Source organism: Papaver somniferum, chromosome 1 (genome assembly GCF_003573695.1).
Source record: "Papaver somniferum cultivar HN1 chromosome 1, ASM357369v1, whole genome shotgun sequence".
NCBI classification, from domain to species: domain Eukaryota; kingdom Viridiplantae; phylum Streptophyta; class Magnoliopsida; order Ranunculales; family Papaveraceae; genus Papaver; species Papaver somniferum.
In genome coordinates, this window is record NC_039358.1 from 153,986,691 (window position 1) to 154,058,779 (window position 72,089).

The 72,089-nt window shown below is 36.2% G+C and overlaps 2 protein-coding genes across 2 annotated transcripts; both read right to left on the reverse strand.

The window, feature by feature from the left end:
* Positions 1-13,818: 13,818 nt before the first annotated feature.
* On the reverse strand, positions 13,819-14,247 carry LOC113352461. Its single transcript, XM_026596277.1, has one exon. The coding sequence runs from the start codon at positions 14,245-14,247 to the stop codon at positions 13,819-13,821; it is 429 nt and encodes a 142-aa protein (XP_026452062.1).
* Positions 14,248-52,610: 38,363 nt separating this feature from the next.
* Positions 52,611-55,914, reverse strand: LOC113305045. Its single transcript, XM_026554160.1, has 3 exons — positions 55,308-55,914; positions 54,827-54,955; positions 52,611-54,467 (listed from the first exon to the last, which is right to left on the reverse strand). Exons 1-3 carry the CDS (start codon positions 55,767-55,769, stop codon positions 52,893-52,895), a joined length of 2,166 nt encoding a protein of 721 aa, XP_026409945.1. The 5' UTR covers positions 55,770-55,914; the 3' UTR covers positions 52,611-52,892.
* Positions 55,915-72,089: the final 16,175 nt, after the last annotated feature.

The following is a 72,089-nucleotide window of genomic DNA, read 5'->3' on the forward strand; positions in this document are numbered from 1 at the left end:
AAAATAAATAAAAAATAAAAAATTGAGACCAGACCATTTGACCAAAAGGAATAAATTCAATAAAGTCGACCACTGGTACCCTTGTATATGCCAGTTGTGTTGACCTAGAGTTAGGTTATCGACCACTGGTACCCTTGTATATGCCAGTGTGTTGATATTAGTCAGACTAGTATCTCAATCCATTAGGATAGGTTCATTTTGGCGGAGGCCTTCAGACAGATATGGGAAACGCCGTTCACTTAGTAAACATCAAAACCATCTATGTTTTTCTATTTCCATCTTCTTGATCTATCCATATGATTAGTTTGACTCCGAATATGATGTCCATAGTACAACTATCTGAGTAGAGCTCTGTCACTTATATATGAATTTTAGGATGCTTGAGTGCAAACTCGTGTACAACAATTGGAATTTTGCATCAGGGTACTTCCTCCTATAGTCAATGATTGTATGCCAACCAAGGAGATTCTTTAGTGCCTTCCAAGGTTCGTTGTAGATAGCTAGGGTCTGGAGTATTAAGGTTTTGTGGGTATATCTCTTGTAAGCCCTTCCGAGACTATAACTCGGCCACTAGGGCCACCTAGGGGTTTAAAGGCTTGTTGCATACGCTAAATGCAATCGACGATGCCTGCGACAGTGAGTTAGGATTTTATTTTCTATTTGATTTGCTCGGGACTAGCAAATAATAAGTTTGGGGGTATTTGATATACGCATTTATGTGTCTAATATAGCCCAATTGTATATATTGTTAGTACCCATTTTTGTACTTATTATGGTATTTTATTTATTTGTACATGTTTTTGGAAAAATAAGGTTTTGCGGCGAAAGTGACTGAAAATGTGGCATTTGGACCTCTGTAAACAGTGAACCGGAAGTACCCCGAAAGTATGCCGGAAGCGCCCTAGAAATGCACCGGAAACACCCCAAAAATGTGCTTGAGGAACCCAGAAAATTACTATTTCCACCCCAATTGCTATTCGCACCCCAGCTCTGGTTAAGGGGCACCCTTCTTCTCAAATTCAAAAATAAATTTTGGCGGGAAATTTTCTTTATACACTGGTAGATTTTCCAATCGTTTTTTGAAGGTGTTATAAGGAGATTAAATCGCTGAAACTTAATGGGTATATGTGATATGGATATAAGAAGACATTGTGGTGGTTGGGGTCGATCAAACTTGGCCAGATAATCGATTCTCGATTAAAGAAGGAAAGAAGAGATATCGGTTAAACTTGGAAAGAAAATTACGTAAAGATGATGCATGGGTTGTGGAAGTTAAGTGCAGATATTCTCCTAGGTTGCATATCAACAGATTGTGGAAATTATCAAGACAATTAACGCATGCAGAGAAAGAAAATAAGAAATTATTCCCAAGAATAATTTTCCTTTACTGTGAAGATTTTGAGGAATTAATGGCGAGATTTGATGCGCCTGGAATGTATAAATAGGAGATACATGAGTCCTAGAAGGGTTTTCGAGAGTTTGGGGGCTTGAGGAGAACTGAGGAGCAAGAAATCACCATGAACAACAAGCTTCTTGCTGCTGTTTTATGCTGCTAATGAAGATGAAGAACACGAAGAACAAACTCTCAGAAACCGTCGTTCTTCAACAGTGACAACGACAGTGGCTCGTGGGTCGTAGGTGTGGGTCTTAGAACCATAGCGACAACAGCAGTTAGATTTTATCGTTTATTCTGGACGCCTTTTGTGCGTCGCATATTACAGTTTCACACCATTTTCTCTTCTTCTCTTTATTGTAAACACCAATTGAGCTTAATAAAATATTTTGAGAGGTATTTCACCATGGTGAGCTAAACCCAACATTGGGACAACGGAGGAGGCGATTTTCGTCATTCTGGTAAATTTAATTTATTCTTTTTATGAATTTTGCATTGATTTAAAATTGAAAAATGATTTTGATTAATTAGTTATCATTTTATTTGATGCGGCATGCTTGCATAAATGTTTGATGTCCCATGCTTACGATTTATAACTAATATTCTGAGAATCTATATTGGCAAAATAAGAGTCCTTACATTTTATGTTTTGAGCGATAATTGTTAAGGATAAATAAAATGTACCATATGCATGAGAATTGGCCAAGTCCTTAGTCCCAGTAACTCTCTACCAATTTGTCAATATTTGTATATATATTTATTTTCTAAAAAAATTATCCTTCACAAGTCCGAGAGTTTGAACCTCATTATTACCACAACCCACAAAAAATCATTAATCACGAACACATTATATATGCTTATATCCAAACATGGTTACATTCTCAACTCTTTATTTCAATCATTGAAACATTCTTCTATAATGACAATAGACGTTTTCACACACTATTAACATCAAAGCAATTCAAGATATTGAAATAATCATTATCGAAATATTTTAAGCCTACATCAAATGATTGTATCATATAAACCATGTAAGATGTTACTCGGAAATTTTCTCATGATATAAGATGAACTTGGTCGAAGCGAAAGCTTACCAACACATATTTTGAGAAATATGTAAGCGAGATATACTCAGCTTGAAATCTCAAATGTGTATAGAGAAAACTATATCTTAACACGACTTGTGTCTCAATATAGGAGATAGTAGAAATAGACTTTCCAAGTGATAGGTGAGTTCAAGTCTCCACAAACCTTTTGTAGAAGAAGTTCCACAAGCTCCCCTTAGTAGTTCTTCGTCTTCAAATGATGAACTCTGTGAAATCTAAGCTCAACTACACTATCTATGTCCTAGTCCGACACATCTATAAATAGGCTAGAAATCAAGACTTATAGTTTTGATCACTAACATTGACAAACATGCTTGAGATAGCAACGCATGAGAGTTCGTCCGAGCAGTGCTCTAACACTTTGAAAATAGAAAAGAAGAATATACACTATGGTCAGGTTACAAAACCGTGTTTAATGACCGTGATTTGGAAAATTTGTCATATGAACAATAAGCAAATTGACGTTTAAGTAAACACCTAAGAATTTAATTATAATGCAAACATATAAGTGTTTAAGTGATCAATGAAGTTTTAGAAGTGTTTAAAAGAGTCATAAAAAATGTTAAACATATTTAAAAAACAAGTCATTGAGCATCTGCTAAATTCTACTGGGACCGCTGGTGAAACGGTTCGTTAACCGTCAGGATTGTTCACGATTCAGGATGCTACAGCTCGTGGATCGGGTTTGCCAACTCTACAAGACTCCCGAACTCATATGGATATGGTTTGTGAACTGGGTTCACCAACTTCTATCCTTTTAATACCAACATGAAAATCCAATTCACCACAGTTCGTGAATTGTCCTAATATGAACTTACGGTATACGAACTGGTCCGCCAACCTACCCTGTATTTATGAAACTCAGATATCTATGGTTTGCAAAGTGGTTCGCCAACCTACCCTGAGCAGAAATAATAGAAGTTCTGAATTTCTCTCTTATGATGTTTGAAACATCCCCAAGTGATAAAATCACTTGCATAGGAAATTTTCAATTGATCTGTAAATTAATTCTCAGACAATAAATTGTTTCTAACTAATACTGTTAAGGACCGTCGGACATCTTTGCAAGAATTATATTTCGAGATTTTTAACAAGACAAGCTTGACTCGAAATTTCTTCTTTGTAAATCTACTAGAAGTCATACGACATAGTCTCAAAAGATAAAATGGTAATATAGTGAGTAATTATAATGGTTTAGTCTTCACATACCTAATTAATGAAGTTTTTCAAATGTCTTCGTCGATCTTCAGTCTTCGAGGATGATGTCTGATACTCAATGCCAAATTCTAACCTAGTCCGAGACTTGACTTAGTAGACTAGAAATCAAGATATAATTTTAATCAACTAGCATCAACAACAAGCTTGAGATAGCAAAACTTGTGGGTTCAACCGATCATTGCTCTAACATGAGGTGTAAGCTCTTTGAAATCCAATTGTTTCTTTCTTTACTAGCAGGAGCTCATTTGTTTTGTTGTTTGAATGCTGGAATTAGCATACTTTGGTACTTTACTATCATTTTTGAGCCTGAATCCCTTGCAAATATAATATTTTTTTTTATTATTCATGAATATCAAATATTAAATTTGAACATGTACTAAATTATTGTTCATTTGTTTGTCACTTACAGAATTTTCGACCAATCTCTCTTATTCCAGGTTCATACACATAATAGAGAGGGGGATTAATGAATAATGCTTGTTTCGTTTTTGCGTTCGTTTAATACATAAAAAATCACAACATGAAACATGAAAGAAATTATGACAGGAAATGTGTTGTGACAAGAAAACTTGAGAACCGACTATTTCAAAATTGAACCAAGTCGGTCCAGTTCAAAACAAAATCAATTATTAATGGAATGGTAATGGGTTTGGAAACGAAAAACCGACTATCATGGTTTCGGTTCTGTTTTGGGATAAAAACCAAACCGAAATGTACCATGTACAATTCTACTTCTACCAGTGCTTTACGATTTTTCAAATAAAGTCTTTCAACGTCCTATCTTAGTTCTCAAATAACCTTTGGTAATTGAGGATAAATTGCAGCAAAATACACATTGTTTGGAGGATTAATATTCTGCATTGCTATACATCTCCAATTTATAGTAATAGATCAAGGCTAGGTAGCTATAGATGTAAATAATGAATTATAACCTTAGTACTCTCTATGTCCCACCAAACATGACCTTTTCAGTTTAAATTTTTGTCCCTCCAAAGTTGACCTTTATAAATAAACAAGACCATATTTCTAACCCTTTTAATACATTATGATAGTCATGTTTATAATCATTACATAGTTATTTTAAAATTCTTTCCAACGATATAATATTTACAAATATCCATGGCATGGTGTGAGAGATATATCATTTCTAAATTTTACCATATACATATACTATCTATCTAACAAGATGATAATTGAAACTCAATTCTCCATTCTCATTCATTCTGACCCTACCAAAATCTGATGTGGACAATCTAACTAGAGAGTATTAGGGAATGCAACTTTCTCATTAATTCTAACCCCACAGAATTAACTTTAGTACTTCCTTCCACGTCTTTAACATCTCCCACTTAACCCATTTTTCCATAACCAAACTTTCTTTATGTAACTGACGATCCCGACTAAAAACAAACTACAACAACATCAGAACTGCTAGCTTTGTTTTTCACAACTCATGTTTGATTTTATCTTTGTTCTTGAACCTGAGTAATTGGGTGTATGGTATTGTTATCCTTGAAGAATCAAATAAACAATCACCGTAAACAGGTTTGGAAATTCTTCCATCACCGTTTCTAATCTCCGTGAATTCATCATGGTCATTAATTTTGATTTTTAATCTCTCACATATTTAGGTTAGGAAATTTCGGATTCTGTTGTGATGATTATCAATTTTGTACACTGTTTTTTGAGGTAAGCCATTTCAGATAGGATTTACTTCCAATTTGAACTCTGTTTTGTACACAAATCACGGGTGCCAAGATTCGTATCAACACTAATCTGTCTTTTTCTAAATTAATCTCCAGTTTCTCCACCAGTTCATCTTAGTGCTCAACGTCTTCTTACTGAATTAATTCATACGCAAAAATATCAGATCTTCTATTCATACGCAGGTTAGTTTTGGTCTCTACATTGGTTTTGATTCAGATTATTAAATTTAATTGTACTAATTAAGTAATTTCTATGGGGTTTTCTCAATTCTTACAAATTAACTGTTTGTGGAAATGTCGAGAAGAAACTCATCATAAGCTTTCACTCTATTGGTTTATGACACCATCAGTAACATTGAGACAAGGGTTCAGGTAACTATTCTTCTCTTTTATTTCTTTATTCTTCTTAATTTTGTGATTTTAAGGTTGTAGGGGTTGATTTTTTGACATTTCATTCAAACACCGTGTTATCTCCTTGCTTTATTTTCTTTTTGCTAACACCAATTTTGTTTCTTCTGCAATGTGGTTGATATTCTGAGCTTTTTCATTTTTCATAGGAACCAGAACATCTATGAATTGTTGCCCCTTGCGCACAACTTATTTTTTTTATTTCTTAAAGGCAGAGGTTAAAGATAGACTAATGATGGTTAAAGATAGATTAATGATGCCTACCAGAGGTAAGCAGAAAGAGGACCTTATAATCCATGTGTTTCTTACATTTATAATTCTTTATTATTTATTTTCCTCAATCAATATGTATAAGCTAATCTCTAGAATTCGAATAAAATTTCCAGGAACTTCCCCACGTAAGACAGAAGCAACAAGGTGGAATAGTATACATAGACATGCAAATGATGTAATAATTCGTCGTTAGTTCGTGAAAGAATTTCAATCATGGGAATTAAAACTCAAAGTCAAGTTATTTGAGGTAATTTAATCGAGAAAGTTCTCCGATGCTGATAATACCCACGTAACCCACCTTTTGTTTAAATCTAAACATATGCTAACAGTGTGCCAGTTAGAAAGATGAGCTTGAAAGGGAAAAAAAATGGACACGATGTACACAGTTATTGGAGGCCCATTACTAGATATTGGAATATCTTTCAGCAGCCACTGAATTAACATGACCGAATGGTTCTTCCTGTGGTTAGTCTTCCACATATGCATTTGTTTCGTTAACCATTCAGAAAATGCTTTCTTAAGCTTGAGAGAATTTTTGCTGACAATCTGTCTAATAATATATGTTCATAACATTATACTGTAAGACTTTCTTCATTCTGTGGTTAAGGTCCATGCAATGGGTGAAGAATATTGATAATTTGAGAATTCCATATAGAACATTGTTGTAAATTTTATTATCATCTATGACTTTAAAAATAAATTCATTCTCATTTTTTTTTTGCAGCCATTTGAAGCATTTCTGTTGCTGTAAATAAATCCAGTTTGATCAAAAATACTCGCTTTGTAATGGAAAGAACTTTTCGAATGATCCAAGATGAGAATTCTGCTTACTCGCTTACGAGGTACGTCCCTTTGCTTCTCTAAACCTACTTTTGTTCATGTAATGTTGGGTCACTTTCACTCCACATAAAGCTATCTCAGCATAAGCCATTATCAGGAAGAATTTGTTGTAGAAATCCGGTAATATTGTGAAGCAGAATGGTCTATACATCTATCTTGGTATCACCAATTCAAACGGAAAATTTAATTCCAAAAGGAATTTTTTTAGGGGTACTCATGGTAGAGTAATGAATTTGCATTGAAGGAAATATTTGCAGAAGAATGACTTAATCTTCTAATGTTGTTGATAATGATGGAATGCTTCGACTATGCAGCTACCAAGTATTCTTTTAGTTGAGATTTGTCATGATTCATACCACTTCGATGAGACATTGGTGTACAGTGATTATCATTCTTCCTGAATCAATTCATACCATATATGTGTGCTCAACGAGTACTTACTACGTAATATGGTAATTTATCTATATAAGGTCTGCAAAATGCTTGAGAGATTATTCAAAAAGCTGGCGACACAACGTCATGTTTTTTTTTTTTTCTTTTCTTTTTTTTTTCCGAAAATGTTAGGCATGTGAAATTTTTTATAATGCTCTACTGAAATGTTTTCACATATATGCTGCCATGTTAGTTAAATTTGCACCGCCATTGGATGATTCAGTTATTTTGTTTTGGATTTTTGAAGTCAATGAAAATTCTAAATAGACATAGTCTATCTTACTGTTGATATTGGTTTCAGGTCCTGGCTGTTCATTGGTAACATATAGTTATAGCGACATGGATCCTGTAATATGGAGGGAATTTTTAAAGTACTGAGAATATGGAGAATTAATTAGAGTTCCATTTTATGCAATTTTGAGTTGCTTGAGAAATTGTTTCCCTTAATAAACTAACACAATTTGATAGGAGGCTTCCTAAACCTCCCTTTTCCTTTTTTTTTTTTTTTTTTTTTGTAATGCTGTTACACCTATCTACGATATACAAGTCGTTTTTGTATTATGTCGTATAAAAGCAAGCACGATGACAACTTGATTCCGGATTCTCCATTTTTTCTGTGTATGTTTTAGTCTTTTGATTTTCTCTCCACTAACGACTACTGAAATGCGTCTCGCATCATCGCCTCAACATTTTGCTTTTTTCATATGCAAAGACTTTTATCAGATTGACACTACTGTTGCTTCTGCCATCGTGTCTCGGCTCACTGGCAGTGTAATGAACTAATATGGAGCCGAACGAACATAAAAGCAGGCAAAAGCAGACCCGGTGCGAAGCACGGGTTACTATCTAGTAAGGATATAATTGGCAAAAAAACACCTAAAAATATTCCATGTTCCTCTTTTCCTTAAAAATTGTGCAAACTTGGAATATGTCATCTTTGGTGGGACGGAGGGATTAATCACCAATACTACTATGTTTTAAGTTCTTTCTTTGGATACAAAAGATTTGTTTCTTTAGAACTTAGTGTGCATTGAGGTTCTTTCCATATTTTGATGTGTTGAACAATTAAGCATTAAGTGATTCCAATAAGTAAACGACTTCCAAAAATAACTTCAAACTGTTTATGGTAGTCACATACATTATAGTTTGCAACTGCTTGAATTAAAACTCAAACTTATATCTCAAGTTTGATCAATTTTTGGAAAGAACAGATAACTTATATCGCAAAGAAATTAAGTTACGAATAGAAATTCGTGAGCGTATGAAAAGTCTTCCTGGGAACACAAAGAATGAAAGTACACTAATTGCTAAAACGAGTTTTGAGACATTTTGTACCTCTAGGTTCACGAAGTTAAGAATTTAGGCTTACGAACTCAATTAGCTAAAGTGTCCACGGGAAACTTTTTTAATTAGGTTTGCGAACTCAAGTAAGTTTTTGGGTCCGGGAACCTTTCTCTTTCCTCTAGGTTCGAAAACTCAAGACAAAGTTAGAGTTGAGGAACTTTTTATCTCTTCTAGGATCGGAAACTCAAAAACTAGGTTTGGGAACTCAATGAGTAAAATTCTGAAATTTCATAAAAAAATCTTGAATAAGTTTGTAAACTTAGCAAGTAGGTCTGCGAACCTATACTTTCAAAATTCATGAGAAAATTCTTACTTGATTCTAGCTTCGAAACATGATAAGCAAGATGTTGACATTGAAACATCACTAGACTTTATCCAAGAAACTATTTTGTGATATAAAAAAATTTCTTTGAAATTCATTCATTATTATAGTCTTTGACTCTGCTACGATTAATAGAACGTAAAATAATCTGAAAACAAAATCAATCTTCATATTCACTTTTTATAAAGTTCTTCAAACGATCTTTTCGTATGATTTTTAATCTTCATTGGTACTTTAGAGGAATCCCAAAATTCTACTACCTAATTTAATCTAGTCTGAAGCAAATTTTAGTGGGTTATAAATCAAGGCATAGTTTTGGTAACTAAATTTGACAATAGACTTGACATACCAATGCCCGAATATTCTCTCTAACACAAGCTATGATCCCCAAATATACTAAATGTTCCAAATATTATAATTATCTAATATGATAGTCGATTTGTGTATCCCTTCTTAAACCCGTGAGAGGGAGGTCGATAATTACTTGGTTCCCATTTATAGGTACTTAAAGGCATGTGAATCTGCATAAGTGAGTTTTTAGGGTTTTGAGTTGAGTTGATGAAGGTTGAACATGAACAATATTTTCCTAAAGCAAGTTATGATCGTTCAAAGAATACTTCATCTATATGATATAAAGTAATCAGGGTCCTTATCAAGGAGGAAAGCCGAAAGAGATATTTTAGAGTAGTTCTTGGTGCAGAAGAATTCTCTGTGAAATTTTGTTTTGTAGCTAAGTTGTTATTTCGTTATTGTGTTCAAAATGACCGATTTCTAGTCTATTTAATTACAGATGCAAAACTCTAATTTTAAGTTGGTAAGATAAGGATGAGGAGTGCGATAAGCCTCTCGTCCTTGATCACGTCAAAAACTAAGTATGATTCGAGTCCATCCATCGATCCTCGTAATCTCCTCAACCGACTTTTGTCTTTAGCGGTGAAAAATACAATTGAATATTCCTCACACATACCATAGACCGCCATACCAAAAACCTAATTGATATCTCTCAACATGTGTAGCTGAGTCAGCTGTCATGTGCGAAGTGTTGGCAGAGTATCAATATTTTTTGTAGTCGATGTTGACGGAGATGAAAGAGCAGTCCCTGAATTTTGTTAAGAAGCACAAAATAACATGAGATAACACATGGATTATGTGCGAACCACGAGATGAGATGATGTTAAGTACCAACCTAGCATGGTCGTCCATAAGAGGTGAGGGGCCAATCTCACTTTTGTAGGTCCCTTTAGAAAAGGGAAGGACCATGCCTTTTTTGTATGAATTTATGTAGCTTAGATTCGGGGGGGGGGGGGGGGGGGGGGGGGGGGACATGATTGTCAACGGATGGGGTATGTGAGCGCCTTTGAGTACCTCGTAATTGGGTGGCATGAAATGCTTGCGGTCATATTTTAAACTGCCTCATCGGATACCATGTTGAATTCATGGGCCTAACTCACCCTGAAAATTAACTTGCAAGGTTAGGATTGTCCAGGATTTGTTAACCGCAATATCTTGATTATCTCATTGACTAGTAAATTAAATTATCCAAATGATACAATTATGGAAAATAAAGATAATCTTCTAAAACTTTTAGTTTAGAGTAAAGATAATTCAGATGATAATCGACGGGAAATGAACTAGAAGGTTTATATGTTATATCCTAGGTGTGAAATAACAATCAAAAATATTCAGGATGATCAAAAAAGTATACCATCTATCCTAAATATCCATAGTAATTTTGGGAATCTCTCAGGAAGATGATCAACTTTTCTAAGACAACATCCTTTATTACTGGAGACTTGTCTCATCAGTAGAAATTAAAAATAGTTGGGAAATTAGGCGTAAAACAGCTATGTACCTCTGATAAATACCTGGGATTACAAATTCTTCTAGGACAATCTAAAACTCTCTCTTTCAATGTCATCAATGCCGCTTTTCAAAATAGACTCAGTGGGTGGAACTCCAAACTTCTGAATCAACCGGCTAGAGCAACCATGGTCAAATCAGTATTAAACTCAATTCCAGCTCATTATATGAGAATCTTTAAATTACCCAAACAGACACTAAAACAGCTTGACACAATTCAAAGGAAATTTTGGTGGGATATAAGAATAATAGAGGAATCAACTTTGTATCTTGGAATTCTCTATGTAATTCAAAAGCTGAGGGAGGTCTAGCTTTTAGGAATTTAGAGCAATTTAACATGGCTCTAATAACTAAGCTAGCATGGAGGCTTTGTACAGAATCAAATCAATTTTGGGTTAAAATTCTGAAACCAAAATACTCACCTTACTGTGATTTTCTTCATCTTCAAACAGAACACTCTAATTCCTCTTGGATTTGGAAAGGGATAGAACATGGCTTGAAAAATGTTAGAAATTTCATAGATGGGATGTTAGGTGTGGTACGAGAACATTAGTTTGGTATGACAAATAGGTTAAAGGCCTAGATCCTCCTCTGGTTCCAAATAATAATTATGCAGAACCTGCTATAATAGTTTAAGTCTGTGATCTTATGTTACAAAATCCAAGAAGGTGGAATGTTTCTCTAGTTAGAGCAGTGTTCCAAGATTATACAGATAATCTCATTCTGAAAATGCATCTTGTTCAACATGGTCAAGACACTATTATCTGGGAACCAAACGAAAGAGGTATCTTTACAGTTAAATCCACATATAATGCTTTAACCCCTCAGCATAGGCAGTTACAAACTCAATTCATTCCAAAGGATGTTTGGAAACATCTTTGGAATTCTAGTACGCCACATAGAGTCAAGCATTTAAATTGGAAATGCCTTCGAAAAACTGTTCCAACAATGGTGAAGCCGAGTTTCTACAAGGATGGAATTAATACTCACTTTCCTTTATGCAATCAAGCACCTGAATCTCTTGAACATCTCATTATAGGATATGACACATCTAGATCAATCTGTTCACGATGAATATAAATGTTTGCAACATTCAGTCCAGTCACACCTCTGTAGATTCTTGGATTAAGAGTTGGTTTTCAGATTCTACAACCATGCAACAAGACTCTTGGAATACATGGTTAGTTACTGTCATGATTACCACATGGCAGATTTGAAAGAATAAATGCAATAAAGTTTTTCCCAACATAAATCCAAATATCCTGAAGACAGTCAAAAATATTAAATATCTAATAAATCAGTGTCTTCACATTTTTTCTCTCCATCAGCACAATCATAACATCAGTCCTCCTGAGGGAAGAAATCAAATATGACAACCTTCTCCTTCTAATCAACTTAAGATTAATATTGATGCTTCTTATGATGAAGTAAAAAACGCTTTTGGTATTGAACTAATAATCAGAGATTCTACAGGTACCTGCTGGGGAATCAGAGGAAGATACTGCAATGGAGGATTAGACGCGGAACAGACTGAATGCTTGGAAGTTCAAGAATCTATCTTTTGGTCCAAGTCTCTAAATATGTCCAGTGTTATATTTGAAACAGACTATCTTAATATAGTAAACTCTCTAAAAGGTGCAACCCTGTATGTACAGCGGAAAAATCAGAGTATTGTAATAGAAATAAAGCACCACCTAGATAATGTTATCGGTAGGCCAATTAACTATGTAAAAAGAAATGCAAACAATGTTTTCCATAAGCTAGCTAACAAAGCTAGAACAACTTGACGTTGCCTTGTTGTATTGTTTCCGTATTAATGGATCGCTTCTTTTGGTAAAAAAAAATAACAACCGAAAATACCAGTCATCTAGTCCAAAAAGGATAAAATTAAGGTGAAGACCTGTTAACAAGTTAATATTTCTGGGCTCCAAGTAATTTGTGTTATTCGCTAGATAGATATAATCCATACTTAGAAGAATGTATAATTTTCTCGCATTTTTTTGTTAGTATGTAACTTTTAGTTTATGAGAATTTTTATTTTAATTTAGGTTATAGATATTATTTTTTCCGCAATTTGTTAGACTTTGTTCCGAAATATAAATTTACAAATTAAAATTTGGGCAACCTCTCGACCTTTTAATCAGATAAATCGACCCTCTCGTAATATATTTATTTTCCTAAGCTATAGTCCTATGCTAAGTACTAATTATTAGTGATAAAAAGGGAACTAAAAATGAAATATTGCGGATGTTAATATCAGATACTAATAAAGTTATTGGATGATGATATCAACGGCCGAAGTTTAAAACTCGCCGGCATGGGTGCCAAATCTTCTTTTCTTTCTTTACCTAGTTGCATCACGATGGAGATTTTGTTTGTTCTTTATCTAGTTACCCAGGCTTGTAGGTATTAGGTTTTTTTTTTTTTTTTTCTTTAAAAGAGGCTTCATGGAAGTTCATGCCTTCATCTTTAATAATAACCTTTAGGTTTCGAGCCTTTTAAAAATAAAATGAAAAGATAAGAAATTTCTGATTATTATGAATGATATATCAATAGTACATGCAACGAATAACTTAAATTGTTAATTATAAGTTTACAACTAGTTGGTAGACCTTGCCTAGTAAGCAAGCACATCATCAAACTTCTTCTGTTACCAAAAACATAAGAAGAAAAAAATTCTACTTCCAATTAGAGGAACTTTTGGGCGAGAGAGAAGATATTAAATATCTCCACGTTCAAAAAGGACTCTGGTGCTTCAATGTAATGGCTCGCTTGATCGTGATTCATGCAGACCCATCAACAAATATATCTGCTACTTTTTCTCATAAAAATCGGAAAATGAGTACAAACTACGCCATCTTTATTATTCTTCATCTTCCTCTAAACCACGCATAAAGCATGTGCTGCATCTTGTACCTAGTATTGGTCCTCTGGAATGCTTTCAAGATGAGGCTTCCAATTACAATTTGTTGTCTCTGATTTTCTTCTTACTTTAGAAACGACTTTAACTTTCCCGGTCTTCATTACGTTTAGTAATTGCTCAATAGAATGACTAGCAGTAGTAGTGTACTCCTTGGATAAATCCCCATGAAGACCATTATCTCTTTGATTGTTGTACCTCAATATTTGACTCAACTCTTCTTGAGTCATTATAATTCTGACTCTCACCACATTCCTAACACCACTGCTTCCCTTCTTTAAATCATCATCATCATTAATACCACCAAAATTTAGCTTAACCACATTCTTTTGATGATTATGGTTATGATGAATCTTGATTCTTTCGATAGAGTTTTCTTGTTCTTCTTCAACTTGGCAATTGTTGTTGAATAAACAGTTTCCCATTTTGATATTCTACTTCACTATTTAAGGTAAAATGCAACTGAAAAATGAACTAGACAGTTGTACATGAAACTAATGAAAAACATTTGGAGAACTCTAACAAGAAACCCAGATATATATACAGAGATTCGATGGAGAGAAAATCAGGAAATATTGAATTTGATATCAATTAAGACAGGTATGGTCATATCATTAATTCCTGATTTTATGGCATGTTAGTTGGTAGTTACAAGGAAATAATAATGAATTAGAGCCAGCGGAAATGAGCCCACACAAACAGCAAATTTTGGCACACGTCTTTGATACATACACACTACTCTCTCCTGTCCAAAATGCATCAATCTCATTAATCATGGTTACCTAATTCTCTCCATCGGAATTAGAGGGAGCGAGTGATGCAACCGCAACCAAATATTCACAGCTTCACCAGAATCAGCCAAGAAAGATGTGAATTAATTAGTAACTAATTAATGAATTTTAATGCAGTTTTATGACACAAGTAGTGGTCACCACTCCAGTGAGGTTACTGAGATTGATTGAGAAACGTCAACAAAAACGAGTCCCTAGCATCCACAACTACCAATAATTAAGGTTCGTTGATAATGTTGACGATGGAATCCTTGAATTTTATATGGATGTAAGGTCTTCGGCTAATATTAACTAGCCATGTGAGATGTTTAACATGTACTGACCTAACACGAAGAAATTGATAAAAGTGATGAATAGCGGAAGCTGATAAGCAATCACCTCAATTGAATTTCTTCTGCCATTTATTCAAAAGGTATACCTAAAAATAGAGATTCTTCTTTCATCGGTTCAAACGAAATAATTAGACATTAAATGGCATTTAGTTGAATTTTTGGAGGGTATCGGATGACAAAGTCAGAATGACATTATCTTAACATTTTTACGTCACTTTTTAACCAAATCCAACCGGCAATGAATTTGAAGCTAATTTTTTTATGACATGTTCTTCTTATAAAGCTCTACACTCCATGCAAAAATGAGCGCATTCCGAGATGTATAAGACCGTCATCTACCATTTTAAATATCAACAGTTGAAGATTAACAGTTGAAACTAAAATGATGCCACCATGTCATGGTAATGTCATTCTAACCATGTCATTCGAACGCCATTTTTTTAATCAAATCCAACCGGCAATGAGTTTGAAGTTACTTTTTTTATGACATGTTCTTCTTATAAAGCTCTACACTCCAACCAAAAATGAGCAGATTAGATAATTCTAATTTTATGGATGGATATTCTAGATACAACAAGCAGATTCCAACGAGTAAAGAAGAAGAAAAACATCATTCTTCCCTCCGCAAGAACTATCAAGAAGATGTCGCTCGACATACAGAACGTTAGAGCGAGATACTTACGCATGGTGGATAAACTCTTTGCAGAATGAATAAGATCTAATGGCAACTGCAAGATGAAACTTAGCTTATATAAAGACAACTCTCTTTATTGATATTTAGTAAATCTCTCAAAACTAAACACAAGCTCTAATCTTGCTCATATGATCAACCACAATTTTGGTGATCATATATATATAGAACTATGAATTCCTTTTCCTAGTCCTATTACCTTATTACATGTCTTTCCTTTTCTTAGAACTAGATGACTTCTAATTCCCTTAGGATTACATCAATTTCCTAATCTTGTCCTAACCAGCTTGTTAGTGACTTCTATGTTGAAGTTAATCCAACATTCTCCCCCTTAAGCTTCAACTGTGCTTGTGAGAAATCTTGTACTCCTATTAATTTCCTCATTTCTTCAAATTTGATCCGAGCTAATGCCTTTGTCAATATATCTGCCTTCTGCTCAGTTCCAGGTATGTGTTTTACGTTAATGACCTCCTTCTCGATGCATTCTCGTATGAAATGATACCTTTTGTGAATGTGTTTCGTCTTCCCATGAAACACTGGATTTTTAGTGAGTGCAATTGCAGACTTATTATCAATCTTGATGAGAACTTTTTCAGGTTCTTTTTCTTTGATTTCACACAACAGTTCTTGAAGCCATATTGATTGTTTAGCTGCTTCTGTTGCAGCCATAAACTCAACTTCACAGGATGAGAGGGCTACAGTGTCTTGCTTCTGTGAACACCATGTAATAGGTGCTTCTCCTAGATAAAATATATGACCAGTTGTACTTTTTCCATCATCTTGGTCAATATTATGACTGCTGTCACTATACGCAACAATTCCTTTTAATCCTCCTCGACCATACTTCAATCCATAGCTGATTGTTCCTCTTAGATATCTCAATATCTGCTTTATTACATCACCATGAGACTTGCGTGGACTCTGCATATAACGGCTTTCTACTCCCACAGAGAAAGCCAAGTCTGGTCTTGTGTGTAACAAGTATCTAAGGCATCCAACATTTCTTCTATAACTCGTTGGATCAATCTCAGCTTCTTCTTGTGCCTTTGAAACTTTAAGTCCAAACTCCATTGGTATCTTAGTTGGATTACAAGTTTCAAGTCCTGCTTCTTTCAGAATTCTCCTTGCATAAGCTTCTTGTTTAATAGAATCCCATCTACTCCTTGATGGACTTCTATGCCAAGGTAATAAGTGAGTTTTCCGAGGTCTGACATCTCAAACTTTGATGACATTTCTCTCTTGAACTCATTGATCACCTTAAGGGAGTTGCCAGTCAAAAATAGATCATCTACATAGACTGCAATCACAAGAAGCGTTCCTTTTCTTCTCTTCTATACTGATGTTTCTTTAGAGCACTTAACAAATCTGATTTCTCTTAAGATTTGATCTAACTTTGTATTCCAGGCTCGAGGAGCTTGTCTTAGACCATATAGAGCTTTTGATAACTTATAAACCTTATGCTCTTGTCCTTTTACTTCAAAACCTTCTGGTTGTTCAACATACACATCTTCTCGCAATTCACCATGTAAGAATGTGTCTTAACGTCTAAGTGGTGAATTTCCCATGAGTTTGATGCTGCTTCTGCTATTAAGAGACGAATTGTCTCTAGTCTAGCAACTGGTGCGAAAACTTCATCAAAGTCTATGCCTGATTCTTGAACGTATCCCTTACAAGTCTTGCCTTATATTTGTTGACAGTACCATCACATTCCGTTTTATTTTGAAGATCCACTTAAGACCAATCACTTTTACCCCACCTGGCTTATCAACTAGAAACCAAGTCTTGTTTCTGTTGATTGAAATAATTTCTTCTCTACATGCTTGTGTCCATTTAGTCGAGACCTTTGCTTCCTGAAAATTCCTTGGTTCATCATTAACAGAAAGTAGCAATCTCACATTCTTCTGCAGCTTGAAGAACATAATCCTCCAGATACTGTGGCTTTTGTATCTGTCTTGTTGATTTTCGCAGTGGAATGGGTTGAGTTATTTCATCGATCTCTTCTTCTTCTTCTTCTACTTCTTCGTTATTCTCAGTGTTTCATTATTCTCTTCTTCTTCTTGATTAACATCATTGTTTCCATTGGTATTGATGATTATGGGTCCTTCGCCTTCATCAATTACTTGACCCCATCTCATGTGAAACATTCCTGGATCCCTACTTGGTCCATCATTAGTTTCTTTCCAGTTCCAGTTTGCTTTTTCATCGAATACCACATCTCGACTCACTATTACTCTTTTCGTTGTTGGATTGAATAATCTGTAAGCTTTGGATCCAGGCTCAATTCCTAGATTCACAAGAGTCTGAGATCGATCATTCCAGTTTCATAAGAGTTTGCAGAATCAACTTTGCGTATGCTTTGCAACCAACACCTTAAATGATCTATGTTGGTTTTCTCTTTCGCAACTTTCATATGGAGTCATGTCTTCAGAGCTTTCGTAGGTATCCTGTTTATTAGGTATGTGGAGTGTCGTACAGCTTCTCCCCATAGATAATTAGGTACCTGCATAGCCTTTAAAGAACTTCTTGTCATCTCCATTAGAGTCCTGTTTCCTCTCCACCACTCTGTTTTGTTGTGGTAGCCTCGAACCATCTTGTTCTGAGACATAGTTTTTAAGGTTCTGAAACTTATGTGTCCTAACTTGCGTGCCACTTCCATGTCTGATCTTCCAGTCTCATATTCAGACATAATGGCCTTCCAATCATGAGACTTATCTTGTAGAGTCTATTCTGTGAGCGTGAGACTCTAACTAAAAGTCTTCCACTTGGGTCATGAACTGTTAGATAATCTTGTCGCATTCTAACATCACATCCAACTTCTGTAGCTTGTCCTAAACTTAGAATGTTGCTTTGTAAGTTTGGGATGAAGTAGATGTTTGTGACAAGCTTCTGTTCTCCGGTCTTGCTCTGAAATAGAATTGATCCTTTCCCTTCATTTCTACAGAAGATCCATCCCAAACTTCACTTGTCCTTTGATTTTCTCATTGAGTTCAGAAAAGTAGTGTCTCTTACCAGTCATGTGATTGCTGGCTCCATTATCTAAATACCAGATTCCTTCTTCTCCATCCTTTGATTCGTAGTTCTTTGGTATTAGTTTCCCTTCGTTTAAGAATACAACTTCGTGCATGAAAAGAGCTGTATCTGCTTCCCTTGTTTCATTCTTGTTGTTTCTTCCTCTTTTGTATTCTTTCAGGGCATACAGAGGAGAAGTGTCCTGGTTTATCACATCTGTAACAAAATGTTTGATCTATCCTTCTTTTCTTTCCCTTGGTTTTGATCATTCTGACTTGTTGTTCTATCTTGTGAGTTAAACCTTCCTCCCCTTCCTCGGCCTCTGTTTACTCTACCACCTCTTCCACGACCTCTTCCTCTTGTCGCAGAGTTTTGTTGGTAAGAGTTTGTGTACAAGAGTTTTCCTTGAGTTTCTCCATTGTTTTTTCATCAAGGATTCTTCTTCATATGCTTTCAATCTTCCAATTATATCTTCATAGCTAGTCTTCTTTAAATCTAAGACTTGTTCGAGAGAAGCTATGATATGAATATACTTGGATCTTGGTAAACTATTGAGAAACTTCTTTACCAGTTTATCTTCATCAATGGATTGTCCAAGTGACGCAGCTTTTGAGGCTATCTCTGATAGCTTTCCTGCAAAGCTATCAATATATCAGTGTCTTTCATCTTCACTCTTTCAAATTCAGACATTAAGGTTTGCAGACGGGCTTCTTTAACTCGATCAGCTCCGAGATTACGTGCCTTTATTGCATCCCAAATTTTCTTTGAAGTTTCCTGTTCACCAACTTGTAGAACAAGACATTCTGGTATTGCTTGAAAAGTAATCCAATGGCAACATTGTTTTTGTCTGGGTCCAATGTACCAGGATCAATTGTTTCCCAAACTTTGTAGATTTTCATCAGTACCTTCATTCTCATGGCCCATACTGTGTAGTTTGTGGCGTTGAGGATTGGAACTTGTATTGATGGTGGCGTGAACTGTTTTGCACCCACAATGGTGGTTTCGTTTTCCATGGCTCAGAAACAAGCTCTGATACCAATTAATGGCAACTGCAAGATGAAACTTAGCTTATATAAAGACAACTCTCTTTATTGATGTTTAGAAAATCTCTCAAAACTAAACACAAGCTCTAATCTTGCTCATATGATCAACCACAACTTTGGTGATCATATATATAGAACTATGAATTCCTTTTCCTAGTCCTATTACCTTATTACATGTCTTTCCTTTTCTTAGAACTAGATGACTTCTAATTCCCTTAGGATTACATCAATTTCCTAATCTTGTCCTAACCAGCTTGTTAGTGACTTCTATGTTGAAGTTTAACCAACATTCTCCCCCTTAAGCTTCAACCTTACCCGTGACAATCTTGTACTCCAATCAATTGTCTCATTTCTTCAAACTTGATCCGAGCTAATGCCTTTGTCAATATATCTGCTTTCTGCTCAGTTCCTGGTATGTGTTCAACGTTAATGACCTCCTTCTCGATGCATTCTCGTATGAAATGATACCTTTTGTGAATGTGTTTCGTCTTCCCATGAAACACTGGATTTTTAGTGAGTGCAATTGCAGACTTATTATCAATCTTGATGAGAACTTTTTCAGGTTCTCTTCCTTTGATTTCACCCAACAGTTCTTGAAGCCATATTGATTGTTTAGCTGCTTCTGTTGCAGCCATAACTCAGCTTCACAGGATGAGAGGGCTACAGTGTCTTGCTTCTGTGAACACCATGTAATAGGTGCTTCTCCTAGATAAAATATATGACCAGTTGTACCTTTTCCATCATCTTGGTCAATATTATGACTGCTGTCACTATACCCAACAATTCCTTTTATCCTCCTCGACCATACTTCAATCCACAGCTGATTGTTCCTCTTAGATATCTCAATATCTGCTTTATTACATCACCATGAGACTTGCGTGGACTCTGCATATAACGGCTTGCTACTCCCACAGAGAAAGCCAAGTCTGGTCTTGTGTGTAACAAGTATCTAAGGCATCCAACATTTCTTCTATAACTCGTTGGATCAATCTCAGCTTCTTCTTGTGCCTTTGAAACTTTAAGTCCAAACTCCATTGGTATCTTAGTTGGATTACAAGTTTCAAGTCCTGCTTCTTTCAGAATTCTCCTTGCATAAGCTTCTTGTTTAATCTGAATCCCATCTACTCCTTGATGGACTTCTATGCCAAGGTAATAAGTGAGTTTTCCGAGGTCTGACATCTCAAACTTTGATGACATTTCTCTCTTGAACTCATTGATCACCTTAAGGGAGTTGCCAGTCAAAAATAGATCATCTACATAGACTGCAATCACAAGAAGCGTTCCCTTTTCTTCTCTTCTGTATACTGATGTTTCTTAGAGCACTTAACAAATCTGATTTCTCTTAAGATTCTCTAACTTTGTATTCCAGGCTCGAGGAGCTTGTCTTAGACCATATAGAGCTTTTGATAACTTATAAACCTTATGCTCTTGTCCTTTTACTTCAAAACCTTCTGGTTGTTCAACATACACATCTTCTCGCAATTCACCATGTAAGAATGTTGTCTTAACGTCTAAGTGGTGAATTTCCCATGAGTTTGATGCTGCTTCTGCTATTAAGAGACGAATTGTCTCTAGTCTAGCAACTGGTGCGAAAACTTCAAAGTCTATGCCTGATTCTTGAACGTATCCCTTAGCTACAAGTCTTGCCTTATATTTGTTGACAGTACCATCAGCATTCCGTTTTATTTTGAAGATCCACTTAAGACCAATCACTTTTACCCCACCTGGCTTATCAACTAGAAACCAAGTCTTTTTGTTGATTGAAATAATTTCTTCTCTACATGCTTGTGTCCATTTAGTCGAGACCTTTGCTTCCTGAAAATTCCTTGGTTCATCATTAACAGAAAGTAGCATAATCTCACATTCTTCTGCAGCTTGAAGAACATAATCCTCCAGATACTGTGGCTTTTGTATCTGTCTTGTTGATTTTCGCAGTGGAATGGGTTGAGTTATTTCATCGATCTCTTCTTCTTCTTCTTCTACTTCTTCTTATTCTCAGTGTTTTCATTATTCTCTTCTTCTTCTTGATTAACATCATTGTTTCCATTGGTATTGATGATTATGGGTCCTTCGCCTTCATCAATTACTTGACCCCTCTCATGTGAAACATTCCTGGATCCCTACTTGGTCCATCATTAGTTTCTTTCCAGTTCCAGTTTGCTTTTTCATCGAATACCACATCTCGACTCACTATTACTCTTTTCGTTGTTGGATTGAATAATCTGTAAGCTTTGGATCCAGGCTCAATTCCTAGATTCACAAGAGTCTGAGATCGATCATCCAGTTTCTTAAGAGTTGCAGAATCAACTTTTGCGTATGCTTTGCAACCAAACACTCTTAAATGATCTATGTTTGGTTTTCTCTTTCGCAAACTTTCATATGGAGTCATGTCTTTCAGAGCTTTCGTAGGTATCCTGTTTATTAGGTATGTGGAGTGTCGTACAGCTTCTCCCCATAGATAATTAGGTACCTGCATAGCCTTTAAAGAACTTCTTGTCATCTCCATTAGAGTCCTGTTTCTCCTCTCCACCACTCCGTTTTGTTGTGGTAGCCCTCGAACCATCTTGTTCTGAGACATAGTTTTTAAGGTTCTGAAACTTATGTGTCCTAACCTTGCGTGCCACTTCCATGTCTGATCTTCCAGTCTCATATTCAGACATAATGGCCTTCCAATCATGAGACTTATCTTGTAGAGTCTATTCTGTGAGCGTGAGACTCTAACTAAAAGTCTTCCACTTGGGTCATGAACTGTTAGATAATCTTGTCGCATTCTAACATCACATCCAACTTCTGTAGCTTGTCCTAAACTTAGAATGTTGCTTTGTAAGTTTGGGATGAAGTAGATGTTTGTGACAAGCTTCTGTTCTCCGGTCTTGCTCTGAAATAGAATTGATCCTTTCCCTTCAATTTCTACAGAAGATCCATCCCCAAACTTCACTTGTCCTTTGATTTTCTCATTGAGTTCAGAAAAGTATTGTCTCTTACCAGTCATGTGATTGCTGGCTCCATTATCTAAATACCAGATTCCTTCTTCTCCATCCTTTGATTCGTAGTTCTTTGGTATTAGTTTACCTTCGTTTAAGAATACAACTTCGTGCATGAAAAGAGTTGTATCTGCTTCCCTTGTTTCATTCTTGTTTGTTTCTTCCATCTTTTGTATTCTTTCAGGGCATACATAGGAGAAGTGTCCTGGTTTATCACATCTGTAACAAATAATGTTTGATCTATCCTTCTTTTCTTTCCCTTGGTTTTAATCATTTTGACTTGTTGTTCTATCTTGTGAGTTAAACCTTCCTCCCCTTCCTCGGCCTCTGTTTCCTCTACCACCTCTTCCACGACTTCTTCCTCTTGTCGCAGAGTTTTGTTGGTAAGAGTTTGTGTACAAGAGTTTTCCTTGAGTTTCTCCATTGTTTTATTCATCAAGGATTCTTTCTTCATATGCTTTCAATCTTCCAATTATATCTTCATAGCTAGTCTTCTTTAAATCTAAGACTTGTTCGAGAGAAGCTATGATATGAATATACTTGGATCTTGGTAAACTATTGAGAAACTTTTTTACCAGTTTATCTTCATCATTGGATTGTCCAAGTGACGCAGCTTTTGAGGTTATCTCTGATAGCTTTCCTGCAAAGCTATCAATAGTATCATTGTCTTTCATCTTCACTCTTTCAAATTCAGACATTAAGGTTTGCAGACGGGCTTCTTTAACTCGATCAACTCCGAGATTACGTGCCTTTATTGCATCCCAAATTTTCTTTGAAGTTTCCTGTTCACCAACTTGTAGAACAAGACATTCTGGTATTGCTTGAAAAAGTAATCCAATGGCAACATTGTTTTTGTCTGGGTCCAATGTACCAGGATCAATTGTTTCCCAAACTTTGTAGATTTTCATCAGTACCTTCACTCTCATGGCCCATACTGTGTAGTTTGTGGTGTTGAGGATTGGAACTTGTATTGATGGTGGCGTGAACTTTTTTGCACCCACAATGGTGGTTTCGTTTTCCATGGCTCAGAAACAAGCCTTGATACCAATTAATGGCAACTGCAAGATGAAACTTAGATTATATAAAGACAACTCTCTTTATTGATGTTTAGAAAATCTCTCAAAACTAAACACAAGATCTAATCTTGCTCATATGATCAACCACAACTTTGGTGATCATATATATATATAACTATGAATTCCTTTTCCTAGTCCTATTACCTTATTACATGTCTTTCCTTTTCTTAGAACTAGATGACTTCTAATTCCCTTAGGATTACATCAATTTCCTAATCTTGTCCTAACCAGCTTGTTAGTGACTTCTATGTTGAAGTTAATCGAACAAGATCAACATTAGAAGTCTACATGGACGCTATGATGCACCCTTCCAACACACCTAAGTTGTGTTGAAATGAGATAAAGAATCGCCACAGGTATTTAAAACATTCTGGGGATGGTCAACGAATACAAAAGCTAGTATTCTCAACTTGGTTTGTTTCTTTCCTTTGAACTTATGAGATTTAACAATCTCCTTTCCTGATTTGGTAAATTCATCTAGTTTTAACTTCATTCTCTTCATGAAGTTTCTTCATGATTTTTTTATCCCGTTTGGAATCCCAACAGGTTTTGACAGTATACCATTTCTTCCATAAAAGAATATAATTTGAAGACTAAATCTTCTTGAGTTGATAAAGTAATACATGAAAGAGAGAAAAGACGATTAGGCGATTTTGAAGAAACCAACCCTAGTTTCTTAATTTTTCGATTTCCCTCTAATCTCTCAATCAAATCTCATGACTCGTTTTGATTTTGATCCATCTGAGTCATATTTAGGCTTAAGGCATTTCGGTTGAGTTTCAATTGTTAGAGAGGCTTTTTTCATATGGGTACAGAGAATGACATGGGGTTGGAAAATCTCCCTCATTTGAAATCTCAAACTTTTAATTCATCGGGAGAAAAATAAAGATAAGATTATGATGGTCATTGTAATAAATGAAGAGGCTAACAATAGCAATGTTTCTCCTTCTGTGACTGCATCAAAAGGGGGAAATGCTGAAAAGCTAACCTTAATAATTGGAGGTCTCTTTTTCGAAATTCTAGACCTATATTCCCTTCTTCTTTCAAATTTACACCTCTAGTAGAGTTAAATGGAAAGTATTAGTTGTTGCTCAAACGGATTTCTTCTCAGAAGGTTTGATCAAATGTGAAAACATGGTAGTGGGATTCTTTTTTATAGGGAAGAGACTTTCCTAGCAGCAATTCAACCTGCAGTGAGCAAGCTCTGGAAATTCATCAAGAAGTAGGTAAGTATCAACATTTATGGAGATTATGCTTTTATATTTGAATTCAATGATGAGGAGAATCATAGATTAGTTCTAGACACTGGGTTTTTCTACATCTCTGAAAAATTGTTTATTTTGAGACCATCGACTCAATTGCTGGAGAAGTCGATCTCAGAGATCAGATCAGTTCCAATTTGGGTAAGGATTTATAGACTTCCACTTTATATGTGGAATGAGGATGGACTAGGATTAATTTCCACTACCTAGGGAAACCCTTATTTGCAGATGAATGTACTTGAAAAGGCGAGGGTATCCAAATATACCTCAAGTTAAAAACTTTTCCTACCTATAAGTCCTTTCTCCGAAAGTGATTGTCTATGGACTGAGTCGAGACAATGCAACTAATCGGTTCACACTTCGTGTGATCGTCTATGGATACGAGATCGAGACAATACAACAACGAAGTATGTTTACTTGATAAAAAGGTTCGGACTTAACCAAACACAATAGGATTGCTTATCAAGTAAATAAGAATTAACGTTTGTGTAATTTACTTTAATTATAATAAAACAATTATAATGCGGAAATATAAAGTAAATGACACAACAAGATTTTGTTAACGAGGAAACCGCAAATGCAGAAAAACCCCGGGACCTTGTCCATAATTGAATACTTTCAGGATTAAGCCGCTACACAAAATTATACCAACTTCGTATAGTTGAGACCAAGCAACTAAACCTATAGTTCACCTAGTTTCGTCTGTATTCCCACGCCTCCAGTTGATGAATAAGTCTCGTACTTGGAATAATTCCTTTGGTTCGTATTCCAAACAGTAAAGGAACAACAAATTTGTTTGGTATCAACTCTCTTCAACCAAGTGATGTGAGTTCGATAAAGGCTCTTCTGTTTATCTCAATAAACTCCTTCGTCGGGTTCTTAGATCTATCTTATTCTCAACTACCGAAGTAATTGTTAAGATTTTGCAATCAATACTTTTAATCACAAAGAATTGTATTGATGACGATCTACACAACTAATCAATCCAATCCACCACAAGGATAAACTGATTATAGTTGGATCCTCTTATACCGAAACAAGTATTGTGCACACCAAAGATTATGAACCCCAAATCAGAAATATTCAATATCTTCTTTGTCTTCAAATCTTCTTAGATCTTCAATAAATACATGCACACAACAACTTGAATCTCTTGTGATCAATCGCGCACAGAACGGAGTCTGTTAACAATGGATTATCACAAGATCGTCTTTAGCACTAACAACAGTCTAAAGATCCCTGTCGAAACTTCGATCTAGTTTGAGTGAATCGTATATCAAAAGAGAAGATTCTCAAGCATAAAAAAACTAGGTGCAATCAAAGTTCAACCACCGTTAGTCAATCAAATCAATCGAAAACATAAGATAAACCGCAATTATCTAGTTTCCCACCAACGGTACTCGTAGATATTCTCAATCCCAAAGAAGACTTTAAACTGAGCGTTCGTAAGAGATTTCGCTTAATTAGGTTACTCTCCTCTCCGAATAGGCGGCTACACCAGTAACAACACAACCGAGGAAGTTTGCTGTCACGAAGGATTAGTTTGCTAGAATTGCAAACTTCAAGTATTTATAGACAAGGAAGTTTGGACACCAAGGAATTTCCATAACCGAAAATATTCTCATAGATATTCAATATATTCCAAATTCGGTTTCCATAATTCCTGGAAATGCTCTGTCCAAAATAATGACCGAAAATCTCTTTGGAAAATCTCAACTAGTAAATGCACATTACTAATTCTCATTTTCCTAAAATAAAATTAACAACCTTAAATAAAAGATTCTTAACTTATTTATATTTCGATCCTGGGATTTTCTTCTTGTAGCTATTAAGGAATAACTTTGAACAATAAAAGATAAACATTACTGTACGTGTTCAAAGTATGCCGGTATCCTTACTTCGTAAGTCCTCTTTCATACTTACAACCTTGAAACCGGTTTGCCACACTTCCAAACAAGTTTAGAATTGGTTCATCTGACTTTCAAGAACTATGCAATTGATTAAGAAACACTCAATCACAAATCATGGGTTTAATGGTTCTACCAAAACAAGTTTCGGTTCTACCTCCATGTGAGTATTGTGCATAGTCACACTATCTTTCCAAAATTCGGTTGACTAGATACTAGGATCGGTTCCCCACATATATATGGTATCTAACTTATATGTGTTGCACATGTCCATAGGATCGGTTCCCCCTTGCCTAAAAACGTGTTGCATATGTCCATAGGATCGGTTTCCCTTTCTGCTACAAACTTTTTGCACCTCATACAAGTATCGATTCCCCTTTGTGATGTGTTGCACCTCTTCATAGGATCGGTTCCTGTTTACCCAGATTCGGTCAAAAAAATCACAAACGCGATCATATCATCTCAGGTGATTACTTAAGATCGGTTTCACTAATAAAAGTCATACCAATACATAAGTCAGGACTTAGCGAATAGTTTTACCAAGAACACAAACAAATCGTGAGCGGTTATACTAAATCACACATATTGGATGTTAACAAGATATGCAATGAATAACAATCCCAATAACGCCTGGCGATTTCCTTTTCGATTCATAAACAAGTTTATGAACTTACTTTCTTAAAACACATGTAAAACATTGTTTCTTAGGATGAAATCCTCACCTCATACCCATACATAATCACAATAGCATTTAAACGATCATGTCGATGTCTTATCTACAAAGTTTAATGGTTAAGCAATAAACTTCATATTCTATTCCTTAATATTATGTCTATCTAGAGTGTTCATGCTTCGCAGTTTCGTTTTAAATATGCACGACTTGAAAGATACACTAGGGAATGAAACAGTTCAAGTCAAATATCACTAACCTCAAGTGGAAGGATGATGTTGTCGTTGTAGCTTCTTACGTCTTCACTTCTTCAAGTCTTCGCAATACTTGTAATGTCTCATATCCTAATACTTTCAAGCTAACCTATACGAAGTTGACTCTAGTACATAATCAAGCGACTCTTAAATGAGTTTTGCTTCACTAAAATATGAAAACCAAACTTGAAATACCAACGCTTGGTGAGTTCAACCGAGCTATGCTCTAACAGTAATATCAATAAAAATAGGTTATCTTATGCAAGAGTTTGCATTGAAATTGATTTGGAATTCTCATACCTTACTAGCATCCCATTATTGGTTAGCAATAAGATTTCTTTGGAGCTTCCAACGGAATATCAATGGAATTGTCCCCTAACAGTGTGGTATGTATGATCCTTGGGCATACTGTTAAGTCATGTCTAAAGAAAATGAAGACTAGGTGGACTCTTAAGAAGGTTTGAAAGTCAGCTCTGTAATGACCCGACTCTCCACCGGCACTGTCCCCACTTAGCCATTGTGGTCATCCGGCAGTGTGGGGTTTCAATGGGACCACTGCGGTCATCCATCAAAATATTTCTGGGAGGTCACCTATCGCTGGATTACTCCAGCCTGAGAACGCTTAACTTCATAGTTTTCTTCCAATTCCGGTGCCAATTATGCTAAAAAGGCCTCGGTATAATGTAGATGTTCCTTGCCTATTATGAGACTAGTATCTGGCATAACCTCCCAGCATACTCTCTAACAGAGCAAAAGAGACCATCCCTAGTTGTATCCAGCTATCACCGATATTCTTCCCACTTACCCACTACACGGTTATCCAGCGGTGTGGGATTTTTAACGACACTGTTGCGGTCATCCAGCAGCAGTTTCCTAGGAAGATACCCATCCGGTGACTACTCTCGGCCGAGCATGCTTAATTGAGAAGTTTTTTCTCATTACTCATTCAAGTTTGCCCATCAATCCTTGGTGTTAGGAACGCACAAACCATTACGTATATTCTACTCGGCGAACTCTCCCTGCCGAATCGCGGTATTACAAGCTCACTTTGAAGCTATTGTTGGTGTTGAGAGAATCACTAGTTCTTAGGAAGAAGGGCTAGTTCAAGGGTCAATTGAAATGAAAGTTAATAGTAGTAACAATAATAGAAATAAAGAGCCAGTTGACTCTACTCTAAATGAATAGAAGCAAATGATTTAAATCTCATTGGTGCTTCAAATGGTTTAGAAGCCGGTGATGAAGTGGGTGAAGAGACAAATATATTGAAAGAGAAATATGTCAATATTTTCATAGGTGATATGGATCTTCGACTACTGTAGAAATTTTGGGACCAAAGATAATCATGATTGATGGGAACAAATGTATGCATACCCTAGCTTCTTGTCCAACTGGTGTACATGAGAATAAGAATATGGGAGAGTAAATAGCTGCGAAAGGGAAGAGTACCTTCTCCTATAAGAGGGGTAATCATCATATGGCTTCATCTAAGTATAATTTGTTCATGGTATATGGCGATTTTACAGCTAGGAGTAGATTCCCTATCAATAGGAACAAGGTGACAACAACAAGAAAGGGTGAAAATATGGTGTCACTAGTACTTCTTTAGTGCCAAGAAAAAGGGAGAAGGGGGAGTCCAAGTCCCTCTAAGTTGACTATCAATGGAGCAACACCAAAGGTTTTCAGTCCCTTGAAAATGACTGCCAATAAACTTGCAGCAAAGAACAAGGAAGAAAGAATTACTATATAAGAATATTCTGATGACGAAGATTGTTCTGATGCCGAGTTTGAGAGACTAATTAGTCACCTTTCCGGAAAGGTAAAAATGATTATTAGAACTCATAGATAACATGTAAAAGTGTAATGGGATGGTAAAATTAATAAAATTTGTAAGGAAAGCTTGGGGAGAGGTCATAGAACCCAAGCAAATAAGGTTTAGTTTTTGTAGGTCTTTGCTTTTGTTTGCAGGACTTTGGATTTGCTTTGCTTTGTGCTAGGTTTTGATGATGTTAGAGCATTGCTCGGTCGAACTCACAAGTGTTGCTATCTCAAGCTTGTTGTCAAATTTAGTTGTCAACTATATCTTGATTTCTAGTCTACAATTAGTTAAGTCTCGTATTAGGATAGAAGATGTAGTTGAGAAACAGACATCATAGAAGTCATCACTGCTTTCTACTGTTTGAAGACAAAAATCAACCGAAGCTTTTGGAGAAATTCTTTAATAAAAGGTAAGTGAAGACTGAACCACATATATCTCAAGTTAGATTCATATTTTATCTATGAGACGATGTCGCATAACTAATTAGACTATTGTAAGTATATCAAGATTTTCGAGTCAAGATTTATCTTGTTATTAGTTCTCGAAATATGACTAAGATTAATGAATATTTGTCATACTTGATGAATTTCGGTTAAGAAGAATTTATTGTTCGAAATCAAAATCATGATTCAAGAATTATCATTCGAAAATAGCCTGAAACAGTGATATGTGTGATTGATGTTATTCGGGAATGTTTCGAATCGATTTAGAGATAAATATATAACTACTGTAAATTCAAATATAAGACAGTGTACATACCCGTCTTACAAACTGGAAAAACTATTATAAGTCTGAAGTTGTAATACATGTACTCATACACGTAACAGAGTAGCTATATCTCGACTAATATAATTTTGGTACGCATACGCGTATGCACACCTTTAAAAGTATGTGAACTCATGAACCCGGATCGATACGCAAACCACTACCCGTACTAGAAAAGAACTGTTGGTCTCGGAACGGATTTGGTATCCATACCGGTACACGTACCAGAAAATTTCGGTGAACTCCGGGCTCATTATTGTCTTAAGGTATCCATACTGGTAAACGTACTGAAAAAATTATGTGAACTCCGGAACTCGGTCATGTTATAAAGTATACATACCGATACACGTACTTTGACTTAAATATTTACGAATCGGTTGACTATTTGTACCTTGTACATTTACTTACCATGTCGATTAAATTTATATGCACATACAATTATTTCTTAGAGATAATTAGCATTTGAATAATCTCTAAAAAACAACATAGACGTATTTGATCACATTATTGTGACTCGAGTTAAGTCTTAAGTGTTTATGAAAATTCTCAAGCCTATAGTTGAGTTGGATAGCTTCGGCTAACCATTTATGAGCGTGGTTTTGTACACGGTTCGGTTATAACCAGAGTGTATATCTTGATTATATAAATCAGATTCAAAGATTCATCTAACGATGGATATTGTTTGCTTGGTTCCAAAGCTATGTTAGCTTAAACCTAAAGCAAGATACGCTTTGAATGTTTATATAAGGGTAACTCTTGGAAACTGGGATCTTTGAATCTTGACACTACTTTTTGGTGTGTCATAGTTGTAACTAGAGTCGTCCTCTCCAGAAACCCTTTTAGGGTTTAACGACTACAAAAACTTCATAGGGATTCATGAAGCCAGGTCCATCTATTGTTTATCTTGATAGCTCGAGTATCCTGATCTTGTTCGATTGTTGAGCTGCTCACTTGAACAAGATAGATAGAAATCTTCAAAGTTCTCTTCGTCTAAAACTTTGTTGATTCCACAAGTTTGATACTTGTGAGGTGAATAATAATCTAGGTTGCACTTAGGGTTGCATAAGTCCGGATTTTGAGGTTAGCTAGACTTTGTCTATTGCTATCGATTTTTATCACCTTGATCTTTGATCAAAAAGGAAATCACACATATAGGCTTATCTGTGGGAGGCAGATTGGTTTAAATTCTTCAATTGAGTTGAAGCAACACTTAGTTGGTGTGACGTCAACTAAGGGAATCAATTGCGCAGAGTCCTGCTGGGATTCAAGAGGCTTAAGGAACGCGACTGTAATTGAATTGTTGTGAGGGTTTAATTAGGTCTCAACTACATTCCACTCCGAAGTTAAGTGGTAGTAGGCTAGTGTCTGTAGGGGCTTAATACAGTTTGGTGTTCAATCTGGACTAGGTCCTGAGGTTTTTCTGCATTTGCGGTTTTCTCGTTAACAAAATTTCTGGTGTATGTGTTATTTCTTTTCCGCATTATATTGTTTATCTTTATAATTGAAATATCACAGGTTGTGCGTAAATCAATCATAGTAGATACGTCCAACCTTGTTTGTTGGATAAGACTTAATTGATTACTTGGGAAATTGATCTTTGGAATCACCCAGGTACTCTCACACGCAAATCAGGTTCACAGACTAGTCTCTGTAAACTTTCTGATTATGAGAGAAAGAGATATAACTCTGAATATTATTCCTTGATTGAATTTTATTAAGTTGAACTCTCGGAATTGTGTTTAAGTTTGTCCACACATATTGCCTACGAAAAAGTTGGTGGTGTATTTTGGTACCCCCGTGTTTTCAGATGCCCTAAAAGAGGTTAAGGGAGTGTCAAGCTATAATAAATGGTTGGGATTCTACAAGTAAATTAGGGTGGTTATGAAAAATGGAGAGGATTATAAGTAGGTAAGGATGTCCTATTAATAGGTCAAGGAGGTACAATAGAGGAGATTGAGGAGTCAACATTGGCTTAAGAAGGAAAGAATGACTCACTTGCAAATACCCCTAAAATGGAGGGTTTGGAAATAATACCTCCGAAACAGATGGATATATAAGGAATAGATTTACACTAATGAACCAAGTATCTCCCCAATTAGTGCACATCTTGTTGCTATTAGGGTTGGATCACGAGTCATTTGGAAACACTAGTCAGCTAGTCAGTTTGTTTTATAGCAGACTGTTATGGTCTCTCAGCTTAATTCGAGAGAGACATTTTCAGGTATTGTTCTATCCCTCTTTTACACCTACTTCCCTACAAATATTCTTCGTAAACTTTAATTCGACAAGAACCCAAGTTCCCTAATCATTCATTTATTAAATCCCAACCATTTATCATAATACAATCGAGGTAGCAATACCATATTCCATTTGTTTTTCGCTGGTATTCAGAGTTCTGAAGTAACTCAAATTTCCAAAATTGACCACGTACTTCCTATTATGCCTAAAAATAATTGAATCTAGGCCTAAAATTTTAAACTGAGGCATATGTTTGTACCAAAAAATAACTTTTGGCACAAAACACGATTGATTTGACGATGATGGTGTAAAATAGGGTTAAACAAATTAAAGATAAATAAAAGAGACAAGAATCTAAAGTAGTTCGGCGATTTATGCCTACATCCACTGACAAATCCCCTTAGAAGAGACGTTTTATTTATATAAGCATTACAATGGTTTTTCTCCGGGTAAGAAAGCATAGATCTCGTTTGCCTCTTAGGGTTTATACCCGAGTATTTATATAGTCTACGGTAGACCCTAATTATGAAATAAACTTCATATGCAAGTAACATGGGAAGAAAGACACGTGGAAACTTCTGGAACCTTCTTTTGGGTTAGCGGAAGTGAATACGTACCATGCAGTCTTGACTAGCGGGTTTTTCGATTATTTTATAGAGGGTACAAACAACATTAGAAGATATTAAAACAGACTACAAACGATCACTCTCAACATAAAAATTAACCATCTAAGTATCTAGAAATCAACTTCAACATCTAGACCGCGTATTTTTTGCAAGAACTTGTTATCCTCCTCAAGCTTCAATATCCAAATGTTGTAGCGTTTCATGGTGCAGTTCAAGATAGCCCAGGGCAATTCTTACCGTGTTTATGGTGAATTGTTATTCTAGGAATGATTCAGCATACAAGATACTCAAGAACAAGTAACTTGTCTGTATAATTCTCTTTCTAGACTAGGAACTGGTTGAATGTTAATCGTATATGAAAATTTTCATGAATGTTATCGGGTATCGTGATGATAAAGAAAAGAATCTTATAATAACGTGTTATGGATCCATCTTTTGAAATGAGTATTTGCATTCTCAAAATGTTATATATCAGGTTTTAAAGAGTAACAACTTGTTGTTGAACTTGAAAGATCCATTAAGATCCATCAGCAAGGTGATTACAATTAATTTATTTTGTTTATTTAATGTACGTGCCATTATGATATTCTTAATATTGAGAAATAACGAGTATTTGATAAGTAAACAAAATTTTATAAGTATCTTAACAAGTTGATGATTTTGGTTTATTTAGTTTTAAATTAGAAAAATATATATATTTAGGTACTTCCCATCTTATTGTTGAATCATTGTTCATCGCAGTTAATTAAATATTTGGTATTACATAGTTTTTGAGTAAATCTAAAAATTTCAGAAAAAAATCGAATTTAAATAACCGTCACATTTATCACAAATTGTTAAAATACACAATTAGTGGGAACTTATTCTCTTTGTAATGAATTGAATGCAATTTTGTACTAGTCGTATAATTGTATATATGATCTAGATTGAACTTAGACAGTTGTTTAAGGAGGGGTTGATATTTAACAATATCGAGATGTACCACCAGATCTTTCATTAGGTAGGTCAAGCTCAGCTTAACCTTTTTCTGATAGTGTTTGTCATGACAACAACATACTAGCCACCTGAAAACACTATGGTCATGGTTTGAGACCGCTATTCAGTGGCTTTGGATAAGGCATTTCTTATTTTTGATGCGCAGATGTGTAAGCTCCAAACAAATAGTTTTTCATCTTTATTATTTTTGTTTTATTTTCTTACTTATGGAATACAAAAAATTACAGTTGGCCAACTTCCAATATGCTGGCATTCCTTGGAGAAAATATTCTGGAATGAAGGATGGGGACCTCGTTAACAATATAACGTATTTTGGTATTACTCCTGCATGAGATAAAGCAAAGCCTACCCCTTTAACCTTTAGGTAATCTTAGATAAATATTAAAAATTACTTTAAAATAGCAAAAATGTAACAATTATTTAATAAGTTTAATTACTAAATGAAAATATGGGAAATATAGATAAGATAGTAAAATTACCACTCTTATCCATTTGAAAAGTCCTCCCATAAAAAGGTCAATGATTTGTAATTCAACGTCCTCAATGAACAAATTAGGGGATAACACGTACACAACAAGGATGAACCAAAGAGAGTTTCGTCTATCATATATGAAAATTTAATTACTAAGTAATGAGGTGTCAAACTCAAAATAAAAATATTTCTTACTTCTTCATACACTAACTTGTAAGCAACTTCATTCTTAAGGGACTAGAGATCAGAAGTTGTTAATCTAAATTTTTGAATGTAAACAATGCAAAGCCACAAATGAAAGAATATTAACTAATACAAAAATGATGATGAGATTCATCAAGCAATCCTTTTTCATCACAGAACATGAATCTAACCAACGTAAGCTATGTTCTTTGAAATATACTAACATGGGGAAAAAACAAAAATATGCAATATACTAGCAACCCTAAAATAGTTGTTGTTAGAGCATTGCTCGGTCGAACTCGCATGTGTTGATATCTCAAGCATGTTTGTCAATGTTAGTGATCAAAACTATAAGTCTTGATTTCTAGTCTATTATAGCTAAGGTCTCGGACTAGGATAGAAAGTGTAGTTGAGCTCAAGAACTCCATGGAAATCATCATACAAGACGAAGGACTACTCAAGGAACCGGTGGATCTTCATCGACTAAAAGGTATGTGGAGACTTGAACTTATCTATCACTCAAAAGTCTATTTATCTCCTATCTTGAGACAAAAGTCGTTTTGCTATATAGACTTAGATTATACACATTTGCTATTTCGAGTCGAGTTTATCTCGCCTATCTATTTCTCGAAATATGTATTGGTAAGCTTTCGCTTTAGCCAACTTCATCTTTACCTAGTGACGAAATTCATGACAAGTTTCAATCACTTTGAAAATTGCTTACTTTGACGAAAAATAGTTTGTGAATAACAATTATAGAATATCAACGTCCTCTAAGAATGTTTCAATGATTGAAATAAGAGTTTTGATAATATAACCATTGGAGGATATAAGCATTGTTGTGGAAAAACATATATGTATAAGTCCTTATTCCTTGAACCGAAGTTTGCGAACTTTGTTGATCAAGAGAACCGGAATAATGGCTTGAGCTAAGTCCGCGAACTCAGTCCGTGAACCCAGTCAGCGAACTGGAGAAAGTTCTCGCCCCGAGAAATTCTGCTAGAGTTTGTGAACTCCGTCCGGGAAATTAAGTCCGCGAACTTGAGTAGGTTATATCTAAAAACGATGTTTGTGAACTTATTCTTATATTAACTAAGGAATGCAAATTGAAACCGTGGTTATATAGTTCATGAACCGATTCGAGTGAATCAAATTGTTTTTGCTTCGACTGTGTCTTGTGTAGTTACATAAGATTTCCTTGCAATTGAACAACTCTCTAACTAGTTAATTTGAGTCATTTAAACTAGTTATGGTGAAGAAGAATATGGTTGATATGAAAGTGATCATATGGCTAACCATTTGGTTAATTATTGTTGAACCAACAAATGTACAAGTTTGGGTACGGTTACGCAATCCTAGAAATGTGCATTTCATTTGTGTGTAACAAGCTAGTTTTCGATCTAACGGTTGAAAGATATTAGCTTGAATCTAATCAGGTTTTCATATAACGGTGAATATTGAATGCTTTGTTACCAAGATAACATTGACTGGAAACCCTGATTTGAAAGACTATATAAGGGAGAACTCTAGCAACTGGGAAACCTAATCCCCACACTTTTTATGTGATACTAGTTGTGCTAAGCTAGAGTCGTTTCTCCTTTAACCTTTGGTTTCTTCTTTTAAACCAGGTTAACGACTTAAAGACTTCATTGGGATTGTGAAGCCATACCGATACTACTTTCTTGTAGTTGTGTGATCTGATCTTGCTATTTCTGTCGTACGAGTACAATTGTAATAATTGGCTTGAGATTGATATATCCGAGAGGCAAGATATAAAAGTAATCACAAACACTTTGTCTAATCGTTTGTGATTCCGCAATATATTTTTCGCTGCGTCGATTAAGATTATTGTGAGGGATTGATAATACTAGGTTGTTCTTCGGGAATATAAGTCCGGGTTATCAATTGGTTCCTGTTCACCTTGATTTATCAAAAGACGGAACAAAACTCGTAGGTATATTCGTGGGAGACGGATTTATCTATTACCGTAGACTTTTCTGTGTGATACAGATTTGTTTATTAAAGTCTTCGACTTTGGGTCGTAGTAACTCTTAGTTGTGGGTGAAATCATCTAAGGGAATCAAGTGCGTAGTATCCTGCTGGGATCAGAGACGTAAGGAGCGCAACTGTACCTTGGATCAGTGTGAGATTGATTGGGGTTCAACTACAGTCCATACCGAAGTTAATTTGGATTAGGTTAGTGTCTGTAGCGGCTTAATACAGTGTGTGTTCAAACTGGACTAGGTCCCGGGGTTTTTCTGCATTTGCAGTTTCCTCGTTAACAAAATTCTGGTGTCTGTGTTATTTCTTTTCCGCAATATATTTTGTTATATAATTGAAATATCACAGGTTGTGCGTTGATCAATCAATTAGAATATCCAACCTTTTGGTTGTTGATTTAAATTTATTGACACTTGGATATTGGTCTTTGGTACCATCCAAGTTATCTATCTAGTATTTGATAAAGACTCGTACATTTCTGTTTGCTTGAGTAAAGATCAAATCGAGAGATTGAGATATAAACTCTTTGATATACTTTTTATCTATATTGAGTCTGACTGTCTATTTGATTCTCTAGAAAGTATATTGGAGTTTGTCCATACAGATTGTTAAGCGAAATATTGGGTGTGGTTGTTGTACCCCCGCTTTTTCAGTTGTAAACTCATGTATTTCGGAATCTCCTATGTCCTCTTAATATAATAAATTTTTATAAGATTCTACTCATTCGAGATCCTAGAGTAAATTAACTTTATGCGGATAAATCAATCAAGTGTTTTAGGTTCTGCGAGACAAGCTATTCCTAGTGATGAATTTTAAACCTTGATTTATTTGCTAGAACTCATGGGTTCCTCTCTTGTTTCTTAGTCATCCAAGACACAACCCAATGTCCAATACACAACCCAATATTTTAATATCTTTTGCAAAACAAAGTACAAATATCTAATTGTTGCTACTACAAAACTTCAATGGCTTTCCTGAGTTGCATATTTATATCAATCATCCAGTTTTGCTTCACTATAGTTGTTCTGGTGTCTAACTATGTCTATCACACTATGACTAACTAAACACTTAGAAATAGATTAATTACCATGATATTAGAGAGTTGGTGGAGAATAGTCTCAACAGGTTTAATATATTATGAGCGAAAACCAATTGGTTGATCTGTTTACTAAAGAGATCTTTTATCCTAATTTTTTAAGACATATGTTGATAGGATCTACTTTATCTAGTTGATCTAGTACTGCATCAACTTAGTTTCCTTTTTTATATTTTTTGTTCTGTTTTGTTTGAGAGATGTATATTTATTTTTTGTGCTTTGTTTTTTTTTTTGTCTCAAGCTTCACTGGCTTCCGGCATCAACTTGTGGGGGTGTATTATGAATAGTCAAGTCAATTTCCGTTGAATTTATTATATCTTATATATTCACATGTTCGCTAATACTCTAGCTAACATTTGTTTATAAATATGTAGCGAGACGTTGTGTCTGTGTTAAGATAATCCCTATTTTCAATACAATATATCCTTTAAATATTTATCAGCTTTACCAATGGGTCATATGGTTGATATCACACATGTCAACTTATCGAGAGCATGTAATTTCATGAGTGCTCCATTCACTCATATTAGATGAGAAATTCTAGAGATTAAAATTACCCGAATGACAATATAGGATGCAAATGATTTTATAAGTTCCCGTAAAAGATTGAAAACAAAGACAGAAAGAACTTCTTTTTCAGAATTTGATCGAGTTAAGAGAGAGTGAGACAAGTTTTATAGTGAATGGGTTGCAAATGAATCTCTAGGCTAGATTTATGTATTGAGAAAAAACTAAACCATTACTTAAAGCTAGCATGGTATCATGTTCGAGTCTAAAACCAATTAAAAAAAAACCCCACCTTGACTAGATATGAATATGTAGTGAAGATTAATAAATGAAGTTGAAAAGAGTAAGGGTGATTGCCATTATTGAAATTGTAATGATACAACTGTTGATATCCTTGCGGATTAAGATTATTTTCCCGATAAGTTTATATCGATGAAGCTTAATTTGTATTTTTTTTTATTTCAACACCACCAAAACCTCCAAACCTAATGCTTAAATTTCCTCTCTGCGTGGATAAGATAAGCATCACAAAACTCGAGGACTAGATGAAAGATAATATTTATAACACCTGAGAAGGTTCTAGTTCTAATTTAGAATTAAACATGAACAAACTTGTTGGAGAGTTTTGAAGTTCTTCTTTCTATTGGCTCATCGTCTAACTTATACGGATTGATGTTCTAAGTTTTAGTTTAGGTAAATAATTGGTCAACTCAGTACTCACCTCTATGTCAGAATAAGATCCATAATAAAAGTATAAAACATAGCCATCACAATATATAACAAGATACATCCATTAATCCTTCCTAATTGTATATTTGTCTATCATTAATCATATAAATAGTCAAACCTTAACCTATAACACAAAACATAAGGGGGTTTTGAGCCTTGGACGGTCGGATAACATTTTCAGAGACAAACGTTGCATCCCACCATCCCAGTCTCATCCGAGCCAAAGACATCCAACGAAATGTAATATTTGTACCTTCTTCAATTATGGATATATGTGTTGATAACCCTCCTAATTAGTTCTTCACTAATTAAAAAGTTAATGTGCCGACAAAAAAAATCTTTACCAATTAAATGCTACAACTACGTAAAACTCATATTTTTACACTCATATTTTCTATTCAAAATAAAAAAATATAAATAAGATAAAAAACTGATCCATAACTTTTTAAATTCGAATTAGCCCACCTTCATCAACCTAGAATAAATAAATTAGAACATCTACGAACACAACATGTAAAACCCTTATTTCTTCCTTGAAATAAATTAATTGTCCTTCATCACCCTGCAAAGATCAAAGAACATTATGTTAAAAATACAAAAAATCTGCGATCATTTTCATTTGACTCATTTTTATTTTATTTTTTGAAAATAATCGAAAAATAAAAATAAATACATACAATTGAGATCTATCCAAATAATGAATCACCAAAACTTTTCACTTCAATGATAAGCCTAATTTTTCTAGTGGAAAAAGAAATGCTATCTTAAAGCCATGAAGAAAGCTTGCCTTTTTTGTAGCCTTGCAAATGGGACCACAATCTAGCTTCGAATCACATTCCTTTTCAAAGCTACACTGACACTGAAACCTCAATCTTTTCATAAACCTCCTGACTTTTTGGGTGGTTTCCTTTTTCCTCTGCATCTATAAAATTTGTTTTTTTATCTTCTTGATCCTGATTGTCTTTCCTCCATACCAACATGATTGAACATCGTCATCTTAGCCTTCAATTACTGACCCACCACTATCACTAAATCCTTCTTTATTATCATGTTCACCTTTATCTTTCCAACTCTTGATTTGGTGTTATTGTTATGGAGAAGATTTAGAGATTCAGTAGATTTGAGGCTACAATCAATAGCTTCATCATTCTCGGCATTTTTAAACGAAACAAAACATGATTCTCTGTGTTTAACTGTTTTAATTTCTCTAAATTGGTTATTTTGTATGTCGGTCGCTTTGGATGCTAGCATTTTCAGAACTTATTCCACCAAGAAACGTTACAAACAAGGGCATCATAATTAAAACTAAAATTTAGGACATGGGCTGCATAATTACGGTTTATACAACTCACTCTTTTACTATTTGAAGTAGACCAAAGACAAATATTGTCATATATTCTTATGGCCGAAATTAGGACAGAATAGACTTAAGGCTAAACACAATGCCTTAAACACGATCTAACTCCTTTGATCTTCATATCCACTACCAATTTTCTTCACCTGATTGTACTCCCCATCCCCTTAATTATCCTCCCCACATACACCTATTATCCGCATATAATCACTAATTACCATCACAATTTATTCCGTTGAAATAATTACCCACATAAGAAAGAAACTTATGTACTATAAAGTACGCATGCATAAGAAACGACCGCTTTATGATTAACACATCATTAGAAAAACCAATAGAGCGCATTGGAAGTTTGGAAACTCAGACAAACCAAATTTCCAGGATGAGGGAAAGAAGTCAGGAGATATCAAATAAGAACCCGCGGCGACAACAACTATACGACCCAGATTTTGCAATGAATAATGAAGCATACAAATACTTGGAATCCGTGAACCAAGATGAGACGAAACGAAACGAATGCTTCTCCTGCCAGAATTTATACCTGGACATATTTTAGGTAGATCTAAATCTAAACCTGGCAAAGGGATAACGAAACTTATCGAGGCTGCTGAAGAATATCTTGAGGAATTGAGACGACAATGTCGACGAGAGAATATTGATGTTCTTTGGAGAGGGAAATGAAGGAAAAGCGATGTTTCATGCATCACCTGTACGTGGAACTATTAATGATTCGTGAAGATAATGATAGAATGGATTTGAGGCTTCACCAAAACCATGCAATGGAAATTACCTGGGATAATAGGAATGGAATTATCAGAGGTTATGGATAACGAACAGAGGATGATAGTGCCAGTGATCGAGGAGGAATTTCTGGGAGGATGTAATTACATTTATTGCTCATCCGATGAAGATTCAGCATAATGGTCTGCATGCAACACAAATTAGTATCAAAGACCACCAATCTTTGGGGATCTACTAAAAACTATTATTTTAGGGAAAAAAATAAATACCTAGCATTTTTATCAAAAATTATTATTTTAATCAATTGCAAGTGTAACCGGATTTATAATTATTTGGATGACAAATATCTAAGGTTTTCATAGCTACAAGTTCTCATCGATAAAAACAAGTTTTATCATACTTTGTAATATATATTTAAATCATTATAACAAAAAATTATTCCGTCTCATGTCGTGCCGTTACGGCACGGGTTATTTCTGGTGTAAAACAAATAAACACAAACATATATTTTTTTGTTTAGTCTAAACTTCAGACCTATTCAGTATTAAGATTTTTGATGCAGATTGCGGTAACGCTGCGTTGTTAGGCTTGGTTTTAGTTAACTACAAAGTTAAAACGTAAATCATGATTTCTATGACACTGTCACATAAAACTCTACCAACTTGATTTTATTGTTCTTACGAAACTTGTTGATGAATGACGAAAAACTTAAGTGTTGTTTCTTATTTGGACTTATAATTTTATTGATATGGAAGTAATTGAACCTTAACATAACCCACGGAGGTTCAAAATTTGTTCCTTAAATTATTTATTGATTATGCTAAGAAGTAAAGAGCATATAGATACCCTCCTACTTCTGAGAAAGCTTACTTTCCACAATTTTGCTTTTATATACTTATATAACTATAATAAACTCCCTGCATCCTTAAATAGATGACATATTTCAAGTTTGCACAATTCTTAAGGCAAAGAGGAGAGATGAGTATTTTTAAAGTATTTTTTAAAATTATACCCTTATGGATAATAACTAGTAAAATTAGAAATGATTTATCTCTCAAACTATATCACGGATATTCGTAAACTTTATACCATTGGGAAGCATTTTAAAACACCTACGTAACGAATATAAACATCGCTATCAAATTATACATATTTCTTATACTAACAAATAAAAGGGTAGTTTTAGTAATGGGTAAATTATCATTTGGTCCTTTTTTAGGTGGTCCTAACACTATTTGGTCCATAATTATTTGAAATTATAAATTGGACAAAAATATCCTTCCGTACTATTTTACCATCAATTTCCGTAACTTTTTTATTTCCATAATTACTTGAGTTCATGTTCTTTGATGAACTCTGTACTTCCTACTTATTTTCTTGTAGGAGTTCATTTTGTTTGATGAACTATCAGGTGTTTGGTAATGCTTTTTATAGATTCGAGTTCATTCTTAAAATGAACACACAACGAAAAATTCATTACTATGAACAAAAAACAGATCTCATTCGTCAAAATGAACACCCAATCGAAGTTCATTATTATGAACAGAAATCAGAGTTCATTCGTCAAAATGAACACCTATGAAAAACAAACTAATTCAAACCTACAACAGAGTTCATTCTTTAAAATGAACACACACAAAAAAAACAGAGTTCATTCTTTCGAATGAACACCTAATAATTCAAGATCTAAAAGAGAGTTCATTCTTTAACAGGAACACACAACAAAATCCATAAAAAACAAAGTTCATTCTTTCGAATGAACACCTAATAATTCAAGAACTAAAACAGAGTTCATTCTTTAACATGAACACACAACAAAAATCAGAGTTTCTTCTTTCGAATGAACACCTAATAATTCAAGATATAAAACAGAGTTCATTCTTTAACATGAACACACAACAAAAATCAGAGTTCATTCTTTCGAATGAACACGTAATAAAAAGATCTAAAAAATAGAGTACGTTCTTTAAATCTTCATCATCTTCAACAACAACAACAACAACAATAGCAGAGAAGAAGAACATAAAAAATCTTCATCGTTCATCATCATCTTCATCGTCAAAAACCTAGAAAAAAGGAACAAGAAAAAGAAGAATTATTTTCATCATCGTCTTCATCATCATCATCATCAATATCGTCGTCTTCATCATCATAGTCTTCATCATCTTCATAAGAAATCTTCATCATCTTCATAAGCAAAAAGAAGAAGAAGAAGAAGAAGAAGAAAAGAAAGTAGATCTAAAAAAAAAAAAGAAAAAAAAATCTGAAAATGATTCCCTCCTCTCTTAATTATTGGGTATATATATGGTCCCAAAAGGGTATTTCTGCCACTACCAAAAGACAATTACATCATCCATGACGTCATCTCGCGTGGGTATTCTCCACCCTAGGATCAAGAAATAATTTTTAGGACCAAACAACAATATAAATTTAAAAAAAGGACCAAACTGATAGTTGACTAGTTCAACAAGACCAAACTATTATATTATTTCTTGGACCATATGGTAGTTTCTACTTTAGAAATATCCTCTTATTTAGTGATATAGGTCAACTATTTAGGGACAAAATTTAAAAGTAAATAGGTCGTCTATTTAGGTACGGAGAGAGTATTAGATCAAAACAAGTTAAAGTATGCATCACATTCTCAGATTGCAAATAGATCGGTAGAACGACAAAAATATGCAATTAGAAATCAGTATAACTTAATTTAAAAAAAAAAAAAAAAAAAAACATAAACATGAGAATGATGACATAACAATAGACCGACAGTATACTCATACAGATATGTCAAAAGGAAAAATTCTCTCTTTCCCGTTAAATCGAGCACCTGTAGCATGAGGCGGTTGTCTTCATCAAATGCACGGTTATCTTCATCTTCTCCATTGTTGTCTCAAGATTTCATTGGGTTTTCTTCCCGGATTTTAACTGAATTTAAGATCCGGGTAGGGTAATATAGGTTATGTACATATATCTAAATAAATAAAAAATTGCATTACTAGCAATTGCTGGTCGGGTTTCTTCTGTATTTTATTTTCTATAATAGATATGGTAGATTATTGCCATTATCTTTTCATATCCACTCTTAGAGTGACTTATGTTAGTTTTTTTTGTGGTACTTCATTATCATCGAGCGCATCACAAGAACAATCTGTTTTCGACAACGTGTTGATCAAATCAGACAAGATCAACAAAATTCGAAAGCGATCCAAGCAACTCGGGAATATCACTTCTTTATGGAAGCATCTAAGTTCTACGGTGAACATCTTCTACAATGGTTTCAAACCATCAGGACATCAAATTCCTTGTCGGATTATGGATATTCAGTATTTTTTCCATTGTACTTTCTATCTTAATTCGTCTACCGACGTAATCGATATTATTGTAAGCAAATTTTCTTATTAATGAAAATTATGAGGCATTAGCCTTTTCCATAAAAAAAAAAGATATGTCAAAGGATTTGTGCAATTGCAAGTTGAGACCAATATAAATATGTATAATAACTTTAATATTACGTCATAAGCTCAGTGGACATTATCGTTAATAAGTGTTTTCATGGGTCTCATCTTGCTTGCAGCTCTACCGTCAAATCACGGCTTTCTATTTCCTAGATTTTATCCGACTCCATTAATTTTATGTTTTCTTCTCTTGATTCGTTTACCGAAGCTAAGGTGTTCTTGTGAGGGATTATTTTCATAATATTTTCCAAAATTCACAAGCTTTATCAGAGGTTGAAATTTTTGCATCATAAATACTTTCTGCGAGATCTATCATCATAACATAAAACGCCACCTCTCTTGATAAAGGGTAATGGTGGTATTTCCTCCCCTAATGGGGTTGGGAAGGTAACTACGTCGGGGTTTAATGTGTCATAACATAAAACACCACCTCTCTTGGTAAAGGCTAATGGTAGTCTTCCCTCCCCAATGGATTGGGAAACTAACTACGTCGAGGTTTAATGTGTAGGCTAATGTTAGTCTTTCCCTTTTCAATTAGGCTTATTTAGTAAATCCCTTCCCACACAAATTAGTATCTATGTTTTGTTTTGTAAGAACGATGTTATAACCAAGAACAACTACCGCCACTGAGATATTAAAGACCGATGTAGTTGCCTCCAAAATCCCACCACTGCACGGTTGAGAAAGAACACGCCAGCTAAATTGAGTCTCTTTGTATAACCTAATTTACTAAGGAAATTACGATAAATTGGTATGGATATCTAACGGAAACACCCATACTACTGTGATGGACATGAATTATGATGGGGTTTATTAAAGAATCCTATTATTGGGGCTTGAACCCTTAAGGATTCTGGGGGATTAATGTGTTTTGGCTAGCCAAAATATGGATAAGGGGAGATCTCAAGTGATTCAAAAGTCAGATTTACCCTTTCCTAATAAATAAATTTTAAAATCAAATCTTATATAATCAAAACTTATTCCTAATTCAAGCCCCAAAAATCAAAACCCTTTCATTTTCTCTCTTCTTCTTATCAAAAACACTCTCTAAAACCTCTCAAAAATACTCTCCAAAACCTAACAATATCTTCCCCTCTTTTCCATTGATTTCTGAAGCAGCTCAACGTGATTCGATTCTAAAGTTGATTCTTAAGATGGCAGCAAGATCAAGAGTGACAAGATCCGGCCGATTGAACCCTGATTCTGAAACTGAACAAGTTATTGATGTTCCTTTTAATGGAGATGTGGTGAACAAATCTGTTCAAACACCTGCGAATCCTCCACAAGTGACTCCTACTAGATAAGAATCGAAAAACCCACCAGTTATTTTACCATTAGATTGAAAAAATAGGTTCGATTTAGGGTTTTCAAAAATGATTTTCTGAAGCGTTTACGGCTGGGATATCATATCGTCCTGGCCGTAATGTATACCTAACGGTTGGGCCATCAAGAACTCCCTGCCGTGAATCTCTCACGTGGTTAGGAAAATCTGAGATCCCAACCGTGAAATACTTTTACGGATGGGATTTTCCGAGCCGTAAATCGTCCTGTGTTTGCAGAGTAAAATTGGGTGATGAGTGTTTCAGATGGGATTTTCCTCACCGTAATTAACTTTTCCTAACCGTTATTTATATTTTCCAGCCGATACTAGGTGGTGTCACAATTTCCGGACGCAATTGTGTCAAACGGATGGGTCGTCTGCATGTTTCTTAGCCGAGACTATGTTTACGGTTAGGAAGTCACACTTTTCCCAACCGATAGTTTGTAAAACGGATGGGTCATCTGTTGTTGCCTAACCGTAATGTTATCACTCCATGTGAATTGGTCCTATCTTCTGATATGTTTTTCATCATTTTTAGGAACCCTGAAAAGGAGAAAGAACCCCAGGAACTACCAATGTGTGATATTTTTAAGATGATGGTACGTAGGCTATGTATATGATTCTCTTCTTTCTTTTGTATACGTTTCTCAAATTATGTACCACTATTAATTGAATGATGTGAAAATAGGTCAAGAGAGCTAAGTGAATTTCCAGGGGACTGATCTGTAACATTGAGGAGGTTTTATATTTGGATTGCGACCAACAAAGAACACTGCTTCTCAGGATTTAGGAGTTACATAATCCAACGATGGATGATCTCTATACTAACGACTAGGATGATTGGATGAGTGGTTCCCAAACTCCCAACAGTTCTTCATCATCTTCTGAGGATGTTCCCAAGATTGTTGGTCGTAGTGGATGATTGTTTTATGTACTTGTTTAAGTCATTCCATCTTTTCATTATGCAGACTTACTTTTAGCATGTTTTGGGTTATGGATTCGGGTGATTTCGTTTGTTTTAAGTAATGGGATATTAATTTACCTTGAATGAATGGATACTAGTGTTTTGATTATTAGTTTATCAAATTCTTGTTTAAGTATAACGAAGTGAAATTTGATACCGACAATCCAGGGAGAATTACGACTAAGATTTATAGCCGTAATGGGATTAACATTTAGGTGTTTCAGCCGTAACTGAGTAAAATCTGATACTGAGATTCCAGGGAGAGTTACATCCAAGATTACGAGCCGTAAATGAGATGTACGGCTAGAATTACCATCTGTAATTCTGTCAGTGCCCAGAAATACGGGTAGGATTTCCAGTTGTAAACTTATTCACGGTTTGGTGTTCCAGCCGTTATTCTGACAGTACCTAGAAAAACGGCTAGGAATATTCACGGTTTGGTGTTCCAGCCGTTATTCTGACAGTACCTAGAAAAACGGATAGGATTCCTAGCCGTAAACTTGTTCACGGCTTGGTGTTGCAGCCGTAATTCTGCGAAAAGTTCACTTGGGTCATTACGACTAGGTCGTGTCAACGTATAACCAGGCCGTAAGCACTTCTAAATAACCACATTTTTATCATATTATCATTGTAAGCACATAATAAGAGTAAAATTAGATTGTTCATTTATAATGAGTGATTCAAAATACATAGGTTCGCACCACATTGTTATCATATTATCATTTTAATCATCACCCTACAAAAAACATTGTTATCATATTATCACTAACCTTTAAAATACATAGGTTCACACCACATTTGCTCATAGTCATCCTCATCGGAACTCATTAGTAGACAAGGCCATCCCTCAAAATCTGTAATGCATCCCACAATTGAAATCTTTCCTCGAACCTATGACACCAACCTAATGGTATTCCGCTGACACCACCGTCTCCCTTCCTTAATGGAGGTAATGGGCATCCATCTTTCAATTGAAGACCGATATAATGGTTCATGTTCACAAACCCCATGATGACTATTTTTGGTGATTCTTCTTCGGTAAAAATAAGTCGTGTTGGTGCGTATGTAATACTATGTGCATAGGAGATGAAATTAATAACGCAATGGAATGAGTTGGAGAGTACATAGCCACATATTGGCATTATCATCCAACATTCACTTGTCAATCTAGTGTTTCACATTAAATGCCGTTCAAATGCTTTGAACTTCTCGTTTAGCACCGCCTCCGTGTCATTTATATTTCGAATCTCATTATTGGCTTGTAGAAATCGGGGAAACCACGTAGTTCAAGCAAACACTTTTGCCTTACATAAGTAATTTGGTCGTCGCCCTATTCTTTTGCCTCCTCAAAAGGTCCAAGTTGATCTACGAACACATGGTAAGCACAATTTCCGTCGCCCTCAACATCGTCGGTGGACTTGACGTACTCATGAATAAAATATGGTAAAAAGTGCATGTAATTTTTGTATATTGTGTAAGTATGTCGGATATAATTACCTTCCTCATTTATAAGGGGTGATTTCATCGGACCTACATCAAAAAAACCGTCTCTTTCTCACAACTAACAACTATTTTTGGGATGATTTGCGATGGTTCGACCATCAGTGCTTTTCCTTTGACATCATTACCTCGGATTCTCGCTAATTGCTTAATACAAACCGCACCACCAACTTTTCTTTGGACACTACTAGCTTCTTTTGTTGTTGAACCTTTTTGGGATGGAACAACCGAGTCTTTAATTTTGACTCCACTATCAACTTTTCTTTTTGAACTTTCTTGGGATGCAACAACCACATTCTTCTTGGGGGATTTTACCTTCATTTCACTGGCTCGGCTTGGTCCGTCTTTTTCCATTTCCTTTCGTTTAAGTTTGTACAAGTCGTTCAACTTCTCAAAACCCGAAAGATCTTTTCGCATTGAAGGATTCAGTTGTGGACCCTCTTGAAACTTTCTCTTAGCTTCTGCCCTTTCTTGTTTCTTTGTTATTTTGGTCGAAGGCCTACCCTATACCTGCCTCTTGTTAGGTTCTAAAATATCTTCTCATTCCCGGTGGAAAATTGTGTTCCTCCCAAGCCTCCACTTCCGTTATAATTTTTAGGATTGCCTATTGAGAAACATATAAACTTATTTCCCGGAGCCAAGGGCTATCCCGGTAGTCGACAAGCTTTCTATATCGGCTCTTTTCAAAATCCCCTTTAATTCTATCGAGATCACGCTTGAAATACTCGACCATAGCTTCAAAAAGAACAATGAATCCACCATCACAACCATTTAACTTACTTTTGAACCGATAGTGAGCCGACTCCACCGTGCTTGTGGCTTGATTGTCATAATATCTATAACGGTTTATCCATGCACTAACAAACTTTTCTTTGTGGGGATGCAATAACTCGTTCTTCAAATATGCTATAACATCCGGGTAGGTTGACCATTTTTCCATTACAAAATGCTCTCTTAGGAAATATAATGGTTCCATGAGTGACCATATTAGTTGTTCTCAATCAACTTGAAAATCCGCCCAAAGCACCTCAGCTATTTTGTCACTGATCTCAAACTTATCTTTCTCTTCTTATTGTTTCTCTAACGGTAGATTTTTAATCCTCTTCATCTCGGTTTTCTTTGCTGGCCATATAACCCTCTTGCAATTAGTTTGCATATTGTTCCATAGATGAAACGTGCAAAGATGATGACGTGCGTAGGGGAAAACACGCGGTATGTCTCACATCAATGCTTGCTCCTTATCCGTAATCAACACCTGTGGAGTATAACCTTCTTGATACAATAACTTCACCTTTTGAAATTCCCGCATATAACTTTTCTTCGTCTCGTCTTTCAAGAAACAAAACGCAACGGTAAATGTCGACTTCGTAGATGTTTGCTCAACAAGTTCAATATCGGCATGTTGTACTTGTTAGTTTTATACGTGCAATCCATAAAGAGAATTTGATGAAAGCATCTTGCCAATTCTACACATTCCGGATTTGCGATGAAAATATATTCCACTTCCTTTTCTTCATTCATTTCATAGGTGGTAGAGTACTTTTCCTCCTCAAAAAAAAAAAACAATAATTTTTGCATAAGCACTCTCTCTTGCCATGTCTCTTTTCTAATTTTTTTCTCTTTCGTTATAGATAGTTGCCAATGAGGATGAGTTTTGGGGGTTTACACCTTCACGTCACTAAGAATATCAATAGGTCTTGTGCGTCTTTTACTCAACACGTGTACTAACTACTTTTCTATGGGGTTGAGCCTTTCCGAATAAGGATGGTTGATCAAACTCTCCGAAATAGGATGATTATGATAACCCGGGACGACTTTCACTATAAACCACACTTTTTATCATTGTTATATTTAAATTGAAGCGTAAAAGGACATTCGCATTTCTTCATATTATAACGTCCCTTCTTCCTTATAGTTTTTCGTTTATACTCACTACCCTTTTCCCAATGGCTCTCATACTTTCCACTATACCCGCAAACCATTTGAAAGGTGGTGTCTGTAACTTGTTTATTTAGACTATGATGCACATCTTTTTCAACCCTTGTGATCGAGCCCACTTCTTTGCATCTTCCTTATCTTTCCACTCATAGTTGTTTGCATAGTGAGCACTTGTATCCTCGGAAACTTGCACTAGTGAGAGTTGATCTTCCATAGCCACCTCTTGCTCTTCAATAACCACCTCTTGATCTTCCATAACCACCTCTTGGTCTTCCACCGGAATGTACGGTACAATCTATAATAGAATGACACATGTCAAAAAATATTTTTTAAACACAGAAACGGCTAGGTCGAAAAGTAAATATTCAGCTGTAATAACCTACACGGATGGGTTTACCAGGGATATTCCAGCCGTCAAAACGTATACGGCTGGGTCGAAAAATGATATTCCGGACCGTAAATTGTTTACGTCCAAGAATTCCTGGCCGTAAATTGGCCTGTAACTGGGTGAGTCAGCTTACGGCCTAGAAAACGAGCCGTAAAACAAGTTACGGCTGGGTAAACCAACCGGCGCCGACAGCATTAAATAGCATTTAATACTTTCGGCCAGGAAACCTAACCGCCGCCGACAGTATTAAATGCTTCCCATGCACGTAAAAAAAAATCTGGCCGTAATTTTGGCCAGGAGTATTCATCATTCCATCCGTAACAATTTTATAACGGCTGGGAGTTCATTAATTGTGAGCTGTATAACATGATAACGGCCAGGAATTCATGGGTTCCCACCCGTTATTGGGCCTGGCGTCTGGAGACCTAGGGTTTTCGGAAGGAAAAAGTCGAAACTTCTTGCAACTCTGAGCTTAAAAACTGAAATAGGAGTTAGAATAGAGGTATACCTGGTAATGTTGAACATTTGTTTCTTCGATTTCTTCTTCTTCTTGGGTTGGTCCTTCGAAATCATAATAAGGTTCATAAGGGCTATTTTGAGTTTGAGAAAAAATTTCATGATTTTCTGAAAAATCAGTAAAGAACTGATCGTTGTTGATGGGTATTAATATGTTACCGTATTTTGAAGATGAATTCACCTACATCAAAAATTTTGGTTGAATCACTCGTTTTCATTTTTTTTTCCCCAATTTCTTCTTCTTCTTCTTCTCCTCCTTCCTCCTCCTCCTCCTCCTCCTCCTCCTCCTCCTCCTCTCATCTTCAACACTTAACTTTAAAAAATGAATTAGTGTTGATTAATTAGCTAATCATGATTAGTTATGTTAATCAAGTTTATAATCTCAAATCATATGGGGTCATATTAGTCATTATGTAAATATTTGGATAGGTGGTGTTCACTATCACTATTTCATGACCCCATATAGCCCCAAAAAGCCAAGCCATTTTAAGCCCCAATAATGGGATTCTTGCTAAAGGGCACTTTAGAGTTCGGGTCCATGATTCATCATGAAGATGATGATGCAAACCAGATTGAAAATGATATGCACCCATAATAATCTTTTCTTTTATGTGAATTGATAAGAAAAAAAAATTATGTTTTGTACTAGATACGGTCCCCTGCACTAATAAGAGTTCCAACAACTTAGGTCCGTCGTTCTATCAAAAGTTGTTATCAGTTTCTATACCTTACCCAAACATATAACATTTTAAGTTTCTGCACTTTTCTTTTAATAGTATTCTTCTTTGTACTCGGGCATTTTTGGGGTTTCCAAACTAAGCTTCTAAATATTTGTGTCTGTTTGCTATCGCTTGACAGTTGCCAACCACTTCACTTACTCCAACTGAAGAACTTCAGTTTTAATCTGACTAGTGACATTGCGAGTTCTCGTTACGTACAGGCAACAAGTTGTGTGTGTGTGGGTGGGGGGCGGGGGGGAGATGAGAAATATGACGTGCGAACATCAAAATTGGTCCTCGGATCATTCCCATGTAAGAAGTACAAAGGTAAACAAATTTCCTTTTACTATTAGATATGCATAAAATGGTACAATACAAAGATTTATCATCCAATTTCCTAACCCTCTCCTGGTGGATGCCGCTAAACATCTATAAGCAGTAATATCAATTAACCCTAGCTAGCTGAGCAATAGATTACTTAATTTGCAAGGTATTAGCAGACATGCACGAAGAGAAACTCTTAAGAACAAAATGGGAATAGCAGCTAAACAAAACCTGCTAGACCACATCAACTGGTCTTCAGGTGCGTCAGCCACTATTTCACAGTTACAACGTTACATTACACTTATACTTAGGGAGGAAATCTTTTCCATCATTTTCCAAGCTTCATCTAGTGCTGAATTGTAATTCTTGGATTGACAATTTTACAATGGGACTACTGCAAACTTAGATCTTCTGTTTAAGAACCTGACGCAATTGAATTTTCTGGCTTTCCATCCTTGCTTCCAAAAGCTTTGCCTTCAAACTGTTTTTCTGGTTGCCCAATGGCCACTCAATGCATCCTTTCATCCCTCGAGTAACATGTGGATTTGCAGAATCAGGTGAGCTCGAGTGTCCAATCGAACTACGAGGGCTAATCCCACCTTTGCCTGATCCGCGGTCTGGAGAAATGGTTCCCACATTAGAGATTCTTCCATTTGAAAGCCTTCCATTCGCCCCATCTACTGAGATTGTCTTGCAATTATCACGGTTAGTTGGCAATGATCTCCAAATCCTAGCTACAGATGAACCCTTCTTCTTAATAGATCGCCTGGCAGAACCCGAGCTTATTTCACTGATTTCAGTATCCGGTGTCTCCCTTCCTGCATTGTCCTCCCATTCTTTTCCTCCAGCTGAAACATTACTTTTCCTTCTGATTTTGTTAACTGATGGGTCAGTTCCTTCCTGTGAATAACTTGAACCTAGCTCGTCAGCTGGACTTACAGTTTCCCAACCACTTCCATCATCATCTTCTTCTTCCACTTCCCCATTTTCATCTATAGAGCCATTGGAATACTTTGACATAGATTTTCTGCTATACCCATTGGCATCAGGACTCATGGTGTGGATATGGCTTGCAGGAGAGTAACCCTGACATGGTTCGATTTCCTTCTCCATAATTTCACCTTGAAGCTCCTCAAAAATAGAGAAGATGTCATCTGACTTTGGAGGCTCATAAGAGAATTTTGTATCTTGAATTTTTAGATTACTAGCTGCCCCTCGGAGCAACTCGGCTTCTCTCATTTCCATAACATCTAGCGTTGTGCATCTCATTCTTAGAAAGGCATCAAGATCTAATATAAGCTTACTCAACTGGGAATACTTATCTTCAAGAGTCAGCTTTGCATCAACAAGCTTCATCTGGACTCGCTCTTCACGCCATACCTCGGCCATCTGCAACATTTTCCTCTCTTCATCAACTTCTTCACGAATTTTCATGGAATCCCTCTTCAGCGCCTCTACTTCAGCCTTGTCTTCTCCAATTTCTTTCGCAAGCTCATCACACACTTCCTCCATGAGCTCTCTAGATTTTCTCTCTTTTTCGTAGTCTTGCATATACCTTTTTGCAGATAACTTGACCTCAGCAAGCTCACCGACCAACTTAGAGTTCACTAGTTCCATCCTCTGACGATTTTTCCTCTCTCTGTTTAACTCACCCTTGACATCATCAATTATTGCTCTCACCTTCTCATGCTCTCTGCTCCGCCAAGCGGCCTTTTCATCAGCAAGTTTCCTCAAGAAATGTTCGAGCTTCTTCTTTGAGGATCGGCGCTCATTCTCAAGCTCATCAATGCGGGTTCGCGCCTGCTCAAGTTCTGCTTGCAGAGTAGAAACCACCGAGACATTAGCAATCTGCTGGTCTTCCAAAAGCTTCATTTGGCCATAAAACCGGTATACCTCGTCCGATGTTTTTGAGTACCCAGGGTCCCATTTAGTTGCCCGCTCCATCACAGAATTCTTCAGTGACATAGAAGGATTAACCTAAATGAAGGAGAAACAGAACTTAAGATTAGTTGTAATAGAATCTTGAAACAACCCCAACGGTAAATGTGTGATCACATCCTAGGACTGAAAACTTTAGTTGTATGATCTGCAACATCAAATTAACGATGACCAAATTATTCTCTTACAATCAGAAATATGTGATATATCAGATAATTCAAACCCTCATAGAGATTCGACGACAAGACGGACATTCAATGTGGGTTCCACAAATTTCCTCTGCTTGTATGCTGTATTTTAGAGTAGGGATGCAGACAATGCGTGTAGAAAAACTAGTCTTACTTCCTAGTTGTGATGATCAAATATAAGACAAGAAAAAAGGATGGATGTATAAATACCTTGTAAAGGTATCCATTCTTTGGACCACAGAAAGAAACATTACTTTGTAGCAAATCCTTCTTTTCTGCACCAAATTCTCTACTACGAGCATCACCATGACAATGAAATGGTAAATGTGCAACACCCCCCTACATTGAAAGAACAAATCCATGACCACAAACACTAAATACGATGTGAACAAGCATACTAAGATTGCAGTAATGTCTTGGCAATGTCAATGCGAAATGAAAGATTCATCGAAATATTTATAAATCATAAAATCAGGTCATGCGAAATTAAGGGATTTTTAAGGGTTGAACAGTAAAATCAATGCAATAGACAAAACACAATCATGAGTAACTAGACCAAGTTATCAAAATGAAGATACTTAATTAGATTATTTTATTAAAAGAATTCCAAGAGATCTATCTTAAAACCCTAAAAAGATTAGATCTTTGAGATTAGAAACAAAAACCCACATCCTAAAAGATCCATACATACCTCAAACCCTAAATGATCAGAAGATTTCTTGGGCGCAACTCGTCTTTGACCACCATGAACATCTTGCAACTGCCATAACAAACCAGCAGCAAGTTTTCTAGCAGAAACTGAAGAATCTCTCTCTGTTCCACCACCACCATTACTCTTGACTTTTCTTCTACATCTCTTACTTAAATTAGCATCCCCTTTATTAGTATCATTATCTTCTTCCACATTTTTTTTATCATTAAACTTCCAACTTAGAAGAGGAGTAGCAGGTCCACTTCTTTTACCAGTACTAGCATCTTTCTTTAACTTTACATTAAAACCAGGGTTTCTAATTTTCTTTCTACCAAGTAATTTATTTTTCGCTATCCCTTGATGAAGATCCGAATCTGGAGAAGCATTCTTTGAAGAAGATAATAATCTTACTGGGATTTTTTCTGATGAGGAGTAATGATGACTTGGGTTTGATATCTTCATTTCCTTTTACTGATTTTTTTTCCCTTTGCCGCCATAAGAAGAATAGAGCTGCTTCACTAGTAGAGCTCGAGGGTAAGAGAGAGAACTAATGATGATCTGGGTCTGAGTCTGAGTTGAGTCCCCAAAATGTGAAGAAGAAGTGAGAACTAAAAACAGACACTAAAATGGAAAAACATACGCGTATACATCGGATGTATTATACTGCAAGGTTATGTATATATACGGTATACTTGGATTTGTGACCTTTTTTGGACATGGAATATATCGTAATTAGTTTAAAACAAATAAATATGAATTGATTAGTAATAATTTCAAACTAAAATAGCAAGGCTGATAAAGGGGTGCCAATTTACATGAGGGTGTACCAACCCAAAGGCAATTGTTTTTTTATCCTATATGTATATTGGTACATCCCAAAAAATTCGGTACCCCCTATTAGCAATCTAGTGGGAATAGGGAAATCATGAATGTTTATGCGGTCTAATTGGTTTAATTTTTGTAATTTCTTAACATTTTGGTAGATATTTTCACAATTTTTCGACTGTAGTATGTTTCTGTTGATGTGACCAAAGGCCTAGAGATTAAAATTTTAGACAAATAAAAATCGCGGAAAGAATGTGTCTGTTAGAGCAAGTCTTATGGTGGAATCCAAGCTATTCCAAGTGTGAAAAAACCATGGAATGTCAAGTCTAGTGGCTTCCAAGTTGGGGTCTTCTATAGAAAATCCAAGCAGGGTTCCATGATTTCGTGGAAGGGTCTGTGGAATCCATGAAAACGCTAATAAGAATAGCTAAAACGCTATTAAAAATAGCGCGCTAAAAGACGAAAAACGCTAATAAGAATAGCGTTGAGCTCTATTCTTAATAGCACTGAGCGTTATTAAGAATATAGCTTTTTTTTATCCGTAGATTTAAGATGAGCTGTTGAAAATCTAGCGGCTGAGAGAAAAGCTCTATTCTTAATAGCACAAGGTAGCGCTATTCTTAATAGCTCTACTTAGTGCTATTAAGAATAGCGCTTAATAGCACTAAGTAGAGCTATTAAGAATAGCGTTTCTACTATTCCACCACTACACTTGCACTTCCATCTACAATTACAAGTGCTTAGGTGGCGTGGAAGATGGAAGATGGATGGATTCCACCATAAGACTTCTCTAATCCAACATATTCCAAGTGTGGAAAAACCATGGAATGTCAAGTCTAGTGACTTTCAAGTTGGGGCTTTCCACAAAAAATCCAAGGAGGGTTCCATGGTTTGGTGGAAGGATTCGTGGAATCCATCTAAATGCCAATAAGAATAGCGCTAAACGCAAACAAGATTGACGCTAAAAAAACGCCATTAAAAATTGAGTTTTTTTTTTATCCGTAGATTTAAAATGAGTTGTTGAAATCTAACGGCTGAAAAAAAAGCTTCATTCTTAATTGCGTTTTTTTAGCTCCATTCTTAATTGCGTTTTTTAGCTCCATTAAGAATAGCGTTTCTACTATTCCACCATTACATTTGCGCTTCCATACACAGTTCCAAGTGCTGAGGTGGCGTAGAAGATGGAAGATGGATGGATTCCACCATAAGACTTGCTCTTAGCAATTTGTTGGGACCTCTTTGATCCTGCCTGTAAATATCAGGCAGTGATTCTGCATGTGGGAGTTTGCGTTGTACAGTGAATTTATAAACACTTGACGCTTCATTTCGGCCGAATGATTATTTAGGCTAATGCTTACAAGATAATCATTTTCAGTTCGACAACTATGTAAGCAATTTGGGTTAGCCAAGTTAGTGGAGTTTGACTCATTTTAGAGCTTCTCAAATGGTTAATGTTTGTGCTTCATACTCCTTCTGTACTATTTTACTTATGAAAATAATATCCTTTTAACAAAAATGTAGTAAAAAATTTCTATATTTTCTACTATAATTTTTTAATAATCAAAAAAGAAATAAAAAATAGTATATTAAACAAGTAATTTGGAAGATTTTGGAAGATTGACCGTGTGTGTGGACGTAATTTGAATTCTTTCAATTTTTTGTAAAATCTTATTTTGACAAGTAAATTAGAACGAATGAGTGTATATGGCATCACTTTTAAAATATCGTAAAATTCTGAACATTAGGAAAATGAAGTTTTATCTTCAACTCATAAAATTTCATATTCTTCTCTTACTTATTTATAGGTATTCAATTGGTTAAAATCATTAGTATTATTTTCTTTTTGAAAGATTGTTATTAATAAATATGTGAAGATATCCTCTAAACATATGTTTAGAATTACATGTTCACCTAGAGAATGTCTAACTTTTCTTCATCCGCATCATCCTCACATCAACGGGTTGGAAATGATTTTTTATAAATATTGTTGTGTATTTTAGGTGGATTAAGATTTTTTCGTCACGCACGTTCCATCGAAAAAGCTCTTAAAAATATGAGTTTTCATGCTGGTAAATAAACTTTTTTACGGATTTTCTTTTCCTTCTTTGATCAATAAAAAATGTGGTGCTAACGAGTTTTGTGTTTAACTCACTAATGTTATATTGATAATAACTTAACCGCCATATTTGCCCTGAGTGCGTTTTGTTAATCGTCTTTTTTTTGTTGCTGATAACTAGCCATTTACTTCGTAACTACTAAAGCTAGCATAAGAGTGTGTTTGTTCTTTTGCTGACTCGGCATATGAGTCTGATTCGGCTCCCGACTTAGCTCGAGTCCGTTGTCAGATCGTTTATTTTTTATTTGAGTCAGAGAATCAAATATCCCTGATTCACATATTTTTAAGTCAGGTGAATCAGATATGACTCAAAAAACAAACATACTGAATCAGATCCAGATGAATCAGGTGATATCAGTCAGATTCAGACGATTCAAATTAGTTTTAAAAACCCAAACAAATTATAAGCATTTCTATTATTTGAATAAAAAAAAAATACCCACCCGTGTCAAATCAGCATAAGATTGCCGTATGGGTTTAGTGAAACTCATTCACTCAAACGTATGAACATAAACCAAAGTTGGTTATCACCAATCCAGTAACAGTACTCGAATGAATGAGTGGGTAAAGCTTATTTTACAAATTGATGTTTTTGCTAATAAAAAAAAATGACATTATGTGCGAAAAAAAATCTTTCTTTTTTTGTGCCAATAATTCATAGCGAACAACGATCTTGATACTTAATTTAGTTTGTACCTAAATCAAAAATTAATACTCCAACAATACTGAGGCACCATTATATTACGCATCGTTCCATTACTTGATATGGTAATCATAGATTCACAAGGACGAAGTTAGTTCGCTTGTGGTGTATATCTACTGATACAAAGTCACAGCAAAAGGGGTAATATTGGAAATTGAAATCGAATTTAATAAACTAAAGAGGGGGAAGGCCGGGGTATCCGAGGCGGGCTCCACGTGAGGAAGGACTGACATGTCATAAAACAAAAATAAAAAAGAGTCAGTAATTTAACGAGTACACGAGACAAGGAGACGAAAAGAGCACGAGAGGAAGTAGAATTAGAAGTGGAGATAATAGAGATGGCGCACAGTTCATGGCCCATAGGGAGTGACATCGATAGTTGAGCTCGGTTATACAAAAGATGGTGAAAGAAAAAAGAAATGGACGAAAATTGGATGCTTTTTTGGATCTAAATCTTGTTTTAATGATTAATTAATTTGATTAAGAGCTACTTAATCTTATTTGTAACTTGGTATAAGTATCTTCTCATGTTCCTTCAAAACTTTAATAGTTTTCTTCAATCGATAGATTATGGCACTTTTTCTGCACAGGAACAAAGATATGGAAACTGTCCAACAATTTTGATTTGTTAGGCCTGATTTTTGTGCTTTCATTGTAAGAAAAAAAAATTGACTTTTGTGTAAAAAGCAAAACCGAAAAATTACTGTCTTTTTAAAATTTTATGGGTAAGTAATATATTATCACAGAAGAGAAACATTTAAAATTTTATGGGTGAACAATATATTATCAGAGAAGAGAAACATGAACACCTAATACAAACAGACCAACAAAAAAATAAAAAGAACAAAAACACACACGAAATAATCACATACAACAAGCTATAACATTGCATGTTTGAGATATCATAACCTATAGTATACTTAATTTTTGTGAATCAACTTAGCTAAGGTTAATGATTTATCATTGGAGGCATGATTTTCTATAGTGTCCAAACCAGGGGTGCACAGGAACCGAGCCGGACCGATGGACCGAACCGGAACCGATGGAACCGTACCTGATTTTGGACCGAACCGAGGTACAGGGTACAGGTACCGGTCCAAAATATAGGAACCGAGCTCTGGGGGTACAGGTACACGGTCCAATACAAGAACCGTCTCGTACCGGACCGAATTCCCGAACGATTATGACCGTTAGATTTAGGGGATAAGGGATCGTGTCAGTCGTTGGATTATAGGGGGGTATATAAGCTAACATTAACTGGTTACTTGGTTAGGGTTTCAGTTCTGTTTTTCGCCTCTTCTGTGTCTGAGTTCTGAGAAGGAGAAGAACTTCTTCTATCTTCTCTGTTAACCTTCACTTCAAAAGACTAAACAACTTGGAGATTGTCTTCGTAGTATTTTCCCTCACTGTGTTTCTTCTCATCGTTCTCATCCACTCATACAGGTTCAATTTCATTTCCTTACCAACTATTATATACCCAGCCATGGAAATGGAGAAATTAGTAACCCCAAACATTTACCATTGATTCTTGTTCTGATTCTAAAATCCCGCAACTCATTATTCAATTTGTGGATCTCAAACCTGCTGGAACCAGATTTAGGTAAGTGTTTTTTCTTTTCTTTTCAATTATTATTTTTTTGATTGAAACCATTTTTGTTTCATTTTTCATTTCTAGGGTTTTTTTCAAATCTCTAACTATGTCTGATATAAAATTATTGTTTTGAGATATGGGTGTTACTCAAAAATGATTATTATTGCTAAAGCTGTTCGATTCAGTGTTTCTGGTTATTTAGGGTTTGAGAATCTTGAGATGTCCTTTGATTCATTAGTCCGTGAAGATGACTTGAACCGTCTCGTGTTTGACTAATGATACTGTTTATGTTTTTGCAGCCTTACACTATAAACAGTGCCAAAGTAATCTTCTTGAACCCAAGGCCTCAGACAAGGGCTTGCAAGGGTTCCGCCAATATTTGGTACAATTGTGAGTTTATGACAGAATTCTCCAAGAAAAATATCACTTCTGTTCAAGTGAAATCAAGTGAGTTTGCATGCCTATTCTCAAAACAATGAAATCATATCATACAAATATGATTTACATGCCTTCTGTTAGGGGTGTTTCCCAATTGTCTATAGTTGACACCAAAATAGCAGTTTACATGCCTTTTTCTTATGGAACAGAATTCTTCTGTGAATCACTGAATCTGTGATTGATATTAACGGATTGTTGTTTTCTCTAGCGAGTAGCGGCTTAAAGGATTTTCTTCATCTCCCACCAAACCTTCATAGCGAGTAGCGGCTTAAAGGATTCACTGCAATCACCGTAAGATCTTTTTCTTCTTCATATGGATGTTGTTTCTTTTACACTTCTGAAACTAAATCTATGCTTTTAGTGTTCTGTCACATTTTTGGATGATTTTTTTTGCTTTTAGATCTTTGATTCATGAGCAGTAGTTTAGCCGTGAAGATGGAAATGCTATTCTAAAGCTAGGGTTACCTAAAAATTTCTGTAATAGACTAATAGTTGTTTTTTAGTTTTGTGAATGCTGATAAAATGGTAACATGGGTGTTGAATTTGACTCTGAGTATTTAGTTTACCATTCTTTTGATTGAGTTAGTTTAAAGGCTATTTTAAAATGTTTTTTAATTACTGAGAGGACGAATCTGTGAACCATACATGTTTGTACAACCACCCAAATGAGAAATAAAAAAACAGGTAACTCCATTACTTATTACATGTAATTCTGGAAATGTGTTGTCTATTATAATTCTAATTCCACTGTAATTCAGTTGAGTTCTTATTTCATTTCTTGTTTGATTTCATTTCTTGTTTCATTTATTGTTTCATTTCTTGTTTCATTTCAGTCATAAGCTGGCATGGATGCATCAAGTCAAGCTCATGAAATAGCTACTCCTACACCTACAACTGCTACACCTACCACTGCCACAGATACAGTTGTTGGATCCTCAATGCAACCAACAAATGAAGCAGCACAGCCAGAGACAGCAGCAGTAGATGTAGAAGCTACTTCTACTCAAAAGGGTGGTAGTAAGATAACTTCTAACGTTTGGAATTATTTCAAGAGGTTAAATGTTCAAGATGCTGCATGCAATTACTGCAAGAAGGTGATAAAGGCTCATACTGGAAAGAATGGTACAAGTGGAATGTGGAAGCACTTCAACAGATGCAAGCAGAATCCTAACAAGCCAAGGCCAAAAGGACAACAAACTCTGACATTAAATCCTGCAGCACTGGGTGAGGATGAAGGTCAGTTAGTCTGTACTAATTTCAGTCAGGATAAATGTAAAATGGCAGTTGTTGAATTTATTATAATTGATGAGATGTCATTTAGAGCAGTTGAGGGTGAAGGTTTTAGGAGAATGATGCATGTCTTAGAGCCTAGATTTGTTGTGCCAAGTAGAATGACTATTTATAGATGTTTATTAGACATGTATGTATTAGAGAAAGAAAAGTTGAAAAATTACTTCAAGTCAACCAAGCAGAGGGTTAGTTTGACAACAGACACATGGACTTCACCAAACAATTTCAACTACATCTGTGTAACAGTTCACTTTATTGATCAGCAGTGGAAGTATCAAAAGAGAATTATTATGTTTTGTGAGGTTAGTGGTCACAAAGGAATTGACATTGGTGAGATGTTAGAGAAGTGTTTGTCAGACTGGGAGCTTAAAGATGTGTTTACTGTCACTTTGGATAATGTGAGTGCCAACAAGGTAGCAATGGATTATTTGAAGACTAGTATTGTTTCAAAGACAGGGGCAGAAGAGAGAGCTAAGTACTTGCATGTAAGTATATGTATATGAATATGAGTCATATGACTTATTTATTTATTTTACTTTCTACTTATTTATTAAAATATCTAATACTTGTTTGAATTCACCTTTTCAGGTAAGGTGTGCAGCTCATGTACTTGCACTTGTGGTAAAAGATGCTGTGAGGGTCTACAACAAATCAATTGCAAGAATCAGGTCAGTTGTCAAGTATATAAAAGGTTCTCCATCTAGGTTGTCTAAGCTTAAGCGTTGTGCAAAATTAGTTGGAATAGAGTCTAAGGTAACATTGATATTAGATGTTAAGACTAGGTGGAACAGCACATTCTTGATGCTACAGGCTGCAGAAGTGTTTGAAAAAGCATTTATTAGGTTAGAAAGGTATGACAAGGAATATCGGCAGTTGTTTTATTACCCAAAACAGAGTGAGAAAGATCTAACTGATGCTAATGATTTTGATATTGATGTTAATGTTGGTGAAGAAGAAGAAGAATTTAGTGAAGAAGAACAAGAAGAAGTTGAGGTGACAGGGAAGAAGAAGGCACAAAAGAAGAAGAAGAAGGTAGTAGTGAGGAAACCTGCTCCATGTGAAGAGGACTGGATCTTTGCCAGAGGACTTGTCAAATGTTTGAAAGTATTCTTTGATGCCACTGTTGCATTTTCAGCCTCGACTAAGGTAACAACAAACACTTTCTTATGGCAATTAGTTATCATATATGAGCAACTAGTTGAGTTTAGAGATAATGTAGATGAAGATCCTTTTATTGCTACTATGGCTGGAAAAATGTTTAAGAAGTATAACAAATATTGGGGTGATTATGCAAAGATGAACCCTACAATCTTTTTTGCCATGTTGTTAGATCCTAGAGAGAAAGAAAAAGGACTACAATTTGCTCTTGATCTCTTGTATGGGAAGAGTTCTTCTAAGGTTGAATCTGTTATGAAGCTTGTTAAGTTGGATTTTAAGATTCTATTTGAAGAATATAAGGATGTTTATTCAGTTCATGAGGAGTCAAGTAGTTCTATCCAGGGACAAGCCAAAGCAGTGGTAAGTAAACCAGTGACAGGGCCAAGTCGTATGAAAGAGTTGATGTCAAGGAGTAAGAGGTTCAAGAAAGGCCCAAATGATGATGAGGGAAAAACAGAGTTGGATAAATATTACATTGACGAGTATGAACAAGGTGAAGGAGAAGATGATGAGGAGGAGTTTGACTTATTGGGTTGGTGGAAGACCAACAGTACAAAGTATAAGATACTTGGACATATGGCTAAGGACATATTAGCCATTCCTGTGTCTTCTGTTGCCTCTGAGTCTGCTTTTAGCACAGGAAAGCGAGTCTTAAGTCCTTGTAGAAGCTCTTTATCTACAAGGACAGTTGAGGCATTGCTTTGCACACAAAGCTGGCTAAGGAAGCCAATACAACTTGATCTTCTATCTGATTACATACCAGATGATGATGTTGAAATTGAAGAAGGTAACATATTACATTATTACTTGTGTTTGGCAGTAATAGATATAGTCTAATGGTTACTAACTGCTATTATTTATTTTTTGCAGCGTTACTTGGTCCTATCAACAATGATGACACCACAAGTGTTGCTGACATGGATTAGAAGATCAATATTCAAGGCTACTACAGCACTGCTAGACTGCTAGTTGTTCTTTTATCAGATTTTCTCATTTTCAAGACTTAGTGTGTGTCTGTGACTACTGCTACTTCTTTTTTAAGATTTTCAAGACATTGTTTGTTTGGTTTGCCATTAATATTGCTACTTATTAGTTGTTGCTTTGAGATATTGAAAAATAGGTAAAAAAGTAAAAAACATGGCAGTAGGGTTTTTTTTTTTTTTTTTCCCCTGAAATGGAACCGGAACCGGTACTGGTACCGACCGGAACCGGCCGGTCCAAAATGGAACCGGAACCGAGGTACTCGGTACCGGGACCGGTCCATTTTTTTGGTACCGAAGGGTGTAAGGTACAGGTACTCGGTCTCGGCAAGAACCGAGCCGAACCGTACCGTGTGCACCCTTAGTCCAAACAAGGTTAAAGATTAAAGATTTTCTGTAGTGTCCAAACAAGGCAACTAGCAAAGTTTTGGTCACCAATGATTTTCAAGATTTATTTTTTAAAAGGATCCAAGTATGAAGAGCAGTTGAGATCGCATGCGGAATTACGTGAAGGAGGTTAAAATCGACTCGAAAGAAGTTCCACACTTAACTGAAAACAATGCAACATCATGCAAATGGCTGGCAGTCTCTCCATCGTTGACACAAAGATAACAATAATTGACCCGAACTTTCTATCTTCTTCTGCATGGCTAATCTCGAGGAAGTATCTTCTACTTCGAAACTGACCAAAGACCTTAGGGGGAAGATAATTCAACCATAATCTTTTGGGATGCAAACAACATTGCTCGTTTTCATGGATATTAGTTTTTCCTGACCAATTATAGTGTTTTTTAACCGAGAAGATCCATTCCTGATGCAAATTTTTTCGAATTCGAATGTCGTTGGCATTGTTTGGTTTTAAATTGTTGGTATTTAAAGATGTCGAGTGGCAGCTAGGTCAGATATAACATTATCGTCAACTCGATGGGTAATGCCCAAGTTCCAATGCTGGGAGGTGTGGTCAAACACTTGAGTCATAGTTGAAGATTTGGTTTAAAAAGTTATTGCAAAAAACTGAGCTAAAGAAGCTCATCTTACCCGATTATCCTTCCAAAAACTTATACGATTGTTAACCCCTAGTTGAAACTTTCAATTTGAATTAAACTGAATAGAGAAGTTGTGAATACCTCTCTAAGTAATGAACCCATATATATGCTTAAGAGGGTCAAAATTCCAACCCAGAGGAGCTAGACCATATTTCTCTTCAAAGAGAATTTCAACTGTCAATACACTTCAAAGGCCATTTCATGATAAATGCCATATTCATCAAATGTGAATTCTTAATGACAAGCCCACCATACTTCTTAGGTTTCTCTAACTGATTCTAAGCAACTAATTGATACTTTTTACTATCTCCGTCGTCCTACAGAAAACTGTGCACAAGTCGGCCCATCTTTTTTATGACGTACATAGGAGCCAAAGAGATGAAAAGGAAACAAATGGGAAGACCGGATAGACTAGAGGTGTGCAAAGTTGATTTACCTCATTTTGGGATAAACTTGGACTTCCACGCAGACAAACGAGCTTCAAATCTTTGTTTTATTTAATATTGGACCTGTATGGCTCCCCTAAAGGAAAACCCAAATAAGTGGTAGGCAATTTCCGAGTTGTTGATTAATGCGTAATTTACATGATTGTAGTGCCAAATTCATACTAATATTTGTTATAATTCTTGCATATTACTTGTTATTACTCTTGTTTTATTTTATTTGTCTTATGAGTCATCCCAAGAACAGGGAAAATGGTTACAAAGGAGCTAAGAAGTGAAGTACCCCATTGTTTTGGGGTAAAAACTGATCCTGCTGGAAATGGTAAATTTAGGTGTGCCGCCGAGAACGAATCTAAACCCTAAATAAATACACTTCACGGGAGTACTTTAGATTTGAGAGATCAATCTGTACAATCCTGGCTTAAACCAAGAAATGGTCGTTTCGATCTTGCTTCGGTCACAAAATGAAGGAGAAAGGTTGATCTTAGGGAGGGAAGCGAAGAAGCTGTTGAGATCAGAATGGTTAACTCTGAAGGTGTGGTTGTTTATGGCTTGTATCAGAATGTGAAACTTGCTTGCGGAGTGTAAGCTATAAGTTCTTGGTGTTTTCTGGATACTTGTGTTGATAACACTTGTCGGTTGAAATAGGTTAAAAACTTATTTATACAAGTCATAGATGAACGCACCCTGATCTTATAGGAAGTGGAAGTAGTTGAGTGATGGAGAAGTGGGGATCGTGTAAAATGTTGAAAACCATGTCCCTACTATGAGAGGAAGAACGACCGGTTACACCCACTACTTCTCTGCTGCCACTAACTATTTGCCTTTCCTGACACTTTCACGCCGTAAACCGCCATACCAATACCCTGATGAACATCCCCTAGTTTGTGACATGTTTGATGCCTCGAGTATTTTTGTAGAAAAATACGCAGCACGCTGCTGAGTAGGTCTTGCTTGCAAGACCTAATTATTCTGACCAATCACACGCAAGTTAGGCGGCGGGCAGTTATATGTGACAAGTCAGTTGTGAGACATGCCGCAAGAAATAGCATGTAATGCTCTTAAGTTGAATAAATAGGTTATTCATGAAACCGATATTTATTGAATATTGCTTGTAATCAATGTATGTAAAACATCGCTTTTAAACAAGAAGTTCAAAATAATAGATGCTCATGAAGCATCGTTGTATAGGGCTCGACTTGGTTGGTCGCGGAACCTAGTGTCTTAAAATGAGCGCGGCCAGCCATCTTCGCGCACCTGCCAGGGGTCGCTTGGGCAAGCTGAGGGTAGGCCGACCGCCTCTCATGGAAAAGTGACGGTCGGTGAGCACGATGGCACCTTATTGGTCGCCAGAATTAAATCTAAGCCGGTCAATTTGGCTAGCCAAGTTGGATGGTTGAGATGATTTGTGGCAGTTGCATACTGCCGTTGATTCAACTCAAGGTTTTTAAATCCGCGTGGCCGGCGCACTTTGACCGATAAGTTTGTGGCATTGCTGGCGTATTTGAGCAATACGACTGGTCGTGGGTATTGTTAAGCCTCCCATGAATACGACTGCGCCTTTCCTGTTGCTTGAAATCAGATCTTGGCGTGTCGATTAGGCTAGCGAAGTTGGACGACCGAGATTGCTTTGCGGCAGTTATATACTGTCGTTGGTCGACCTTGGGGTTTTGAGGCCGTGTGGCCAACCTACTTCGGTCTAACGGTTGGAAGCGCTAGTTGCTGGCTGTGAGCAATTCGATTAGCCAGGGTTGAAGGAAAGCCACCTGATGAGCATAACGGCACTTCATTTGTCGCTCAAAACGAAATCTAAGCCATCCAACTTGGCTGTCTAAGTTAGACGGTCGCGACGAATTTGAAATTGCCATGGCCTGTCTTAACTCGTTAAACCCTTTGATCAACAACGCAACTAGCCTAATTTTGGCCAACAATTAGGGTTTTTGTTGGAGAGTTAGGAGAATTACGATTGGTTGGAATAGTAGTGAGACCGTCGGTGAACACCATGGAGCTTGTTTGGTCACGCTGGGAGGAGGCCAAGCTTGTTAAATTGGCCGGACAAATCGTGCGACCGTGACTGTTTTAAGACTGACATGGGTAGCCTATATTTAATTCCTTGAGGAATTAGGTGTATCGACCAGCCAACTTCCAACTTTAATTAAAATTGTAGGCTGCGCATTTAGAGCGATTTGATTGGTCGATGGGAAAGTGGGGTCGGACGACAGCAATGTGGGAATGGTCGGCCAATGGTACGGTAGCGCCAGCTAGGGCGAACCGGCCGACGAAGTGGCGCGGCCGCGTTCCTTTTGCTGCTGCCTTTACCTGCCGCAATTCCTCTTTATTTCTTGTTTTTTAAACTTTTGGTAGGATTTTGCTCCTACAAGTCCATGGTGGATCAATTTCCTAGCTTACCTAGGTTTGGTCTCGACCAATAGGGTTCGAGATATTGAGCAGGCCGCAAAAACCTAATTTTTGTAAATTGGTAAAATTAGGTTAAAATTTTGAATTTTGTGAGCTGTCACAAAATTAATCAAATTTGATGATTTCTGTGTGTTGGCCCAAAATCACTAATATTATTCTCAGAGAGCAGCGCAGCGTGCTTCCAAATAAGTACTTTCATGCAGATCTTAATCCTGACACTTCGGGAGATTCATGCTGCTCAGCCGTGAGCGAACATTAATTGTCATGTCATGTCAATATTAAGAGTTCAGTTGCGGAACATAGCATAGGAAAAAATACTCAGCAAGCCATACATTAGTGAATAATGCAGGCGAGATATTAAATACACATTAGGCTCTATACAAGTGAACAATTCATCTAGGAGGTTGAGTTTCAAGAGCCGCATAGGCACTCATCAGATTTTAATATATTCTTCAGACTACTTGCGGAATATGGACATATCAAGGTCTACTATTTTTGACATCGGGTCAGCTAGACAGACTTTTACAGTTTTCGCCCTAAATTAAAAACCACCGTCAACATTAAGTCCTCTGCTTAGCACGTAATAGTGACATTATTGCGGGGTGAGCGCTAGATGGTGACAGACGAAAACAAAATTAATAAGATGAAGTAGGTAGATGTTACCGGAGAGATATTAGTTGGTTTGAACTTCCTTGGCAGTCGTACTGGTGAAGCAGCTATCAATCAGGGGCTGCTAACAAATTACCGCTCATCGAATATCAATGGTAGGAAAAGAAAGTGAGCATGTACGCTCAAGGCCTTTGAGCTCAACCGGGTTCTCCCCCATCTTCGTGTACACCAACCAGAAACAAGGTAAGTTCATCTCGTCTTCGTATTTTTGTTGTGAGTGTAATATCCACGAGTAGTTGATCAAACTTGAACACTTAGCTCAGTGTGAATGACTTTCTTTGTTAGCGGCGGTAGAGCGAGCGTCAACGGCAACAAAGCAATCTCCAATAATTATGATCAGCAGCAATGCGAGCAAGGAGAACTCAAGGTAAGTGCTCTTTTCTATTTTGCACATGTAGCCACCCAACAGTAACTAGGAGCGTAAATATTTTATTATATGTCACCTGGATATATTCCCGCTGCTAAGACAGGAGGCATTAATGATTCCAAAGACACGCCAAATATAGACGATGACTTCTTCGAAGTGTCCTATACGACTGTTAGGACTCATCTTGATCATGTGACGGTTCTTCTTCCTGGACCAGAGGGTGTAGAAGCTGTACCATCGATCTTCTCTGAAATGTGTAATGAGGTTATGTCTCCAGGAGAGTGAATGTCTAGCCTCTCCAGTGGATTTCAAGATTTGCCATCTCCATTGCGCTGAATTGCAAGAGGCCTTGACTTTAAGTTGTTTGGTGTCTGGACTGCTGAGTCGTAATTAAAATATTCTTTAAACTCCTGAGCATTTAATTGAACAAAATTGTATTTATTTTGACTTTTTAGCTCATAGGCTTATTCTTGCCCTTCTGATTGTGATGATGATATGCTTGGAATGCTTGTATGGGCAAAATCTTCCGGAGCCGTTGAGTGAAGTAGACAAGCTGAGAGGCGTTCCGTTGCCGACGTGCTGGTATCAAGTCTTCAAGGACTTCGTTCCAAGCGACATCCTTTGAACCATCTTCTGAATCTTGGATTGTTTTATGGAATGGGATGTGATGAGCAGTCCCCAGTTACACTTTTGTTTGGTTGCTAGAGATGTATTTTTGAGCCGACTTGGGAATACAATGTGATCTTGTAAGGAGGTGTAGATGCATACTGGATCCAATGGCGTGGCCAGATATGTGAAAATATCTATGCGGCGTACTTTTGGAGTCTTTGATGCACGTGTACGACTTCATGTTGAGAAATTCCTGCGGCTCGTAAAGCTTTGACAGTGATAATGTTGGTATCAGAAATAATCTGGTTGAGGGACGTGAAGGCACCCGGTGCTGCCATAGGTGTAATTATTTTGAGCATGTTTTCTCCTAAAAGATGTACTTACATTCCATTTGCTGGTAAGTTGGTTGACGAATTGACGAAAGCGACAATCTTTTGGATCCGTCATTTGTTAATAAATGGGAGGGAGTCGCACTTGATAGACCTGTATCGTATCCAAACTTCTGGCAGCCCATGCACCCCTTCCATAGGAAATTGGAAATCTAGAAACACCGAATCTGACTTTGTCGATTGATGTGGTTGTTGATGCGCAGCTTCGTGCAGACCTTGGGTAGGTGGTACTGAGTTCTGAGTAGGTGATGTGGCAGATATGATTCAATTGGTCTGGATTGTTGAGGCGCGAATTTTCTATTTGATTCTTCATTGATAACAATGCTTATGGATGGTTGAACCAAATACTGCTTGTCGGTCATGCGCATTCTAGACAGGGAGGTGATGATATCCTTACGCTGAATCTTTGAAAAGTGGTGACCTTGTCACGGTTATAGCTTCTTGGTTGACTGTATCTTCTGAGTTGAAAAGTTTCTTGACAGTGAAGGGATTCCTTGTTGAGCCTCAGTCCCCAAGGGTGATTTATGTGGTTCTATCTTGTATGGTTGATCGATTGACCATGATAAAGATATCACCATCTTGTATACGTACTGGTGACTCTATTACTTCCTCCATGGGAAACTAAAATATGCAAAAGTTCGGATTACCTTTGTCCATAGTGGTTGTTTCTATGATGAAGCTCTGACTGGTATCAGCAAACGAGCAGCAACGGTTCTTGGCAGCAACTATGATCAGGAGAGACTGCGTTTTCTTGGGGAAAAAACAAGTTGGGTGGAGCTTGGAGGGATACGGTCACGATCCTTGAAAGGGAAGGGTTGTGACTACGGGCAAAAATCTTGGCAGGGACGAGCGGTGGCTACGGCCATGGATCTTGCCAGGGATGAGTGATGGTGGCTATGGCCACGGATCTTGGAAGGAATGAACGACATCTACGAGACCTTGGACGGCCACAAGCATTGACAGGCTTTGATCGATCGTTATGGCCCAAAGGAAGTGTTTCTTCCTTTCATATAACTCACGTTTGTGAGTTTACTCTTGTTTTTCGTTCCCCTTTTAATTTTCGGTAAAGCAGCTCCTCCCTGATTCTGTGCGTGCATAAGCTCTCCTATTGTTGCTTGCCTGATTGTAAGTGCGACCTTGGTGTATTGACTTGATGAAAATTTTAGATTTGTGTCTTCATGCCAGAACGACCACAAAATCTTCATCCGATTTAGATTTTCAGATGTCACGTAGTCGAGAGTTTCGGCTACCATTTATAACTCATTCACTGGATTAATATGCACTCTTAGTGTGTTGTAGAAGACTTCCATGTGAATCGTTCGGTATATAGATCACCCCAAGATTCTTCACCAATTAGTGCCAGCTTCAGTTCTTCCAGAGGGCAGTGTAAAAATGTTTCTGACAGAGTTTTTGCAAAATGACCCGTAACCTTGCTGATCATGCTCCCTATGCTTGAAACATCTTTTGCTAACTATGACGCCTTTATGATCTTTCAGCGGGCATACGACCCAAATGGAAAAGGACCCGAGGAGGGAGTCTTGGAGATTATCGTGGGTGACGCTGCTGATGAGGTGTCTCTCCTTGTGATTTATCGCTTGATGTGTTAGCACCAGCAGTATACTTGGAAATCGAGGGCTTCAATTCTGGATATCTTGACGTAGTCATCGAGATGCCTGTTATTTTTCCGGAACATCTTGTCCAAGCCTTGAGGGTGATCGGCTCGGGAATGAAGAGATATTT

Bases quoted from the DNA above. Each gene is read 5' to 3' on its own strand.
- LOC113352461 (XM_026596277.1), bottom strand. From the start codon at position 14,247: ATGGGAAACTGTTTATTCAACAACAATTGCCAAGTTGAAGAAGAACAA.
- LOC113305045 (XM_026554160.1), bottom strand. From the start codon at position 55,769: ATGAAGATATCAAACCCAAGTCATCATTACTCCTCATCAGAAAAAATC. The intron at 54,956-55,307 runs GTATGTATGGAT...CTTTCAATGTAG, and splicing joins CTGATCATTTAGGGTTTGAG to GGGGGTGTTGCACATTTACC. The intron at 54,468-54,826 runs GTATTTATACAT...TCCTTCATTTAG, and splicing joins AGAATGGATACCTTTACAAG to GTTAATCCTTCTATGTCACT.